General features: G+C 40.1%; 3 protein-coding genes, 1 long non-coding RNA gene and 1 pseudogene across 6 annotated transcripts in view; 2 read left to right on the plus strand and 3 right to left on the minus strand.

The window, feature by feature from the left end:
- Positions 1-4,891, minus strand: part of slc4a2a (solute carrier family 4 member 2a) — a 52,490-nt gene extending 47,599 nt beyond the window's left edge. For both annotated transcript variants that reach the window (XM_084057925.1, XM_084057926.1), the window contains exons 1-3: positions 4,811-4,891; positions 2,663-2,789; positions 688-862 (exon numbers count right to left, since the gene is read on the minus strand). In XM_084057925.1, coding sequence (XP_083914051.1) covers positions 688-862; positions 2,663-2,719 — 232 coding nt within the window. In that variant the 5' untranslated portion in view covers positions 2,720-2,789; positions 4,811-4,891. The remainder of the gene's footprint in view (positions 1-687; positions 863-2,662; positions 2,790-4,810) is intronic.
- Positions 4,892-14,940: 10,049 nt separating this feature from the next.
- On the plus strand, positions 14,941-21,257 carry LOC311045389. The gene is made up of 5 exons (XR_014600763.1): positions 14,941-15,085; positions 15,627-15,746; positions 16,683-16,817; positions 17,295-17,466; positions 20,713-21,257. It is a non-coding gene; the product is annotated as an uncharacterized lncRNA (long non-coding RNA).
- A 2,378-nt stretch (positions 21,258-23,635) lies between these two features.
- On the minus strand, positions 23,636-24,701 carry LOC311044877 (kelch domain-containing protein 3-like; annotated as a pseudogene). The gene has a single exon. The product of its transcript is annotated as a kelch domain-containing protein 3-like (transcript).
- Positions 24,702-32,522: 7,821 nt separating this feature from the next.
- LOC311045352 (uncharacterized protein) lies at positions 32,523-38,698 on the plus strand. The gene is made up of 10 exons (XM_084057198.1): positions 32,523-32,749; positions 33,481-33,588; positions 33,797-34,189; positions 34,395-34,496; positions 34,669-34,901; positions 35,022-35,116; positions 35,225-35,330; positions 35,538-35,807; positions 35,982-36,156; positions 36,957-38,698. The coding sequence occupies exons 1-7, from the start codon at positions 32,716-32,718 to the stop codon at positions 35,268-35,270; spliced, it is 1,011 nt and encodes a 336-aa protein (XP_083913324.1). The 5' UTR covers positions 32,523-32,715; the 3' UTR covers positions 35,271-35,330; positions 35,538-35,807; positions 35,982-36,156; positions 36,957-38,698.
- A 3,218-nt stretch (positions 38,699-41,916) lies between these two features.
- LOC311045799 (uncharacterized protein) lies at positions 41,917-49,890 on the minus strand. The gene is made up of 6 exons (XM_084057857.1): positions 49,884-49,890; positions 49,255-49,287; positions 48,016-48,216; positions 45,753-45,829; positions 44,723-44,766; positions 41,917-42,491 (listed from the first exon to the last, which is right to left on the minus strand). The coding sequence occupies exons 3-6, from the start codon at positions 48,206-48,208 to the stop codon at positions 42,425-42,427; spliced, it is 381 nt and encodes a 126-aa protein (XP_083913983.1). The 5' UTR covers positions 48,209-48,216; positions 49,255-49,287; positions 49,884-49,890; the 3' UTR covers positions 41,917-42,424.
- Positions 49,891-60,948: the final 11,058 nt, after the last annotated feature.

The raw sequence follows: 60,948 nt of genomic DNA on the forward strand, positions 1-60,948 counted from the left end.
ATAACAGTTGCCAATGGTGTAAAGAAACTAAGTACTCAAGTACTGTACTTAAGTAAAATGTTTTGATCTTTTTTACTTTCTTCAGTAATTTTCAATACTTTTATACTTCTACCCCACTACATCTCAGTAAAATATTGTATTTATACTCTACAATTATATGAAAACGTTACTAATAGACTAAATAGTATGTATTTAGTCTATTTGAAAATAACAGATCTACAAGCTCACAATGCGTCGTGACACATTGTGGGCTTAGATCGGCTATTTTGAAAAAATGTTTTATACATTTTGGACTCGTGAACTGGGACATTCTGCACAATGAGTACTTGTACTTTTGGTACTTAAAGTGTATTTTTTTATACTTTTGTACTTTTACTAAAGTACATTTTGAATACGGGACTTCTACTTGTAAGGGCGCGCTCCCACCGCACTTTTATTTTACCTCTGGGGCGGAATCTGCCAATGCTTTGTCAATGCAAATGCGTGGATTCATGGTCTTGGGATTTTTTCCAAGAATCCACGCATTTGCATTGACAAAGCATTGGCAGATTCCGCCCCAGAGGTAAAATAAAAGTGCGGTGGGAGCGCGCCCTAACAGAGTATTATCTACATTCCAGAATTGAAAGTTTTACTTAAGTAAAACACGAGTGAGTACCTATTCCATCACTGACAGTTGCTTTCATTCACCTGTAAAGTCTTGCTGGTCATAGGCTTTGTGTTTGTCAGAGGGACATTGGAGGATCTGCTGGAAAGTCTCCTCCCCCGTGGTCTTCCTCAGGTCGTCGTCATCTTCATCGTCGTCTTCATCGTCTTCGTCATCGTCGTCAGCATGGTGGTGGAGGGGAGGGGAAGTTGTGGCTGGCTGGAAGAGGCCAGACAGAACATTGTAACACATTAGCACAGTACACCTCAGATTGAATGTACATACAGTAACCCTGATGGTAGTGCTGGAAAATGAATCTATGAAGCCATTTTTTGATTGATTGATTGAATACTTTAAATACAATCTAGACTCTCCAGAAAAATGAGATTATGCGATCGCAGAATTTACCCCACAATCAGCAAAATGGCGCATAATTATGTGGGGGTAACGTTTTTTCAAAAAGGCCGCATCGCATAATATGCGCATCGCATAATATGCGCTTCGCATCGCATATTTCGCAACTTTTCACATATTTCGCAACTTTTCACATATTTTGCAACTTTTTGCATATCGCATATTCCGCATTATTGACGCATATTTCACAACTTTCCGCATATTTTGCAACTTCCCGCAATTTCACCGCAAAATCAAGGATTTTAGCCCGCTTAATCAAGAGTTTTAGCCCGCATAATCAAGGATTTTTGCCTGTGTTTTTCTGGAGGGTCTAACAATAAGACATAGAGGATAAAAGGATAACACAAAAATGTCCTGGGGACTTGTTTCCATTGTGGTCCTATGCGTTACTGGCAGAAAAAGACTTGCTCTCTGCATAAACTATTAAGGAAGACTCCTTAGACAGAGACTAAGAAAATAGTACTTATTTTATTTGAACATGCTCGTAAAATAGCCTGGCTCCAGCCCCTGAATCACTAGCCTCTCATTCAGGGTCTGGTGACGCTGTTCGACGGGGTTTTCTCGGTTGACAATCTAACCGGCGGCCCGGCTCAAAAGGCTCTATGCACTGCAGCCATATTTTCACCTCCTTTACAGGTGTTACCAATGATACTAATGAAGGCTCTGTTCCATTTAGTGCAGCACAGTGGTTCTCACATTTTTCAATTTCCACGACCCCCATAACTCTCAGAGTTACACACCCGTAAGGGGCCATTTGGAAACCCCTAAGGAACCATACAGTAGTCCCACTGGTGTAGCAGAGTGTTTCCAGTGAGCCAACATGCATAATATCAGCACCCTGACTCTGTTTGACCAGAATGGAACAGAGCCTTCATTAGTATCACCTGTGAATGTCTTCACAATATGGCTGCTGTGCATAGAGCCTATTGAGATCGAGATAATCCAGTACGAACCAATCTTCAAAGAGTCCCACTTTGGCCTCGCCCCCATCTCAGAAAACGGCTGCACTGAGAGGGCTTTCAGACTGAATAATGGAGTGAAACGAAATGAGAATTCAGGCTGAGTGTCAGGCTACTCATGAAGTGCTCTGTGCTCAAAGTGAGAAAATATGCATAATAGCACTGACGAAGGTCCCAGGGCCGAAACGTTTGCTACTTTTTTGCACCCCTCACGTTGAGCACAGTGCACTTCATGAGCATGTTAAAAATAAAATAAATACTATTTTCTTAATAGTTTAAGCAGCGAGCAACCCTGAACAAAGGACAAAGAAGGGCACAACAGTTTACCCGGTCCTATGCATTAAAAATGCAGCATCATTTGGAGAAAACCCATTAAAACCTGGGAATACTTTCAAGTTAGTCTCAGCAGGTGTAAATGTAATCTGGATTAGGCTAATAGAAGGTCTAAATATGCATACTTTATACAGTAGATATTTTTCTCTTTCTCAAATCTTTTTTTTTGCCTAACCTCGACATGTTTCTCAGTTTTTCTTTCTTTTCTCCCCCTCTTATTTTTCTTTTTTCTTCCTGAAATATAATGTGGATTACTAGCAGGTGTAGAAGTAATCCGTATTACTTGCAAGTGTAAATGTACATGTGGACTCACAGTAGACGTGGTGGGCGGGGCTCCATTGTGGTCAGGGGAGGTCTGGAGGTAGCTCATGGTTGAGTCAGGGGTCAGGGTTCAGGGTTCAAAGGTCGGCGTTATAGGGTCAGGGTGTAGACAGCATAACCTGGGACAGGACACAGTTCAATGTTAATCCTAGATCCGTGATGGAAGAAGTACTCAAATGTTATTACATATTAAAGGGCCACTTTACCAGTGGTGTAAAGTAACTAAGTACATTTACTCAAGTACTGTACTTAAGTACAATTTTGAGGTACTTTTACTTTACCGGAGTATTTCCAATTTCTATACTTTTACTTTTACTCCACTGCATCTCGGAGGCAAATATTGCACTTTTACTCCACCACAATTATTTGAAAACTTAGGTTACTAGTTACTTTGCATATATAAATACATTACATTATAAAACATACATTATCCACTTTAGCCCTATTTTATACCTAGGCTATTTGAAAATAGGCTTTTGCACTTTTTCTCAAAAAAAATCCGGACTTTTACTTTTAACAGAGTACAGGGGAAAAACTAAACAGTCCCATCAACACAAGCATTTGGCAGACCCTGTGTGGTAACTCTGAGGACACCCCTGTTGAAGACCTCTGAGAATCTATGTTGAGTTGTAAAGAGCAACCAAAGGTATGGCACCCCCATACCTTCAAAAAGCCTGATCCAACCCTACAACCCCTCCCACTCTCTCAGATCAGCTAACACAGAACCTTCTGTCAGAACCTTCGCTATAACATCCGGGACACAACGCTACACACGTCCCAGACTCTTCTCCCTCCTGGCTCCCAAACTATGGAACAAACTCCCCATTGCAGTTAGAACTGCAGACTCACTCCCAATCTTCTGCCGTAATCTGAAGACCCACCTCTTCAGACTCCATCTCAGCCCGTAGCACTTGCCCTAGCCTTGACGACCATGCAGGATTATGCAAAGGCAAAAATGTAACTTAGATAGCATGTTTATAGTTTATAGTTTCAATCTACAGATTATGGATTTTTTTTTAAATATTCTACGGTTAGACTGATGATAGGTTCTTGGTTTATTCATGTATTATTGTATTAGTCGATTACTGTTTCTATAAATTTGATGTATTACCTTGTGTTGTCCTTGCTTATACTGTAAATCGCTCTGGATTAAGAGCGTCTGCTAAATGCCTATATTGTAAATTGTAAGAGGAAGATGAGAGATACCAGCCCCTAGGCTTAACGATGGGACCATATACAAAAATAATGTCACAACTAGAGTGGCCAAAATGATTGTGATAATCCAAATATGCTTAAAACTCATAAAATGTCACTTGTCTTAACCACTTGCACCACAGCATCCATATTCTGAGGGAAAATATAATAATTATGTTGTTATTGCATATTAAGTATTTATTGTATTTACATTACAGAAAAAAACGACTGAAGACTTAAATTATTTTGACATGCCACCTGTATATAATAATACTAGTATAATATAGTATAGTATACCAGTAGTATTATCATATATAATAGTAGGCTACAGTGGTTCAGTTGAATTTATACTATTCTATCTATCTATTTGAAAGTAACAACAGGTCACATCTGCCATTAAAAAATATATAATAATCGTCTTGGAAAATTGTATGGATGTCCCTGGCACAAAATATTTTGAGAAGCGGATCTGCGGCCAAATACAACCTAATTTGGGTGTCCTTGACATGAAAAAGTTTGAGAACTACTGATATAGTATTGTATTGTCTATCTTGTGTAGTGTATAACATGAGTCTTCAACAGGGGGTCCAGATACCCTAGGGGGTCCTCAGAGTTACTACAGCGAATGACTGAAAATACACATTAACATGAATCCAACATATTAAATAGAAAAGATAAACAAACAAAAACATTTCATTTACACAACACTGATAATAGTGCTGTCAAGCAAGTCAAACGAAGCTATCTATGACATCTATGAAAAAGTTTAATCTGCACTGCAACACAATTTTATACAACATGTAGTGGGGGGTCCCTGCTTTGTCTTTGTCTCAGCCAAGGGGTCCTTGGCCTGAAAACTATTGAAGACCCTCTGGTGTACAATCTAGTATGGAAGTATTCATTCTATGGATGATTGACTATGATGACTATGGTAGTTGTATCTTACCTGGTGTGTCTGTGGAGATGTGATCTGTCCTCCGGAATGCTTCATCAAGAACTGAACTACACACATTCATTTATACCTGCCCTGCATAGGACCGTGTGTGTGTGTGTGTGTGTGTGTGTGTGTGTGTGTGTGTGTGTGTGTGTGTGTGTGTGTGTGTGTGTGTGTGTGTGTGTGTGTGTGTGTGTGTGTGTGTGTGTGTGTGTGTGTGTGTGTGTGTGTGTGTGTGTGTGTGTGTGTGTGTGTGAGTGAGTGAGTGAGTGAGTGAGTGAGTGAGTGAGTGAGTGAGTGAGTGTGTGAGTGTGTGTGTGAGAGAGAGAGAGAGAGAGAGAGAGAGAGAGAGAGAGAGAGAGAGAGAGAGAGAGAGAGAGAGAGAGAGAGAGAGAGAGAGAGAGAGAGAGAGAAAGAGAGAGTGTGAGTGACATACAGACACCATAACAACCATTATGAGTTATAATCTTAAACATATCCTTAAACATTTAGCAGCAAATGCACAAATGCTGTGTTTGTGTGTTTTATTCTAACCGCGGTGTGAACGGCTGTGAGTGTGTGTGTGTGTGTGTGTGTGTGTGTGTGTGTGTGTGTGTGTGTGTGTGTGTGTGTGTGTGTGTGTGTGTGTGTGTGTGTTCCCATAACATGAACAAACACTGTAAAATATCAGTGTGCAATTATCTATTGTACACCTCTACACACGCACGCACGCACGCACGCACGCACGCACGCAGAGAGAGAGAGAGAGAGAGGGGGGGAGGGGGGGAGATACACACACATATATTAGATAGTAAAACATGATGTTATGAGTTATGAACAAAGCCAGGAGTTTGTTTAGTTTGAAGTCACAACACTTTGCTAATGTCTGGGAACCTGTGTCTGTGGGAAACAAGATGGCCGCTCTCTCTCTCTCTGTGTGTGTGTGTGTGTGTGTGTGTGTGTGTGTGTGCGCGCGCGCGTGCGTGCGTGCGTGTGTTACTCTTGTATTAGTCTACTGTACTTGTAAGGGCCAAATCTCCCCACAATCATTGTAGAATTTGAAAAGTAGACACCGTGACGAGTGACGACCATTTAGGGGTAGGATTAGACGTTTCCAATCCAATCCAATCCACTATATTTATAAAGAACATTTAAAGCAACAGCATTGAACCAAAGTGCTGTACACTAGTAAAACAAATATAAAGTAGCCTACTAAGAGTAAAACAATAAACACTAAACAGGGGAAAAACACATAGAGGGCTCAACACAGACACATTGCTTAACGGAAACAGCAATTCTCAGTCTGAATCGTCGAAAAACCAAGGAAGTCAGTTTTCACACATGATTTAAACCAGTGGTGGAAAACGTACTCAAATGTTTCACTTAAGTAAAAGTAGCAATACTGCCATGTAGTACTTTGTTACAAGTAAAAGTACAGGATTCAAAACGTACTTGAATAAAAGTTAAAAAGCATTGGTGTCAAAATGTACTTAAAGTACCAAAAATAAAGTACTAATGTTAATGTTTGAAAATAGCCGATCTACAAGCTCACAACGCGTTGCGACGCGTTGTGAGCTTGTAGATCAGCTATTTTCAAATAGCCTAGGTATAAAATAGGGCTGAAATGTTAATGCATGTTTATAATGTAATAATTTATCTGCAAAGTAACCAGTAACTAAAGTTTTCAAATAAATTGTGGTGGAGTAAAAGTACAATATTTTGCCTCTGAGATGTAGTGGAGTAGAAGTAAAAATATAGATTGGAAATACTCCAGTAAAGTCAAAGTACCTCAAAATTGTACTTAAATACAGTACTCGAGTAAATGTACTTATAGTTACTTTACACCACTGATTTAAACACAGGCAAGGTTTGAGACGCTCTAACATGGGGTTTGTATAGGTGCAGGAGTCGAGGTTGGAGCTAGACCTGATGTAGTTGATCATGCGCTGAAAATAGCAGATCTACAAGCTCACATAGACCGGTGGGATTTCTGAAATATGTGATTATTAGAGGCATTTGGGGGTAAAAGTCGGGAACTAGGCCATATTACATAATTCAAGGGTGCTGAATCAGAAAAACACGGTTCCCAAGCAAAATTCTTAGTGCTTAACCTCCTAATTTGCATATCAAAATGGCTGCCGATTTTGAAGTATTTCTTAAACAACTCTATAACAAAGCAAGCAAATCTGACAAATAAAGTGTATATATTTATGTTCTGAGGGTCATACAATGTGTGGAAGATATTTGTAATGTAATAAATTGTAAATAAGTATGCAAATTAGAGGCCACCATTACATAAAATGATGTACCGTAGTACTCAAACGGTGCAAAAGGTGCATCCCCCTTATTTTGTTCCTAATTATCTGTATTTTTGCCATCCTTAGGACATCTAAAATACATACTTTTTCCCCATGCTAAATGTTTAGTTTTTGACCTTCTAATCTGCATATCTGAATGGCTGCCAAATTGGCAAATTCGCACCTTTATCTTCAATAACTCTGTGGCCAGGCAAGCAAAATTGACAAATGAAGTGTCTATATACATTTTCTACAATGTGAGTAAAGAATTTGTAAGTAATATAATATGATAATATAATATAATAATCAGCCTACTCCGAAATATGCAAAATAGCGGCCCCCATAACGGATAACGGTTTAGTACTCTAAAGATACTTTATTGGCCATTGTTGAACGAAAGTCTAGACACTAGACCACATTCATACAAGGAGGTTGATCATCACTCCGTTGCTGACATGCACACATGGCTGTGCATCGTAACCCAGATTTCCGGCATTTGCAACGACGTGTTGTGCATTGCTTATGGCATGCACATGAAATCATTTCTATAGGCTATACTAGCATGGAACAGGTTGGACTAGGCTAGAGTAGGTTGTACTAGGTTGTACTAGACTCTAATACTCTCTATTAGGCTTTACTAGTCCCTTGTCAGCCCTGTAGATACTCAGACCATAGGGACTAACCACTGTGTACACAGGCCATAGCTTGTGTGTGCACGAGCAATAGTTTTGCATGAACCTTTGTAGACCATAGTACAGATCTGCCTTGTACAGCCTAATATAGCCTAGTGCAGCCTAGCAAAGCCTACTAGAGATTAAAAAATCACACCCTGTGTGAAGGTAGCGGCGCCTTTGATACATTTTGTCATTGATATGTGTTTATAATGTGTTTATAGCCATGTGTCGCGTGAAGCTTGACCAATCACTTTGTTGACGCACCTGACCAATCAGAACGTTGACGCACACGGACAAAGTCAGGTATAGAGCGGCTAGAGCCGCTAAAAAGCGTATTAGAGACCAGTAGAGTCTAGTACTGTACAGCCTAGTACATCCAAGACTAGTCCAGCCTTTTGGGAGAACAGACTAGGGGAGGGTGGTATAGGCTATACTAGCATGGAACAGGCCGGACTAGGCTAGACTAGGTTGTAATAGGCTGTACTAGACTCTAATAGGCTCTATTAGGCTGTACTAGGCTCTTGTCCGCCCTGTAGATCCTCAACCCATAGGGACTAACCACTGTGTACACGGGCAATAGCTTGTGTGTGCACAAGAAATAGTTTTGCATGAACATTTGTAGGCCAAAGTAAAGTACTGCCTTCTATAGCCTAATAGAGCCCAGTAAAGCCTAGCAACGGGTGCTAGAGCTGAAAGCAGACCATTAGAGCCCAGCAGAGACTAGTACAGTAAAACCTAGTACACCCAGGTCTAGCCTAGTCCAGCCTGGTGGGAGAACATAATAGGGGAGGGGGTACCAGGCTATGCTAGGACTGATAAGGCTGGACTAGGATAGATGAGGCTGTACTAGGCTGTACTAGACTCTAATAGGCTATATTAGGCTGTACTATGCTCTTGTCAGCCCTGTAGATCCTCAGACCATTGGGACTAACCACTGTGAACACGGGCAATAGCTTGTGTGTGCACGATCAATAGTTTTGCATGAACCTTTGTAGACCATAGTACAGATCTGCCTTGTACAGCCTAATATAGCATTGTACAGACCAGCACAGCCTACTGGAATTTAAAACAGTCTATTAGAGACCAGTAGAGACTACAACATCAAAGCCTAGTACACCCAGGTCTAGCCTAGTCCAGCCTTTTGATGGAACAGACTAGGGGACGGCGATATAGGCTATACTAGCATGGAACAGACTGGACTAGTTAAGACTAGGTTGTACTAGGCTCTATTAGGTTGAACTAGGCTGTGCTAGTCCCTTGTCAGCCCTGTAGATACTCAGACCATTGGGATTAACCACTGTGTACACGGGCAATAGTTTGTGTGTGCACCACCAATAGTTTTGCATGAACATTTGTAGGCCAAAGTAAAGTACTGCCTTCTATAGCCTAATAAAGCCAAGTACAGCCTAGCAAAGCCTGCTAGAGCTGAAAACAGACTATTAGAGCCCAGCAGAGTCTAGTACAGTAAAGCCTAGTACACCCAGGTCTAGCCTAGTCCTAGGACTAGGCAGTAATAGGCTGGACTAGGCTGTACTAGGCAGGGCCCATCGGGGGTGGGGGGACGACACAAGCCTGTATGGCAATCAACTGAAAAGTTAGGCTACATAGCTTAAACAATTTCAGCCTTTCCCTGTTGGCCGTCTAAGCGCATCTAGGAATTTTCATAGGTTTTCGATGCTGGGAATTGGAGTTATGGCTGTTTAAAGCCCAGCCAATAGGAACACAGAGGGGCGGGGCTTAATACATTTCAGCTAGTCCCTGTTGGCCGTCTAAGTGTAACTATAGCCATCCCCATCCCACTCTATATAGTTGTGTTGAAAGTAGTTTGTGTTCAGTTATCAGCACCAGTTCTGTGGCTCTAACTCATTCTGGGGGTGAGTTATACATGGGGGCAATTTATTTTTTGGTCATCAGGGGCCAAATGTACCAGGATTTTTCCATGATCTAAATATGTATTTTAGATGTCTTAAGGATGGTAAAAATACAGATAAGTAGAAATAAAATAAAATAAGGGGGATGCGGATGAATCACTTTAAGTACGAAACCGTTTTCTGTAATAGTGGCATAAATATATATAGTAAATATATATATAAAAAATATAAATATAGTGGCATAAATATATACACTTTATTTGTCAGATTTGCTTGCTTTGTTATAGAGTTGTTTAAGAAATACTTCAAAATCGGCAGCCATTTTGATATGCAAATTAGGAGGTTAAGCACTAAGAATTTTGCTTGGGAACCGTGTTTTTCTGATTCAGCACCCTTGAATTATGTAAAATGGCCTGGTTCCCAACTTTTACCCCCAAATGCCTCTAACCTCCTTATAGAAGGCCTTTTTTCTGAAATCCCTCCTGTCTAACAACGGGTCGCAGCACGACCCGTTGTGAGCTTGTAGATCTGCTATTTTCAGCTTTCGGTTTACCGTTAGAAATACCAAAAAAGCGTTCAAATGGCATTCAGAAAACCATCATCATAAAATGTTGATTTCCTTACAAGTGTAGTAGTACGTGCGTGCGTGTTTGCATGTGTGTGTGTGTGTGTGTGTGTGTGTGTGTGTGTGTGTGTGTGTGTGTGTGTGTGTGTGTGTGTGTGTGTGTATGTTTGTGTGTGCGTGCGTGCATGCTTGTGTGTGTGTGTGTGTGTGTGTGTGTGTGTGTGTGTGTGTGTGTGTGTGTGTGTGCGTGTGCGCGTGCGCGTGCGCGTGCGCGTGTGTGTGTGTAGTGTTGTAGTGTGTAATAAATGGATCAGGATTATGTTATGAGCAAACACTGGGGAATACGTCATCTGCAGAGTACTGTGAGAATATCACAAGTACTTATCGTCTCTGTCGGGTGGAAACCTCCTAAGTCCAAAACTGTTGCTTTTCAGGATTCATATTCAAAAACAGCAAAAGTAGCAGATCTACAAAATCAGTCGCTTTGCGCCACGTTTCGAGCTTGTAGATCTGCTACTTTTGATGCTTTTGTGTGAAGCTGTAGTATGAAGTAGGGTGTTAATTTACAAAATAAAAAGAAGACTTAAGTAAAAGTAGCAATGCCACAATATAAAAATACTCTGTTAAAAAAGTAAAAGACCTGTGTTCAAAATGTTACTATATATATATATATATATATATATATATATATATATATATATATATATATATGCAAAGTAACTAGTAACTAAAGTTTTTGTAATTGTAGTGGAGTAAAAGTACAATATTTGCCTCTGAGGTGTAGTGGAGAAAGTACTGAAAATTGAAAATACTAAAGTAAAAAAACCTCAACATTGTACCTAAGTATAGTACTTAAGTAAATGTACTTAGTTACTTTACACCACTGCATGTGAATATAGTTTATTAGCAAAAGGTTAAAAACAGGTTGGTTGACGGTTTGTCAACGGCGGGCCAGTTTGTCAACGGGGGGCCAGTGGCCCACTAGCAAGCGGCCCAGAAGCTAGCGGCCCACCGGGCATATGCCCGGTATGCCAAATGGCCAGTCCGCCCCTGAACGTTGCACCATTAGGAGATTTAACCCAGTGGGCGGATGTTTTTTGTTGTTGTTGCCTTTAACCCCTCTTTCTGCCCAATTTAGTTATGCCAATTGATTTACATTGAGTTTCTCACTATTAATTCATTAATTTTAAACATCTTTTAGGATAAACATAATGTCGTTGTTTATTTTTATTTTTTTTATGATGCTTGCAGAAGAAGAAAAATGACAAAGTAATCTTGAATCTTGTAGGACAGTGAATCCAAGGCCTCATAGCTCAGGAGGACCACCTTAACCACTTAAACCGGAGTCCCTCAGGGCTCTATACTAGTGTCTATTCTGTTTTCTGGCAAAAAAGAAAAGAAGAAATAAATAAACTACTATTCTATAAACACTGAATTGACTCAGGTTCTCAGACTAGCCATTGTACCCGTTTGTCTGTCTGTCAGTGTTCTTTTATGCCCATATATGGAGTTCCGTGTCTAAGACGTCATATTGTTAACATCAGTGTACTCCATGTATGGGCGGGTTTATCAATATTTATTTCAGATCCGCTGATCTGTCGGGTCCACGCCGATACAGAGCCAAGTTTAGAGTCAGTCGATGCCATAGCATGCCCATAAATGAGTATAGGGATCGGATTGGTAGGTTGTGGACAACCAACCAAATCTCCAAATATGCCTATATATGGGCGTATCAGTCGGATCAGCGGTCGTGGACAACCACTTATCCGACCGAATCGACGCCAGGCACGGCACTCCATCGGGTCGTCTGCGACACTCACCTCGAGATACGTGAACTACAGTTATACACACAAGAAAAATATATATACTTGGGGTAAAATATGACGGTAAGATGATGGTCAGATTTTTTATTTTTTATATAACATGGAATTCTTACAAATATTTCAAACCTGTACAAATGGAAGCTGGTCCCTACTCCTCTATGTGCTGTTTGTTTGGTAGGCGAGGACACAGAACATAATACTGTTTCATGTGGAAGTTTGGGTAACTTTTGGGACCATGTTGCTGCTCTCATAGGCTGCCCTAGTGCGTCTGATATCACGTCTAGAGGGGCGGGTTCAAAATCTCCGGAGAAAATTTCCGGCGGATCCTATTGGTTCACCGATCTGTCCGTGGGCGGGCCCCCGGCCCGCCCCGCGCCCCTCCTCCTCCCCCAATATGCAGCAATGAGAGCCCTGACGTCACAACATTTGGAGTGATGCCTACTGCACTCTGGTTGGTTGGGGAAATTAAACACTTCCTATTCCAGGAACGTCAACAGGCTGGTCCAGGCTCTTATTTTTGAGCAAAACGCGAAGGAAAATAAAACCTTGGAGATCGAGGCTACTGCTCTCATGTCTCAGATCAATGTGGAATCTACAGTGACACTGTCATATCATTTGGGGTCTTAACACCCTACAGTAGGGGTCGGCAGCTAAGTTTGGCCTCGGGCCAATTTCTTTCCAAGCCATTACAAGGCGGGCCAGAACAAAGAAAAAAAGCTAATCTAATAAATTGTTATATATATATATAACTCTCTACATGTAAAGTGTCTTGAGACAACTTGTTGTGATTTGACACTTTAATAAAATGTCACTAAAGCTGAAAGACGACTGAAGGACAAGTTCGATGGACGGCCGACAAAACCACCTCCGTAAGGGCTCGCTCGCTCACTCACTCTTACACGCACGCCAATGTCACACTTTGAAAACAGCCTATCTATCTACAAACTCACGACGTATGAAGGACGTTCTCATAAGTATAGTCATTTTAAATGTGTGTGTATTATAGGAACGGTTACAGCCTGTACTGTGCAGAGCTGATGGTCAACATGAAAGACGTTCCGTCCACAGAGAGGATGGTTCTGTGCTCCAAACAGTGGAAGATGATGACCCAGAAAGAGAAAGACATGTTCCAGAAACGATGTGAACAGGTACCCGTCCGTCTGTCTGCCTGTCTGCCTGTCTGTCTGTCAGTCAGTCAAGTGCAATTGCAAGTAATGATGAAACAAAGAAATGAGCAGACACAATTGGAACTTCCCTGCTGAAAAAAACAGCACAAACCAGCTTATGATGGTTGCTGGTTTTAGCTGGTTTTAGCTGGTATTAGCTGGTCTTGGCTGGTCTTAAGCTGGTTTAGATGGCATACCAGGCTGGACAAGCTGGTCAGGCTGGTCAGGCTGGTTTGCCAGTGTAGTTGGTTAGCTGGTCACTAAGCTGGATTCTGCTGGTCTTTGCTGGTCAGCCAGCTGGCTGGCTGGACTGACCAGCAAAGCCAAGCTGGTAGCTGGTCTTTGCTGGTCAAATGGGTGGACTGACCAGCAAAGACCAGCTTACCAGCTAGACTTAGCTGGTCAGATGGCTGGAATCTGGACAGACCAGCAAAGACCAGCAAAGACCAGCTTAGCAGCTGGTCAAGTTTGGTTAGATCAGTGGTTCTCAACATGTGGATCGGGACTCCCAGGGGGGTCCCCACGTGATTTGGGGGTGGTCCCCAGATGACAGTGAAGTGACAATTTAAGGACCTTTAAGACCTTTTTAGTACCTAAAAAAACCCCACCATTACTGCATCAAAAGTAATCAACAAACTATACTATAATTTTTGTTTTTAAATATCAGATCTACAAGCTCACAACACCTTCCTTGCGAGGCGTTGTGAGCTTGAAGATCTGCTATTTTAACAATAGAGTCAAACTAAACGTAAATGCATCAACTCCTACATTCCAAGTGCTTATCAGGGTGGGGGGTCCCCAGCTCAAATATGATTATATAAAAATCTAAAATATATAATATAATATAATATAATATAATATAATATAATATTATATATAATATACAAAATATAAAAAATCCATCAATTAATAAAAAAATAGCAGATCTACAAGCGTTGTGAGCTTGCAGATCTGCTATTTTAACTAGTTTGGATCCCGGGGAGACATCATACCTGCCATTTTTCTTCTGTTACAATTGCCCCCCCCCCCCCCCCCCCCCCCCAGTATATATTATTGTATTGTATTGTATGGTATTGTAATGTATTGTATTTTATTGTATTGTATTTTTTTTTATTTCACTTTACATTTCTTGTGATGTGACATAAATAATAGATTTAATAATAATAATAATAATAATAATAATAATAATAATAATAATAATAATAATAATAATAATGGTAATAATAATAATGTATTATTATTATCATGACATTCATCCAAACTTATTTACTTAATTTCGCAATTGGCAAATAATATGCTAGTTTGATTCTGAATAACACTTTTTTTTGCTATGGTTACCAAAACAGATCTACAGATCTACATCTTGTCGCAATTCGACGCGTTGTGAGCTTTGTGATCTGTTTTTACAGAGAAGTGGGCCCTTTATGCAATGACGCTTCTCCCTTTATGGGGCCTGAGCAGTGTTGCCATATCTGCTTATTATAAGCGACTTTGGGCTTGTTTTTCTGTTGCTTGTAAATATTAGTGAAATATTTCACTTATTCTTTTTGAAAATAGCAGATCTACAAGCTCACAATGTGTTGCAAATGCGACGCACTGTGAGCTTGTAGATAAAGCTCTATAAACCTGTGTATAGGTTTAAAGTGCAAATGTCGCTTCTTTTGGGCTTAATTGTTTTCACAGACCTGGCTGCTTATTTTTCTCACAAAATCTGGCAACAATGCCTCAGCTGGCTCGCGACCCTTGAACTCTATGCTCGCGACCGCTCGCGACGCGCGGGGAGAATGAATGCTGTCTCGAGTCACTTCAATAGAAAGTTAGATAAATTACGTTGCTTTGGATTCATCAAAAATAATTATAAACCGGCTTCAGAGAAGATAAAAGAAAGAAGAAGAAGCGGCGGACATTTTAGGTGAGTGTTGACACACAGAAATACTATTTATGTAGGCTTTTTAGCCTACTATTACTGACTGTATTTATAAGTGCGTAGGCTGCTGTGTTCGAAGCCAATCACAAGTCATGACCCAACATTGTTTAGTTATTTAATGTGTCTTGATAAAGGGATTATGACAATAATTACAAGAAATGACAGTGGGAACATACAATATAATGTTTAATATAGGCCACTATCTGTACTGCTTGGCTGTGTGCTGCTCAAAACTAAATTCAGAATCTGACGTGTGTGTGTGTGTGTGTGTGTGTGTGTGTGTGTGTGTGCGCGGCTTTCAGTGATGAAGCTACAGAGTGTTTTAATATCCTGTGAACTCTGAACTGAACATTAATGATTCGCTTGTCTGTCTGTCTGTCTGTCTGTCTGTCTGTCTGTCTGTCTGTCTGTGTGTGTGTGTGTGTGTGTGTGTGTGTGTGTGTGTGTGTGTGTGTGTGTGTGTGTGTGTGTGTGTGTGTGTGTGTGTGTGTGTGTGTGTTATTATTACACATTTCTTTGGCTGCAGTGGCCAAGACGAATGGTTTGCAGGCAGCCCTACTAAAACAGAAAAAGGAACCCAAGAAGAGAGAACCATTATGTGTTATGCCCCCCCCCCCTCCCACAAAGAAAAGAAAACAATTTGAAGGTAAAGTGATATTGTTTTGTGTAATATTAAAGTAATCAGTAACAGGGGTCTCCCAGACCCAGACTCTCCACCTCTTTAGTAAGCCGAAAATGCATTTCCAGGAATACCAAATTTAACCAATCAGAACTCTGGATACAGGATAAATAAGTGCAATTGGAAGTGATGACACAAAGAAGTGGGCATATAACATTGGAACAGGAACACTAACATTGAAGCTAATGAATAGGTACTCTCTCCTGAAATTGGCAACCCATCTGAAACTGAATTGTCTACTTATTAAAGAGATCGAGAGACCCCTGCTTATTAAGACTGGGAACGCATCTGTGTCATTTTGTTTTATTTCTTTGGCCATTCAAAAACAGCAGATCCACAAGCTCATAGCGCGGCACTCGGTGGCACGCTATGAGCTTGTAGATTGCTATTTTTGAAAATCTTTGAATATATATTTTTTAAAGCGAACATTTGTACCTCAAATCTTTTTATTTTTATTAAAACTTTTAGGATTTAGAGAACATTTTTAGAATCGGCCTCAGGTCTTAATGGGTTAAAGCTGCACTATGTAACTTTCCTCTTCTCCCCCGGATTTGAACCCGGTTTCCTGAGCTTTTACCATTGAGCTAATAGAGCCTGCCTGCTTGCTCAGGTGATACATTGAATCTTGACCATCAGATCAAAATTCATGTCAGATCCTGTGTCTAGGTGAGACATGACCTTTGACACTAAATGTCTCAATAGAAGAGCAGGGAGACGAAATACAACCACCCCAATTGTATAAGTTATATAGTATTATTTGTATTAACATACTCTAACATACAGATTGTATAAGTTATTGTATTAATATACTATACGATACAGATTGCATAAAATTACATTTTATTCCACTTTAACTTTATAACAAAAAATATCTTGTTTTATCCAAAATATATCTTGCACTAGCTTTAGACTCTGACTCGTCTGAATATGGTGGAGATGCTGTTGTACCCCAAGCTATCCACGACGAAATGTCAAGTACAGTCGTACCCAGGCGAAGGCCAAAGAGTTGGAGCTGGACCTACAGCATCTTAAAACTAAGTAAGCAATGACTAATTTTAACGAAACAGTTGCATGAGTTTGCTCTTCTCTTTTTGTATATATCTATATGTTGGTTAATTGTTCTCATGTTCTTTTTTACTTAGATCTTGACCACAAATGTTAAAAAAAACATTATATAGAAAGCATGTTATATGGAGTGGACAGATGCTAGGTTCATTATTAAACTGTTATCCTACTAACGCATACATCAATTCAGTTTTTATTTTTTTATTTTTCCGTACCCTGTTCATGCTTTAAGATGCAACAAATTAGAGATTGCAAAACAGAAACTGGAGGAAGGGCCTCAATATAGCTCTGCAGCAAAGCCTGACATTCCTGCTGCAGATAAGCAAACCAGTGACAGCATAGGTGTGTTTAGACAGTCATACTGTTCTACGGAAAATGGTGACAATGTGTACAATATAAGTACTGTGATACTGCCAAAAGGAGCTTAAATGTGATTTTCTACATTTTCAGTTGCAACTTCCTCCATTTCCTCTTCCCCCGAGTCAGACGATTTGGCATTGACACCTGGGATGTTTGACACCAACGGTGACAAGGTGTTGAAGAAACATACTGTGTAGGACAGTGGTTCATAAAAGTGGGGTCCCCAGGGGGTTCCACAGTGTCCCCAGCTAAATAAGAAACAGTTAAGCACAAAAGCACTATTTAAAAAATAGGCAACGGGTCATGATGCATCGTGAGCTTGTAGATCAGCTATGTTTTGCTATTTCTGAACTATTTTTGAACAGTTTTGCCTATAGATACACACAGAGCTAGACGGGAATGCCCAGGAACGCCCATTCGATTTTGGCTCGGGGGAAAACACAACGATCTGCCTCATAGAGTTACATCATACACGATCGTTTGGATCACTTTCAGAGCTATTTTATGGACTATAGAAACATTGTCAGCCAAGAAAAAATCCATCAGAAGGACAGCTGGAACACAATCGTCCACTCGCCCTCGGCAAAGTTGACTTATTTTTAAGATATATGTGACTAAAAAGACCAAACATTGACAAACTATGAGCTCACAGCGTGTCGGAACGCGACGCGTTGTAACTGTGAGCTAGATTGGCAATGTTTGGTTTATGTTCCCCCCAGAATACATAAACTGGGGTTCATGTGGTTTATCACTGATCAGATTATCCTTATATGTTATTGCATTAGTCAAGTTTCAGCACAAGCACCACTGAGACCGGAGATGTTTCCCTCTTTACATCTCCGTCTGAATACTAAAACACTCGCCCCAAAACACAGTCGCCCCGGGGCAAACCCGCCGGTATTCACCTGGTATTCCTAAACGTAACCTCAGTAAATCTATGCCTAAACTGTTAAACATAACCTTATTCCTATACGGAACCTCAGTAAAACTATGTCTAACCCTGAACTTATTTCAAACCGTAATACAGATACAAGAATACAAGAACCGCTGGTCGGTGAAAATGGGGGCGAGCGTGTTTTGGGGCGAGTTTTCTGGTTACCACCCGTCTCCCTCCGTGTTGCCAAACATGTTTACATATGCACAGTGTTGAATCGCCTGGTAGAGACACTATTACAAGATATGATTAATTAAACTTACCATAATATCAAAACCCAACAACCATTAAGTCATCAATAATGTTTATAGTAAATTTGAAGTACAGTTTAGAGACTGTTTTGTGAACGGCACGTACCGACACCATTATCATTTGGTGACATGCGTCATTTAATATCATGCAGGATTTACACACTGCTTTAGCTCCGTGTTCATTGCCAGATTAACAATTGTGTTTTCTGTAGGTTTTTAAACGAGGATAGGTTAGGGTTTGGCTTGTTTTGTGTGTAAATCGCTGCATGTTGCGTTCCAAACTGTAATGGCGTCGATGTCTCCTGTACTAGGAATTCACTAAAACGTGTTCTATAAACTTCATTGATGAATGAATGGCTTTTGCTTTTAGATATTATGATAAGTTTAATTGATCATATCTATAGAAAATGTAATAGTGTCTCTTACCAGGCGATTAAATCAGATAACCTCGGGCCATTGTGTTGTGTTGGATCCTCTGTCCAGTCAGGACAACATTCCAATCGGACTCTTGTTTAATTTGCTAATGTAACGTTCCTTGTCGAGTGGCAACAAGGTTCTGTGCCTGTGATCTGGCAAGCCATGACGCCTGCTTTTTAAATTGGTATACTTTTACAGCATGTGAGTTTGAAAACCCCACATCCCTCTGTCTATACCAGCTGGGGGAAATTTGTGTTTTCCCCCGAGCGCGACTCTGCCTCCGTAGGTACGGCCCACTGATGACACTACGCCGTGTGGATGTATGGCATGCACAAAATAGGGATGCCAGGCGCAAAGGGTTATTTCACTACTGTTTTACCAGCTAGTATGTAATCCAATGACATTGTACTGTATAATAATTACTTTAACTCTCCCCACCTACAGTATAGACAGTTGTAGAATTCTGTACTAAATCTAATCCAACAATTAACATCTTCTCTATTGGAGGTCCATGGCACCAACTCTTTTCCAAATGGGGTCCACATTTGGGGGTCCTTGACATGAAAATGTAATTTCTTTACAGTAAACTGTTTGAAGTGTGCCTGCTTTTGTCCAAAATGAAAGTCTGCCACTCATTGGTGGAATGTGGACAGTTCAGAAACCTGCCTACCAGTGACATCACCAATGGAAATTCCAAGCTAATAGAAAGTAGAAGCCATTGTTCTTGCATTAATAATTAACCAGCTAGCAAGTGCGAGGCCAAACCCCCCTGACCCCAGGACTCAGAGGTATGTTTACTGAGCGGTGGGGGGGGGGGCTGTTTTGGCTCTGTGCATGACTGTAGTTCTCTTTAAGTTTTCCAGAAGGTGGAATTCCTGTTAGCGTTACTGTTCATACCTTCATTTGGTTGTCTCAGTGGCATCAATTTCAACCAGAAACCTGCCAAGCCAATCAACTGAAGCTATGAAAAACTGAACGGGAAATGGGAATGTCACCTTCGAGAAAAGAGAACTACAGTCATGCACAGAAGCCTATTATTAGTTTATTATGCAAGTGTTATTAGTTTACTATGCAAGCCTTATTAAGCTTATTAATCAATCATAAAGGAAAATACTCTATTGTAATAAAATAATCCATTTTAGGGCTGAAAGAATTGCAGATCTACAAGCTTGGAACTTGTTGGACGCGTTGTGAGCTTGTAGATCAAAAAAATAATCAATAGAATAATCGTGTAGAATAATTGGTAGTGGCAGCCCTACATGCATGTGTGGCAGGGGTAGCTTTTTTTCCCCAATTGTTGTTGTCCATTGTAGCCATCTGGCTTATTGCCTGCCCACTGCCCACCCACCTTTTCCATTCAAATGCATTTTTCCATAACTGAAAAAGGGGGTTAAAAAAACACTTCACCCCATTTTCAACTCATCTTCATATAATTGGTCCTCACTAATACACATTTTAAGATGGCACCATCTATGTCTACTCACTCTGTGTTTCATTGATGGGTCGTGGTCAGTTTAGAAACCTGCCTACCTTTGACATCATCGGTAGGCAGGTTTGGTCATTTTGATCAACATTTTTAACTTTTTTATTTGTTAATTATTAATGCAAGAACAATGGCTTCTACTTTCTATTAGCTTGGAATTTCCATTGGTGATGTCACTGGTAGGCAGGTTTCTGAACTGTCCACATTCCACCAATGAGTGGCAGAACGAGTAGACAGAAATGGTGCCATTGTATAATGAACATTAGCGAGGACCAGTTATATGAAGATAAGGTTGAAAATGGGTGAAGTTTAAGTTACTTTAAGTTATTCTCAAAACATCACAATTCATACAACTCACCCCATGCATGTCTAAGCTAATTATATTTGTTTTATTGGTGGGGGTTCTTGTTTGTTTTCTTTCAGACTGTTTCCATTGGTGGCTGGAGGGACAGAACATTAATGGGGAAGATCTCACAAAGAGGAAGAAGGCCATGGGGATATGATACATTTCAGAAAAAAATCCAGGACATCAATAGAAAGGACAAGAAATTGTGTGTCTGTGTATGGGGGGTGATATGGGGGTGTGCGTAATAGCGCCACCAGCAAGCCGATTTTTGCAAAAACATTTTTGACTACAACTTTTGCAGATGTTTTCCAAACATCACACAAATCGGTATACAGTATCTCCATAGTCATGTGATCAAGACAGATCTGTCCGATTTTTCATATTTTCTCACTATTTTCCAGTCATTTGAATTTGTGTGTGTGTGTGTGTGTGTGTGTGTGTGTGTGTGTGTGTGTGTGTGTGTGTGTGTGTGTGTGTGTGTGTGTGTGTGTGTGTGTGTGTGTGTGTGTTCCTCAGGTTGAAGTTTATGAATGTATTTGTTTATTTACATATTTGTTATTTGAATGTTGTTTTTTAGTTTTTTAATAAGTGTTTAATAAATTATTGTTATGTATGAAATTGATACATGATTATTTATTCCTTTGTGGCTTTTGCTCACTTTTATATAGGCTATTTTAGGCTACTGTTTTTTTAATATACCACGTGCTGTGGGAACCTGGCTGAAATTCACCGTGATCATGCATCCTCTCCAGCAAAGTTGTTCACTGCATACCAGAATACACCTGAATAAAATAAAAAACAGATAGCAGCTTAAACCAGCTTAAACCAGCTGCCTACCAGCTAAACCAGCTAAAACCATCATGAATACCAGCTCCCAGCTTAAACCAGCCTTGACCAGCAAAATCATCATAAATACCAGCTACCAGCTTAGACCAGCTACCAGCTTAAACCAGCTACCAGCTTAAACCAGCTACCAGCTTAAACCAGCAAAACCTACCATCTTAAGCTGGTCAACCACCAAGACCAGCTAAAAGGTGGCGAAAACACACCTGAAGCTGGTGAAAACACAGCTTAAACTGGCGAAAACACACCTTAGGCTGGTCAACCACCAAGACCAGCTAAAACCAGCTGGTCCAGCTTAGGCTGGTCTAGGCTGGTTTTTTCAGCAGGGTTGAACACTGGAAAATGAAGCTGATAAATGGGTACTCTCTCCTGATTAGCTGAAATGTTGTCACCTACCTGAAAATGTATGTTAATATTTCATGGATTAAACATATTAGTTGAACTGTTGCATCCGTACCTCTAAGTGTATGACTTTATCCAGTGAGTTAATTTACCATACACTACTATTACTATACCATAACTTACCATACACTCATTCAACCGACCTGACTGGCCAATACTTAGTCAACTTGACCTTTCACCAAACCTCTTTGCCGAAAATAGCAGATCTGCAAGCTCAGATCTGCTATATTTGGCTAATGTTCTCCTTAGCATAGGGATGCTAGATTTGGCTACTCCCCTGTAGAAACTCTGAGGACTCCCTGTTGAATGCATTCTGTCAGGGAGGTGGCTCTGTATTGTTTGTGGTATTTAGTTTTATCTGATACATTTGATGTCATTTCTAAGTCTTAGAAGTGTAGACAATTCTAGGTGGCCTTTTATTTTCTTTGGGTGAATGAGTTATTTTTTTCTAGGGTTATGTGTGTGTGTGTGTGTGTGTTAGAGTTGTGTTATTGGATGTGTGCATTCTCATCGTGTGTGTGTGTGTGTGTGTGTGTGTGTGTGTGTGTGTGTGTGTGTGTGTGTGTGTGTGTGTGTGTGTGTGTGTACACACACATACAAATTGATTTGTATTTGGCCGTGGACCCCCACCGGAAAATAGGTTGTGCAAAGGACCCCCAGAAGCAAAGATTTGAGTAAAAGATTTTCGCCTTCTTAAAGAAAAGATTTAAAGATTTGCACATATCTTAGAGATTTTTTGAAAAATAACAGATCTACAAGCTCATAGCGCGGCACAGAGTTTGTATATCTGCTATTTTTGAATAGCCAAGGTATAAAATACAGATAAAGTGGTTAAAATGATTGTGACACTTTATTAACTAATTTTGCTGGGCACCCCCTGGTACCCCCCCAAGGACCTGTAACTTCTTTTTTTTTTCAAATGACATATACCCTCTTTGTAACCTGACATTTAAACATAACGTTTGTACAACATTAATCAATGAGATAATAATAATAATAATAATAATAATAATAATAATAATAATAATAATAATAATAATAATAATAATAAGGGTAATAATAATAATAATAATAATAATAATAATAATAATAAGTGTGTGTGTGTGTGTGTGTGTGTGTGTGTGTGTGTGTGTGTGTGCGTGCGTGCGTGCGTGCGTGCGTGCGTGCGTGCGTGCGGGCGGGCGGGCGGGCGGGCGGGCGGGCGTGCGTGCGTGCGTGCGTGTGTGTGTGTTTAGGAGGGGTAGCAGAGATATATAGAAAAATTAAATCAAAAGTAAACCCTAACTTTTTAGCTTGAGACCGAAAAAAGAAATGTGATGTCTCCCCAGGACCCAAAGTAGTTCAAATAGCAGATCTAGCTATTTTCATTACTTCTTATGTTATATATATTTTTTATGGAATTTTTTTACTTTTTTTCATGTGAAGTTCTTTTGAAAAATATTATAATTTGTATTGTATTTCTGAAAATGTTTAATTTTCTATTTGTTTAATATTAACAAATTTAGATAACTGAAAAAAGGGATATTTACTTGCGACCCATAAAAAGGGGTCCGCGACCCAAAAATGGGTGCGATCCAGGGAAACACTGTACTAGACAACAAGTAAAATAGCAAAGAGTAAATGGAACCTGTTACAACTCATTTGATGGTTAGGTTTATAGGATCTGATCTGATCCTATAGTCTGGATGGACGAGGTAACATTCTGAGTTCATAATTCAGAATAGACAACATAGTTGTCATTGGTGGATTTATTATTTACTCTGTTGCTGTCATGGCTGCCAGTTCCCACCTGATGTCGTGTGGGAGTTCTGACTGATCCAGACCATACTGAATAACTGCTAGCTTACATAACATCTTCAAACCAGGATTCAAGTCCAGCATGTACAGGACACCGGGTATGTCTCTGTATCCTCTAAATAGGATGATACGATCTCCCACCATGCAACAGGACATACAACTCCTCTGAAATGGGCGTTTCCCCTTGGGCTCAACCTTCTTCCAGGAGAAGGTCTCTGGATTGAATTTCCACAGATCGTTTAATGTCTTAAAATGATAGTTGTATCCACCAAATATGTACAGCTCTCCATTGTAGGTAAAGGCTGAATGATTCCTGCGTCCTTCTGGAAGAAGCTGTGCAGAAGGCGTGTTCAGCCAGCAGTCGGTCTCTGTGTCAAACACTCTGATGTTGTTGTCGTGGTCCGGATAGCCCCCAAATACAAACATCTTTGTCCCAATGATGGTGGCAGAGTGACGTGATGAAACAGGTGGTGGAGTGCCTGTGCTGTTAATTAAAGACCAGACCATTGTGGTGGTGTCCAACTTGTAGATGTCATTAGTGAGTCCAGTCAGCTGGTTGTATCCTCCATAGATATACATGACCTTCCCCAAGACACAGGCTGAGTGGTCGCTCCTCCCCTTTGGAACTGTCCCAGAAACACTGGGCTTTAACCATCCGTGGGTGTCAACGTCAAATGCATAAAGTATGTTGGATTCGTGCCCCTGGACATGTATCAAGTCAGCACTCTCCTCCATCTGAAAGTTCACTACACCCCCCCCAGATGTAGACGATATTTTCTATAAGCACAGCTGTGTGATCCACACAGTTGGAGGGAACCTCACGTGGATGTTCTCCTCTTCCAGTTGTCACAGGAGGCAACTGAATCCATCTCAAAGATACTGTATTGAAGACGTGCACTGCAATCTGGTCCCTGTCATTCAAGTCACAGTACCCTCCAAAGGAGTACAGATTGTGTTCCACCGCTACAGCAGCATCGAAGGATCTCTTTGTTCCTCTGTTCAGATCCAAGCTCCAGTGCAACATTATGGACAACAACAACAAAGTGGATGAAAATGAAACCTTCAAGTGTCTGTAAAACAATGCAGTGATGTTCCACACAGTGACACTTATATTGGTACAGCCACACAAACACAATTCCATATGTGGGCAAAACTAACATCTATTGATGATATCAGTGTGGAACTACATATTTGGGCAAGACTGGGATAAGGCGTACTCTGATCCTATGTCATATACTGGATCATACTATTTTTGTTTAATGACTATAGAGATACTGTGTACCGATTTGTGTGATGTTTGGACAAAATCTGTAGGAGTACTGTCAAAACATGTGTTTTGGAAAACATGTGTTTAGCGAGTGAAATGTTATCGTTCCAGGATGTAGCCAGGGTCATCGCGCTACATGAATGGATGCTTTTTTTTTAACGTGGATTTGCTCGCCGTGGAGTCTAGAGCTTTAAACAGCAAAGCGCAGTCAATGGGGAGAATGCAATCCCTGAAATTCTGCACGCACATTCTCACTATGCCGAGGAAGAAATGCCACAAAAAAAATCAAATCAGCCTCATGGTGGCGCTATAACAGGCTGATTCGTGTTTTTACCTATAACCGCACCGATCTGTAAAAAACTTTGCATACCTACTCTCTAGAGGCCAAGGAAAAACCTTTGCCCTGCATTTTTCACATCTGCTTTTTATAGCGCCACCAAGAGGCCGACATATGTAAAACACACAACATAGTCATGTGATCTGTTTTGAACAAAATGCCGCAAATCATGAACGCAGCGTCTGATTGCGGTGAAACTTTCCACGTACTATGTTGAGGAACAAATGCCACCCTTTTAATATTGGCCTGTTATGGCGCCACCAGCAGGTCAAATTTAGCAAAACACATTTTTAGAACAAAATGCCTCAAATCATGAATGCAGTGTCCGATTGCCGTGCACGGCCTAGGAAGAAATGGCACCCCTTTCACATTGGCCTATTATAGTGCCACCAGGATGCCAAAATAACCTACCTGACCTGGTGGAGACCTGTGCTCTGAGGAGCACTTTTTCTAGTTTTCTATCAATTGCACACCCCATGAAGCCTTGAATTCATGGATTTATTCTTTCCTAAGCCAATAATTTGATGACCGGGAGTGTATCCGGTAGGAGACACAAATAATCTACTTTGTGTCTCCTACCGGATACATTAGCCGGTAAGAGACGGGAATCAAATTATTGGCCTAGGAATGCCACAAAAACTAAAATAAATCCATGGATTCAAGGCTATGGGGTGTGCAATTGATAGATTTTTGACTTTGTTTATCAACTTGAGATGAGATCATATTATTGCAACGCTGTGCTGCCCAGGTGCCTGGTACGGAAAGATAAGGTCAGAACACAGGGCTCTTTTCTCTATAATGATGTACCAAGCTCTCTCTCCCTCCCTTGAGGGGAGTGACTTACTGACTGTATGTAAACTGTTGCTTTTCTCTATATTCTTCAGAATTCTCTGAATAAACCAATGTATTGAACTCCGTATTCTCTTCTCATATTTGGTTCTGCGTCACGGTAACTTTAACTGAGTATTTGCAGTACCTGCAAGGAGAATTAAACTCATAAATATAGAAATGCCTGCACGCCGTGGACATTATGAGCTCCAAAAAATAGACGATGTAATGAATGAAGATGTTACGATAAAGAGTACAGCTCAGGAGAAAGATCTACAGATGATATCTGGTAAGAGATGTTACTAAATTAAGAATATAATACTTTCATGAAATCCTTTTTTTAATGAGAACCAAAGATCTTAACAGATCTCACTCAACCCTTTCTGTGTGTGTGTGTGTGTGTGTGTGTGTGTGTGTGTGTGTGTGTGTGTGTGTGTGTGTGTGTGTGTGTGTGTGTGTGTGTGTGTGTGTGTGTGTGTGTGTGTGTGTCTGTGTGTGTGTGTGTGTGTGTGTGTGCGCGCGCGCGTGAGTGTGCGTGTGCGTGTGCGTGTGGGAGAGAGAGGGAGTGAGGGAGAGAGAGAGAGAGGGGAGAGAAAGATTGCACTTTGAATTAAGTGTGTGTGTGTGTGTGTGTGTGTGTGTGTGTGCGTGCGTGCGTGCGTGCGTGCGTGCGTGCGTGCGTGCGTGCGTGCGTGCGTGCGTGCGTCCTCCAGGCATAAGACGGTACAGACGGGTTGCAATCAGTTTTGGATTGCTTTGTGCTGTTCTAGCTCTCCTCAGCATTGCAGTACCACTCTATCTCCGTAAGTCAAGTATAATAACTATGTATTCTATTACAATGTTTTATATCTGTGATGATCAAACATATGTCCATCATGGCAGTGGCAGAGATAATAAAGATGTACACTGTGTCTCTATACATCTCATCCTACATGTTATTACTTTTCAGTTTCATGTACAATACAGTTTTTTGTGTAGCCCTAATGTCAATGGAATTATAGAGCTTGTGTGTGGCAGGAAAAACCCTAAAACGTAAAATCTATAATTAACACAAGCGTTGATTACTTGGTGATCAAACATAATTCAATGATTCAATTATTTCACAATCCAATTTTTCAGATTACAGAGAATTGTAAATGACAGAAATAGGAGAGAAAGATGGAGAGAGGTAGACAATGGGCCCGATTCACTAAGCTCTGTACAGTACGCCCATATTTTGAACGTAAAGGAATTTATGCAACTTCCCACATTAGTCGTCTGATTCATTCATCTTTTTCTGTCTGTGAATTTTGCGGGAGGTCCTTTCTTTCTCAAGTCTGACTTATACATGGGAGCAAAGCCTGCGTATGTCTTTAGAATGCTTTATTCTTCATGCAACATCAATTGCAATGTGCCAAACCTCAAAAACAATATTTATGTGCCCAACATTATTTTGTCAACAAATGAAAAAGTATGTCAACAATCTATTGCTTCTATGCATATTATAGACATGACACGATGCAAATTCAACCGCTTTTTATTTATTTTCAGTTGACGCATTTAGAGCTGAAATATTAGTTCCCTCGGCGTGTTTGCCGTTTCTGCAACTGTGGCCACAGTTTCACTATTGGGCTTTAAGTTTCATGCCAACTCCATTGCGCTATTAATTTATAATATTGACCACATCAGTGATCACATGAACGCAGTCTTTCCTTGATTAGGATACAGTATGGGTTTCAATTATATTAATATCCACTTATTAATGTATGTAGGACACACAAATTATAACAACATTCGATTTAAGTTATACTTTATTTTACCCCTGAGTGAAAATGCATTGCATTTGATCCATTATAACTTTTAGCAGTGGTCAGCCACTGAGCAGAACCTAGGGATCAGCTCCAGCTTAAAGGTCACCCCAATATTTTTTTTTTGTATTTATTTGGGGCAATAGTAACAACAATCAATTATTACTTTTTTTAACAGACCCAACAGTTTTCCAAATATAGGCCTCTACCAAACGGTTGAGATGTCACTTTATGGTAATGGTAAAAGTTTCATGCATTTACATTGATTTATATGCATTCACTGAGAAATAGATATTTCTATTCATACATATCTCTGTCTATGAACATGACTATATATACAAGTTGACAATGTAAATAATCAACAAAAACAAAACACATTATGATAGCGAATGTACAGTATCAAAATACTGTACATTAAAAAGTGCAAGCCTATGTAGAAATAAACCAGTGTGGTGTGGGTGGTGGCTGATTTAGGCAATCACACCTGGCCTGAGTCCAAACTAATAAGCTCTATGCACAGCAGACATATTGGAAAGAAATTGGGCCTCTTCCTTACTTCCTTCATAGGCATTACCAATGATGCTAACGAAGGCTCTGGTCCATTTAGTGTAGCACAGTGATTCTAAAACTTTTACATTTCAAGGACCACCAAAACTTTGAGAGAGTACAAATCGAACCAAATGTACCCTTATGTGTACACTCTCAGTGTTACACACCTGTAACGGGCCATTTGGAACCCTCTCAATAAACGGGTCCCAGGACCACACTCTGAGACCCACTGGTGTAACAGAGTGTTTCCAGTGAGCCAACATGCACAATATCAGCACCCTGACTGTGTTTGATCAGAATGGAACAGAGCCTTCATTAGTACCTTTGGAAGGGGCCCAAAGTGTTTCCAATATGGCTGATGTGCTATGCATAGAGCGAATTGGGCACCTGCAGTCACACCCAGCTCAGAGCCCAATTAGTTTGTACTCAGGCCAGGTGTGCATTTCCATTTTGGATTCAAACACAGGACAGCCATGCATTTCTGGCACCTTCATCTGGACACACCCTTTGGACAGAGTATGCGTTGTCCCTGCTTGTCACAGCAAAGTGGTCAGTGTCCACAGTTGTCATAGTGCACATCTGGTTGTGGTTGTGATGGTCTTGTGTAGCGTTTCTTCTGAAAAGGCACCTGTGGTGGAGAGGAAGATGATGGCTAACCAACTATGAATGCAGGCTTGTTGACTTGCTTCAAACTGTGGACAATTGCCAGCCAGAACCTTTTGAGAGACATTGGTTTCCCGGTCAGTAGAACACAATTCCACTTGTAGACCAGCCAGGAATTTGAGATGCACAGGTCAAGGATGTATCCAAACAGGGGAAATTCGCCTCGACTTGGCTGGGACTGGGGTCTTGTACCAGAATGTCAGAAAGATCAATGTCTCCCATGATGTTCCCCAGTCTCTTCTGCTTGTGAGAGTTGATCAGCATCATCTGTTTGGTCATCTTCTTCATCACTCAGATCATCAAAATGGTCCATTTATTATTTCACCACTGCCTTTACCATTAAATGACAATTCAACCATTTGGTTGATTTGTTTTTTTTAGATAGGAATAGAATCATACTAATACAATTATTAAACATAAATATAATGAAATAACATTATATGTATTATATTAACAACACTGAATTAGCAGAAGCCCTATTTATCCAACACGGTCTCACTCCGAAAACGTAGCCGGTTGCCTTTTTGTCAGAACCCCGCGACGGAGCCGAATGCCGTCGCTGGACGCCAGCGACGTAATTATGTGCCTTCCACGGTCACTCATAGACATTCATTGAGGTCCAAAGACGACACATTGCGCCGTCACAGGCGGGCCATTGATAATGCATTGGCATTTCAAAACGTGCGTTAAGAAGCTTGTTTGAAATGCACCAGACCACACGCCACCACCCACAAAAACCTGTAAATATTCTGAGTATTTACATACTAGTTTGGTAATTTTTCGATGAGTATTTGTTGAGAACGACACTTTTATTTAACTTTTGTATACCCGTGACGTCACGTCACATTACTTCCGTATATGACTTGATTGACAGTAGTAAAGATCCGATCAAAACTATTTATTTTAATCTAATAGATCTATATAAATGATCTGTTTGTCCACTAATCAATTATTCTGGCACTTAAATGCCTAATGTATGAACAATTCTAGCAATAAATAATTATTTGTAATTTCTTGATTCCTAGCACTCATAAAATCCCGCCTACTGCATCCGGATGTTCACCACGTCCACATACATGAAAACAAACATAACGTTTCCGTATCCGTTCTGAACCGGAAATGTGGTTATAGGCACATTTCACGTTCTGTAAAGGTTCTGGCCTTCTTTTAAAGCTTTTTGAAACAAATAACATCAGTCTTTTGCAGTCGCTTAGGAACAAATAGCAGCATTTATTTTTTCTCAAAACGATTTCATGTTTTTTGTAACATTTAGGACGTAAACAATCATATTGAGGGGCAGTTGTGCAGCAAAAACGTCATTACCAGCGTTGCCAGATTCTGTGAGAGAAACAAGCAACCACTAGTCTAGGAAAACAAGCCCAAAAGAAGCAACTATGGGCCACATGACTCATGAGGACTTCAAACATATACGTCAGCTGCTTGAAAATAGCAGATCTACAAGCTCACAACGTGTCGTGATGCGACGCGTTGTGAGCTTGTAGATCTGCTATTTTCAAATTCATTTTTGGGGGAAATTATAATAAGCATACCTGGCAACACTGGTATGCATATGTGCGTCTATGCCTCCCATGATGCATTGCATTGTTTTTCAACTACATCGCGGTAAGTGAAGTCTTGTTACTTTTTCATTTATTTGATAGAAATACATGTTAAATCTGCACCCCCACCACCACTAAATCATAGAACCACAACACAGGGTTGTTGCTAACATGTTAGGGTGTGTACAGTAGCAAGTTGGTCGGTCTGTATAAGTTTAAAACTGTTTTACAGTGGACATATCCCTAAGCTAACAAGCCATAACAAACAAACACAACAACATGAGCTCGGCTATTTGTGTGTGTCCCTCTTCATTTGTGTGTAGTTATGTATTCTATATGCCATGTTTGTTTGCACAACACTAAAGGCAAAACGAAATGTAATCATTGTTTGTGTTTCCCATTCTGAGTGTACAAATGGATGTTTTATTATGAATAGAATACAAAAGGATCCTATTGAGCCATAGTGCTTTCTTGTGGTTTAAATCCTATAGAACTTTACTGTCCTGTACTGCTAATAAAGTATTAAATCAATTAATCAATCAGTACTAGTAGTACAGTCAAATGTTATGCTAAAATATGAACACAATAAGCCCCAGGGGCTTGTTTACATTTTGGTCCATTGTACTCAATTGAACAGTCATATTATATATACCATACAGAGGTGCAATGCAAAACATGTTGGGATAGGTCAGTTGAATAAGAGAAGATGGGTGGGGGCGGGGGGCAGAGGATTCAACTATAAAGCTGGTACCAGGAGTTAAATAAAGATTTTTTAAAACAGGAACTATTTAATCACTTAATTTAAATGTATTATGATGTTAATGTTGTTGTTGTTTGGATATTCGAAAGTAGCTGATCAAAAAGCTCACAAAGCATTGCGATGTGACGTGTTGTGAGCTTATGGATCTATTTCTTAAAACTGATATGTTACATATTAATTTGGGGCGCTTCACATGAAAAGCCAGAACCAGAACCACTGCCATAGTCCATATTCACACGGCGGCCATTTTGGAATTTAACATTGCGTTGCTGTGGCAACTGGGGTGGCATTTCATTGGCAATATGGCCGCTGTGTGGATATGGTCTATAAGGGTCTATTCCAGGGGTCTTCAACAGGGGGTCCTTAGAGCTACTATAGGGGGTCCGCCAAATCTTTGTGTGATAGGATTATTTTTTTTACATTAACCACTTGAACCCTATAATTCCTTTTCTGAGGGGAACATTAGCCGAAAATAGCAGATCTACAAGCTCTCAACGCCTCGCGCTTGAGAGCTTGTAGATCGGCTATTTTTTGGCAAAGAGGCTATATGTATAGAGGGGGAAAAAGCAGACAAAGTAAACCAAAAAAGTTATCTGAAACACAATTTTATACAATATAGAGGGGGTCCCTGCTTCATCTCTCTCTCAGCTAGGGGGTCCTTGGCCTGAAAACGTTGAAGACCCCTGTTCTATTCGGTTCTGTACACTCTCAGAGTTTATCTCAGGATTTCAGTGTATGCAGCTATTAAAGGTATCGTGATGTGTTTTTGGGCAAGTATAAGATTCTGTATATCTGGTTTAGGGCTGTTTCTCCTTTTGTTCATTGTAATTCTGAATATGTTGCTTTCTCTTACAGATCCTTCCAACCAAACTCTCCTAAACAAACAAACAAACAAACAAACAACCCAAAAGGCACTTTTAAGAGCCACTCTCTCTCTCTCTCTCTCTCGCACTCTCTCTCTCTCTCTCTCTCTCCCCCCCCCCCCCCCCCCCCCACACCTTTCTCTTAGTGTGTGTGTGTGTGTGTGTGTGTGTGTGTGTGTGTGTGTTTACCCTTGTTTGTCTTATCTTTGTCTGTTATTTGTTGTTACCCGTCACCATGAGTGATCCAAAAGCCATGGTTACGGAACTTGAAAGGAGTTTAAATGCCGCAAAAGCGGCAGCTGTGGCCAGAAGTCTAAATGCCTTGATTCCTCCAGAGTCACAATGGAGAGCACCACCAACTCCAGCGAAGAAGGCAAAGGCACCTGGACCAACCGTAAGGTGGAAAAAGAGAGACAGCAATAGAAATGTCATCCCTGCCAGGATCAACCAGAAATCAGGGTCAGTATTGTTATACCATTAACTCATTTAGACCTGAGGCCGATTATAAAATCCACTTTAAAATTTCAAAAGCTTTTGCGATCCACCCATCTGACCACTTAACCCGGCAGCCTATCTCAGCTGCCATGTTCAGTGGTCATATGTGTGGATCGCATACATTTTCAGACCATGTGAAGTGTCCACTTGACTTTGGGCAAGACACTGAACCCCTAACTGCTCCTGATGAGCAGATTGGAGCCTTGCTTTGCCGTCTGTGTTGATGTGTGTGAATCTAATAAACATTGAAAATCACTGTGGATATAACAACATTTACCTTGATAAGGCTTCCTTTAAAAAAGATGTCCTGAGAGCCTTGCCAATGGACAGCTAGACATTTTTTTAAAACAACCTACAGCAATCATTCCTATTTGATTGCATATTCATAGGCGACTGAACTGTCCACGTTATGGTTTGGGAAAAGTCTAATAGTCCTCATGATAATAACCAGGCTGACACTAGTGTTACAGCAAATAGGATAGTGTAGTTATATAGTTAGTTATAGTTTTTACAATTCATGCATTTAGCAGATGCTCTTAATCCAGAGCGACGTGCCATTTTTGGCTGGTTGAAGACCAATCATGCTGCGGCATTCTAGACAATTTGGAAAGGCTTAAGTGCACATGCCAGGCCAGTGAGTAAATGTTGAGGAGAGAGTAAATGTTGATGACAGTGTTTTTTTTTTCCTGTTGTAGCTGGTCCAAGTCGGAAGGCTCATCCAGGTGGTTGCAGTCAGAAACCTGTTCCTCCCAACGATTTTCCTGACACTAATGCTGAGGTCTCCTTTGCTCCAAATGCCGTTGGTGTGTATTTCATTAGTGCAAAGCAATATGTTCATGATATATTCTAATAATCTGTCAATGAGTTTGAATGTTAATTATATGTTTGTATTGCACATTTACCAGAATAAATGTGCAACTAACCTTTTCACAGCCATTATTATACTTTTTATATTGTAAATGTAAAACATAACCTAATGTTGTTTTTCAATATCCCATACTATCTTAACAGAGCGTTTCATACAAGAGCTCCAGCACTCCCTGAGCGTTGCATCGGCTGACATCGAGGAAGCACCAACCCCAGCTCCTCTCCAGGCTTCCTCCGACTGGAGTACGCGGAACCACTCTCTTTTAGAGAGATGGCGGGCAGAGAGACCCTGGCTGATTAACCGCGTTGCAGCGAGGGCACATGTAGGCACACACATGTGCCAACAGTGTGCCATCAGTCCAGCTACTGTCTGCTGTCATGGCTGTGAACCACGGCCATTCCTGTGTGCCGAATGTGACATCAAAACGCACACAGACACTAGAAACGTGATGCACAACAGGGATGCCATGAATGCAGGGTTCTTCCAGCCTTTGCCTCCAACCACCTGCATTGTAGATGAGGCTCATTGCCGTTGTGGTAAGTTCTTGTTTGTGAGTACACCATATCATATCCTCTCTGACTCATTAATCTCATTACTTTGACCACTAAACAATGCATTTTTTTGTCCTGTCTTACGGTCATGGAATCTTTTTAACCTTTCTCACTCTTCTTTCAGTCTCTTCAAGTGGTTCCAGCAATCGTAATGTTCTATTTCCTATTGGACACAAATGATCTTTTTCAGAGTGCTTTGTACCTGTGCGGATACCTGCAAATATCTGTGGTTGTGCATCGGAGGCATTGAGGGTCAACCCAGGAAAGGCTGTTGCTGTGATCACAATGGATGGTAAGGTTTTTTTTTTTTTTTTAAAGCATCTTAAAAATATATTTTTACTTGGTATTTTTACTTACCCACAAGGCTTGTCATAGGTGTATTTATGAAATCAAACGTATGCCTATTGACTAATTTATGCCATGCTAGGTTTTACATTACAGTGTGCGTGTCTTTGATTTTCTAGGGCGATATGATCTCAGCATGCCTGACCTGAGTTGCGAGTCATGCCAAGCCACTTGGACTGCTGGAGTGGACGATCTCATTTGCAGTAACTGCTGGCCTGCTACACTTAATTTCGCAACAGTTTATGCCACAGATATATTTTTCTCATTTGAGAAAATGAAGATGGCTGCACCAGGACTGTCCTGCCAGGCATTTTTAAGAATGCTTGATCAGCGAACTGTTCACTTTGGCCGTGTGAGTATTTAATTTAGTTAGCCAACAGTATATATTTTTTCTTTTTGTCATGTGCATTGAATTTGTTTCTTATTTATTGCCTGCCCATTATAAACTGTTGATATCCTTATTTTGAAATAGACAGGGAAGATCTCAACAGATGCCTTCCAGAAGAGCTACTTTCAGTGGGAAGTTGTACAGTTTGAGCCACATCGCTGTCTCGCCAATATCAGAAGGTAATGATATCAGTGATGTTCTTTAAGATTTTTAATATTCCATGTGGCAGTATTTTACGTGTATGAGACAACATTTGTTTTCTTGTCTTTGATTCTTTGTCATTGTAGGCCGTTAAAGGTCTTCAAAGCCAACAGCAGAACCTGGAATCCCTAAAGGTGGAATTAGCAGTGTCAGAGAGCCAGTTGGAGGATTGGGTGAAGGAGTGGGCAGAAGGTGAGGAATTGATTATTGTTAATGCACATATTATTTGCTCACAGCTTTAAAAGTTATAAGTCAAAACTTAAAATCGAACGGGTAACCAGTGAAGACAGCTAAGATGGGGTGATATGGTCACGTTACCTGGAGTTCACTGACATTGGGTTCCTAATCCTTGTGTCTTATACTGTGGTTTTGTACCCACCTATTTCCTCTCTTCTGCAGCACCAACAACTACTGCTGATGAGCCTGATGCCTTGGCCAATAGGATAGAGATGCTGGTGCTTGGGCTCAAAAGGAGGTCTCAGCGTATGCATAAAGACACTGACGGAACAAAAGCTCGTGCCAGGATCCTTCGACAGATGAGGAAGGAGAAGGAGATCCTAGCTTCTGTTGTAGAACAGTACAACAGGTTGGTTCCTAGCGCAGAACACCTGAGCATGGAAACCATCATATCTGTTGATACAGCATGGCCATGGCAGCTTCATCACAGTGGTATGTACACTAGTCTGTTGACTGCTTCCAACAAATCTGACCCATAATTCCACATAATATACACACTTGCTTGTTGAGTTTGGGAGAGGCAACTTTGAGTGGTGTGTTTACAAGTGTCTAAGTGGCTAACACTGCTCATTTTCCCTGTGAATCTTTGTCATGAATGCATTCCAGATTCTGTCGATCTCAGAACAAAGAGACGGGCGTTATGACGTCATCATGGCAGGAAGGCGACTCACAGAGGAGAAGAAAATCCTGGTGACTGAGATGGAACATCACTGGAAAAGTCTTTCAGCGTATGACCATGACCTGAAGGAGCTGTCGTGCAGTGTTTCTTCTGGGCCAATGAGTATGTATTTGCAATAAATTATTTTTGTAACAACTGCTATGCATTCCATGTCTATAATTCATTATAAACATACTTCTAATATATTCTAATCTGCGTATAACACTGTATAATTATAATAATAAACACCCACAAAATAATCTTAATGCATTTTAACAGTTATCATAACACAAATAGCATTTCATGATGACTTGGGGCTGATGCATATTCCACTTTTAGAGCCGAGTTTAAATCGGTTCGTTTCGGGTGTCACAACATCTCGGCAGCACCCTTCGAACCTCTGAATGACGTTGTTTGGACAGAGCCAAACCGATTTTAACTCTGCTCTAAAAGTGGAGTACGCATCGGCCCTTATAAGGTGACTTAAGGTCAAGTATTATAGGTCTCTATGATCTTGCATAGACAGTTATGACAGTATAATGGATTTTAACAAATATTATAATGCATTATAAGCGTGATTATAAAGCATTACTACTATGAGAATTAAGATGGGATTCTTAGGAAGTGTCATCATACAATGGTTTATGATTGCAGTTATGATTGCTTATAACTGTAACTATAGTTTTATAAGCTTACTCCAATTAATTTTACATGGCCTTATACGTCATTATACAAATCTCTAATGTGTTATTGTTATTGTTATAAGGCATTATTCATGAGTGCTATACTTACAACTGTATAAGTATGTTTATAACACATTATAGGCATGGGATGCATAGCAAGTGTTACAATATTTCATGAATATAATACATACCACTGATGACTGTTACTAACACAGGTTTTGTCTTGTGTTCTACCCCAAGGCTCACCGTGGAAACTAAGTTTCGAGGGTCTGAAAGGACTGCAGTGCATAATCCTCCGTAAGCAGTGGGAAAACCGAAAAGGGATGATGCTGGCATGGGAACATTACATGCAAGTTGATGAACTGATGCAGAGAACGTCACCTTTTTGGACAACACAGATGATGCTGATGATGATGACAGTGACTCAGACATGTCTGAGGACGAATTGGAATAGGCAACCATTGCAGACCATTTCATTTGGCTCTCCTCTGGTCATGTCTATCTCGCTCTCTCTCAACCACTCCTACCTACAGGCCTTTTTTTACAGCCACACTGGACCACTTTGATGGACTACTTTCCCAATGTTGGATTACCACGATTTGTGTGGATTGTTCCCCTTTGCGGACTACTAAACTGCCCCTGGCAGGTAAATAAAACTTTCTGTCAGGTGGAGTTTGCTTTCAGGTTGCCCGACTGGGGACAGCAGGGCTGTGTTGTGTCAGATGGAGCATGGGGTAGGAGAAGGAGAGAGGAGGCCATTGACTCTGGCCCTCAGCAAGGAACACAATCCAACCATTTATGAAGAACGTATGAGGATGCAGAGAGCACGTCCCCTCTCCGCTGTTTGAGAGCGGACGCCAACGGAATCATCACAATATCTGCCTAAACACCTGAACGTGGCCAGAGCACTCTTTCTTCTGGTCTGTGGAATGTAAAATAAGAGCACTGTTTGCCTATAATGTGCTGTTCTCACTGTTGCTACACTTAAAAATATAAAATGGCAAGTGTGAACCCATAGTCATATTCATAGCTATGTATGTATTTTGCTTAAAGATTGAGGTATGACATTTGTTATCGCACAGCCCCAGAAAGTAAAAAATTAACGGTAATCAAAATGTTACGTATCATTCCATAATGACCTTTGGGAAAGTAGAACATGACCTGTCCTTGCCCGACAGGCAAATGCCTCTGACACCTTAGTGTCAACCCCTGAAATAAGATATATATTTCAAGAGCATGATATCATAGTAAACATCCATCTAAACCAGTGATATTGAACTGGAGTCCTGTGGGCCAAATGTGTAGTTTTCTTGTGGCCCTGGAACACATTCCATATACCCAAAATATATTTTGGATGGTTGGTTGTACAGGATGACAACGTTTTTTTGCTTTCCGTAACCGTTAACCAAAACTTGTTACATCAGCTTGTTGCATGCTGACCACTGACCAGTGTTTTGTGCTATAGTACAAACGTATGTCGATTGCACAGTGTGTGCTGCAGGTAGGCCACTATATGACCATAATGGACATGGTTACTTCCTGACTGCTTCATACATGTACGCATTTGATGTTTGAGAGGATAATGTCTGTGCCAGACCTTTTTAGTGCACAGGCTTAGAATTTGAGAAAATGGGAAGTATGCATTTGAATGTGTTCTGTGTGCGGGTCCCTTTGTGTCTTTGTGAGAACAGTAGCGGGGGCAGGTGAAATGCTTCTGAAGTGTTTGTATGTTTGTATGAATGGGTGAAGTGGTCCCTTTTCCTGTTAATACTTTTAACAGTACAGGCAGTACAGTACGTTTATGCTAATGTAATGACAAAAAAATTAAATAAAAAGGCCCAGGGGCTTCTTTTCCATTGTGCGAATGTGATCTGTGTTTTGCAGGGTACATGTTTGTATATATTGTATACTGTTTATTATTGATGGTACTTCTGGACCATATGAAGGTGTGATTCACACGGAAATGCTGTCTGATTTATAGTTCTCTGCACCTCAATAAAAGGCAGTTAAACCTTCCTTGTTATTCCATTGCCTCCTCCTTATATTGGTCCTTCTGGAATGTATTCATCTCTATTGCTGTATCTGACAGTCCTTGTTGTGTATCTGTCATCTTGTAACTGCTGGCTGACTGTGCTGCCTCTGGGCAACTGACGTAATGATGTAACTGATGTAATGTGCCAATAACACTGATTCTGATTAAAAGATAGTTAAAGCTACTTATAGAACACCAGGAAATGCCTTCGTGTATTGTTTGTATTCTATGCAAGTAATACATTTTTCAGTAAATGTCCGTTGAATGTTCTTATGAAGCATTTTGTTCATACAAAACCGCAAGTCATGCTTTCATTCCCACTAGCTGAAGGACAAAATGTGTGGACATTCAAGGTGGAGAGTTGGGACATTTCTGGAGCACAATAAACATATTTTATGTGAATCATTGTAGACCAGCCTATTACCACATGATGCCAAAATATTACATTTAAAGGTGATTACTGGCTTTAGCTGGCAGTGGGAATATACTACAACAATACATTCCAGGAATCTGTAATAGTACAGTGTAATAGTATAGTAGCACTCATAAGCAGATTATAATGCATTATAACTATGCTTATAAGACAGGGGTCTTATAAAGGGGCCCGGGACCCCTAGTGTGTCCTCAGAGTTACTCCAGGGGGTCCGGCAAATCTTTGTGATAGGATCTTTTTTTTTTACATTAATAACCTGAACCCTAGCATCTCAATTCTTATGAACATTAGCTGAAAATAGCAGATCTACATGCTCACAACGCCTCACGCTGCAAGGCGTTGTGAGCTTGTAGATCGGCTATTTTCGGCAAAGTGGTTTGGTGTCGAGGGCAAAAGAAGCAAATCAAGTACCAAGTATTGAATGTTTAAGTGGTTAAATGTATGAAATGAACCAAAAATATTAATTTACACAGCACTGATGATAGTCAATGAAGCTATCTATGAAATCTATGAAAACGTTTAATCTGCAACACAATTGTATGCAATGTATGGAGGTCCCTGCTTCATCTCTCTCTCAGCTAGGGGGTCCTTGGGATGAAAACGTTGAAGACCCCTGTTATAAGACATTATGCATAGCAAGTGTTACCAAGGTGGGTGTATATGAAAGTAATGAGTATCAGAAAGCTGGCCACATGGGGCCTGGGAATGTCAAAATACAGCTCTGTGTCAAACATGACACCAAGGTTAGTGTAATAGTGTAATAGTGTAATAGTGTAGTAGTGTAATAGTGTAATAGACTAATAAAGTAATAGAGGGTATGGGGTGCGTGCTGGCTTAGCGGTCCAGGTGCATACCACATAGGCTCTGATGCCTGGCAGCGTGTCGCGGGTTCGAGTCCCGATCCTGGCGGCCTTTGCTGTGTGTCGCCCCCCATCTCTCTCCCCATTTCCTGTCAGCCTATACTGTCCTATCAATAAAGGCATAAAAGCCCAAAAACAAATAATTTTTAAAAAAGTAATAAAGGGTAGGCATCATATGCCACTCATCTACACTGAGTGCCAAAACATAAAGCATCATGAAGCATTGGAGTTTGGAAGAGCTCATTGGGAAACTCCTACTGACGCTGTATTTTGCCACTCAATAGACGTTCATGCATAACTTCCAGGTACAATGATGTCACAAGCATACCCTTGACCTGCACCTTAACCCTTAACCTCAGTAAGACTATGCCTAAACCTTACCATAACCCTAACCTCAGTACAACTAGGCCTGCCAAGGAGCCAATCAAGACACAGGTGAGGCGGGTCTATCCTATAACGTTGATGGGATCCATAATAACACATAGGACTGTGCCTGAAATAACCGATTCACACAAGCTCAAATGAGTAGCATCGGCAACCCGTTGTGATCTTGTAGATCGTCTATTTTATTGCCCTTTGAACAATGTTCAAAGGGCACCTGTGATGAGCAGGAACAACCCATAATATTTACAATGAAATATGTTTCTATGTAGGGCAAGGCCTTTCAAATTATGGCTTTGCTGTTGACCTATGACAAAGTTTAATGTCCATCTCCTTCCAAGCTATGAGTCTAACAGTCATACATTCTCAGACCATTTCAGAGCCATCCTAGATAAAATCAGTCAAACAGATGTTTCAGGAATTATTTAGTAACCAAATGTGTTTGAGATATTGATGTGTGCCTTACTTACATAGTCATCCATTACAATTAGGAAAACTACATGTTGGAGCTGATACGTAGTTTAGGGTTAGGTTAGGGTTACCTAAGCCTAAGCCTCATTCCCCTGGCTAGCATGATGCAACTCCTTGCAACCAAACGGTTTCATGCAACTACTTGCAACTGCTCGCAACCATTATCCCCAATGGCAGTTCCAAGGAGTTGCATTGGTGTGACATGTCCATAAAACTGTTTAGTTGCAAGGAGTTGCATCGCAAATCATTGGTGTGGTTTGGGCTTTAAAATGAAAATCATTTTACCTTTTATCAAAAAGGTCCGAACACCTCTCAGTCTGTTCCTTGTTTGTTTGTGGGCTATGATGCAAAACAAATCTGTCAAACAGGTCATTCTCTGTAACACTTGTTGAGGCATCTTCCTCTTCTCCAGGCTTCAAATCCTGGATCCCATTCAGTTTATTGTCTACACGTTAACCCCTCAGGAATATAGAAATAACATTGATTTTCATGCATGGCTAGCAGTCTACACACAAAAGAGGGTATGGGGAGTCAGTAGGAGTGAGGAGTTAGGAGGATTTTCCAAACAAGCGCTTCCAAACTCCAGCTTCATGATGCTTTGTTTTGCCACAGTCTAGATGAGTGACATAGGATGCATACCCTCTTATAGATAACTATCATCATTGTCTGAATCATTAAGTTATTGGGTGTATGGCTTTAAATTCTCATTGTTTCCATGGTTGGCAAATGATGTATTATCAAAAGTGTGTATCTCCTTGCATCACCTTCATTTCATTTTGTAAAACATATGTTTTCTTGGATAATGAGTCTGAATAAACAACTGTCCATACAGTTGTATAGTCTATCTGCAGCTGACACTGTATTGCCTACATACAGTATCTGGCTCATATCCAGTATATCTAGGATACATTCATTCATTGACAAAAGACAGTTAATATCACTGTTGATTGGTATAGATTGACATCTTGGAAGAAACAACATTCAAAGTGCAAAAGGCTTTTAATGACACCAAAGAAAGAAACAAAGAAAACATATTGCACAGAACAAAATAGGCAGTGGAAGAACTCACATGTTTCACTTAAGTAAAAGAATCAATACAGCAATGTAGAAATATACTCTGTTAAATGTGACTTGAGTAATAGTGCAAAAGCATTGGCATGTATTCCAAAGTATTCCAAAACTAAAAGTGCTCATCTTGCAGAATGTCCCATTTCAAGTTTCCAAATGTAATATGAAAATAGCAGATCTACAAGACACAACCCATTGTGAGCTTGTAGATCGACTATTTTCAAATGGCCGAAATAAGGCTGAAGTGGTTAATGTATGTTTTCTAATAATAAAAAAAATCTCCAAAATAAATATTAACACAAAGTAAAAGTACAATATTGTCCTCTGAGATGTAGTGGTTTCAAAGTATGGCGTAGATGCTGGTTTTCCACCTCTGTCCAATCGGGTGAGACGAAGGCGGATACGGGGAGGGTTATCAGCTGGCAGCCATACTTTCATCGGACCGTACCCTTTAGGCGTGAGGTTACTGGTTGGCCCTGTCCTCTGGAAACTTCTTGGCTGGTTCCCATGTGTCTTCCCAGATTTTGTCACTGTAAAGTATAAATACATTATTTAGAGAAATTCATTTATCCCATGGGTCTTCAAAAGGGGCACTGGGACACCTTTTATTTTTATATTAACCACCTGAAACATTCTAAGAGAAGATCTACAACCTCACAATGCCTCGCACTGAGACGTGACGTGAGTTTGTAGATTATCAATTTTTGGTGACGAGATTTGGTGTCGAGGGGAAAAAGTGTTTGCATCAGTATCATGCAGCCCTAATGCACATGTATGTCTATTGCCTAATGCCTACATGTAAAAAAGATAAGACAAGAAGCATAGCAGCCAACATTCCACTTCTGGTAATTTCATTATTTTGATTTATGTGAATTTAGATTAGTTCCTCATAAAACAATTTACTCTAGTACTGGTGACAGACAGTCCATCACAGTTCTATCTGAAGTCTGAAAGATAAGTCATTAATAACATTAGTCGACTAACAGTCATTAACTACTAGAATCCAACAATGTGAATTTTGTAACCTTCCTGTACATTCAAGCTGTACAAGCAAATTACACAGAAGCTTCCAATTCAACTGCTGAGGCCGGTGGACTGCAGCTGCCAATCAAGCCCATACGCTGAGCTAGAGCTTTAATCGGGCCTAAATATGTGAGCCCAGCCCAACCCAGCCCGACAGAAACGATACATAATTGACAATTGGAGCCCAACACAGCCCGAAGCCTGACATTCTAAAGAAGTATAATTGTTGCATGCAGCCTTATATTTTTGTCATTACATATTGGTGATTCGAAGAACAGAGTCATTCTACCCTTTTCCAACTGTCTTTATATATAAACAAAAACCCAGCTTGTAGCAAGCACCGTCCTAATTAAGGAACAATAAACATCGGAGCCTCGCTGGAGAACACGGCTGACGGCCGCCGCTAAATCAGGCAACAGGTGTACAGGCTATTATAGCTACAAAGTTCACACGTCTATAATATTATTAGGATATACAAAAGTGACCGTGGATGGTTTCAACAATGTCCTCCGCTCCACTTGGGCACTGCATGCATGCAGACGCCACAGCGGCCACCGCCACATACACACACACTCAACTGTTGCGCCACAGCGCACACAGTCACACATGCTGAACTGTATCAAGTAGCTCATAACTCACAGCCACAGTTATGAGCGCAGCTTACATAGTCACAGAGACATCATGATACCGCGCTGCGCTTGCCTGCCTGATAAAAACAAGACCAGGAGACCTGGTTCTGCCAGACCTAAGCCGGACTTCACATAAGGTGCTTTTCGTTAGTGAGGGAGACGAAAGTCTCCCTCAAGACGAAAGTGAAGTCTCCCTCACTTTCGTCTTTCGCCTTTCATCTCAGAGAAATCAAGGTGCTTTTCCTTGACGTTAGGGAGGTAGACCAAATCAACATCAACATCAGTCAAGGAGGTACCCTGTTCTATCTCTCTTTTCCTCTTCCTCTTAATGGACTCCATCGGCAAGGTTTGCTAAATGAATCGAACTTTGTTCGATATGCTGATAGGGGGAACCCTAATTTATGGATAATAAAATGTAATTGATCGATATTTCAGGATATTTGACATTGAAGGTCTAATTGAAATATTTGTCTTACGTTTTATATATACCATCTGTATTTATACTTGTAACATAATAGTGATGTCATGAGTAGTCTGTGCCTATTTATTCATGCAGATGAAACCTAACCACAACCCGACAAAGAAACCTAACCACAACCAGACATACCATGTAGTCTGTGCCTATTTATTCATGCAGAAGAAACCTAACCACAACCAGACATACCATGTATGGACAAAATGGTGACAAAGGCTCGTGTAGGCCATACCTTTCAGATCTGGCAAAAAGTGACCCAACCCAATGCCCGACAAATACGTGACCAATTGGGCCCGGCCCAGCCCTCGCCGCGCAGACCCGTCGGCCTCGGGCTGAGATCTTAAGCTCTACGCTGAACAGCACACAGCAGAGAGTGAGGGAGAGAGATAAAAGCACCTGGAAGTTAGGTCGTCAGCTTTTCATTTTGCCTACTTTAACTGGACACGTTGTACCAGCGTACTTTGATGTGAAAATGTGGGCCATCGGCAGGTCTGCAACACCACACAGATGAGGTGTAACCTTCCTAAATAGTAAGGCAAATTTGAGAGGGAAGAAAGAATTGTGGGATCAACCAGAAACAACTGCCTCTGGTAGGGCAAATAGTGTCAATTGAATAATATCAAAAATGTCTTACCATGCAGGACAAGGCGCCCAATGCACCAACACTTCTTTGTTGCCCTAAAAAACAAACACACACACACACACACACACACACACACACACACACACACACACACACACACACACACACACACACACACACACACACACACAGTATAAGAAATCACTGGGTAAGGTATGCCATTATTTTTAGTACCTTTGCTTGTCTCAGTCATGATCAGCCTTAAGACAAATATACAAATTAACATGGTTCTGTGGGGCCGACAGCCAAGTGGTTATGGGAAATACTACCGCCTGACACTGAGTCCCCAGGTTGATTCCTGGGCAGGTCAGACCTTTGCTCCAATACTCTCCCTGCTTCCTTTATCTATACACTGTGAGACTATTAGCCTTGGACGATGTCTATTAAATCGCCATCTGCACATCAAACCATTGTGATGTGCGATAGCATCAGGACTTTTTGGAGTCTAGAGCGGGTACAGAAACGGCCTCTCTTTGTGTAGAACTGGTTTGTGCAAATTACTGGTGAAAGTAGTCTGAACAGGATCTGAGCACTGAGCAGTAAAATGACCTCACAGTTCCTCACACTATTGAAAAGCAGAAAGCCTGGTGACGTGAAGTTAACTTACTGGAACAGTGGGTTGTTTTAATAAACCCTTGTAGGAACCCTGACCCCCTGACTGATTTGTCACATTTTTAGTGGCCACAACCCATAAATGCTCATCCCATAATTGCATCTTCACTACAAATGGGGAACCATTTAAATAGTAAATAAACATGCGTCCCAACGGTATAACAGTTATTGCCAAGAACCTTTGTTACAATAGAGCAATAATCGACCAAACAGAAATGTCCCCTATGTGTGTGTATGTAGCCTGTGTGTGTGTGTGTGTGTGTGTGTGTGTGTGTGTGTGTGTGTGTGTGTGTGTGTGTGTGTGTGTGTGTGTGTGTGTGTGTGTGTGTGTGTGTGTGTGTGTGTGTGTGTGTGCAGAGAGAGAGAGAGAGACACACACACAGACAGATAGGGTTCTATATTTTTTTACCTCATTTGTCCTTCTCCCTGTTATCTCCTTATATGGGTAGACCTGGGACCTTTTCATCTGGGAACATTTCTTGTAAACTTGAAGGATGAAAAGACAAGTTCATTAAGCCATGATGCTTTGTAAATGTCAGCAGTATTTTACATCTATCTATACATTTTCTGAATCTCTATGCATCTGTGTTTATGCCCATAGCCAATCAGAGAGGGGCTGTTTATGCCCATAGCCCATCAGAGGGGAAAGGGTGGTGTCTCCTAGCCTGGTATCCAGCCTGCTTCGCTACGTTCGGCGGACTTTTTTTTCTCTCTTCGCTTCTCAGTCTGGAACGCACCCCATTGACTCGTTTTGCAGAACTACACTGGAACTACATATGTTACGTTAGGCAACGTCGTTGCTGATTGGATGTTGTTCAAACGAATGACGAATCACAACGATCCCACTGTTTTTTTTGTCCCGCCCCGCACCACAGACCAATCAGAAGCCACGGCACGACTCGAAACGTTTGTCATGTCCCGCCTCCCTTGGAGATAGGAGGCATTCCAGACTGATAAGCGGAGAGAGAGAAAAAAGTCCGCCGAACGTAGCGAATCAGGCTGGATCCCAGGCTAGGTGTCTCCATGATTGGTCAAGCCTTCACGTGACATCATAATGTCTTACTATAAAACAATGACAATGTGGGGTAATGCTGTTAAGTTGTAGAACTATGCCAGAGTCACAACAAGCAGCACAAGATAAACGCCTAGCTGTGGACAAAAATTGGGCAAATTAGCCAAATCTATGTGTCTTTAGTGATGCTGTAGTGATTGGGTGTAAAGGGAACAAGTACAAATCCATGGGGGACTCCAGTCAACAAAGTATATAGGGTTTAAGTGCCTAACCACTTAAAACCTATACTTAGTTGATTCCAAAGTGCTCTATACTAGGCCCCCTCCTGTTGCCACTCTACACTACAAATCTTCGCTGACAATAATTATAGTTTGGCTAATTTCAATGAATGTACACAACCCATTCAGACCGGGATAACCTATATGTTCTCTGGGAACACGTCTAAGTCATTCATTTCTGAAACTCTTAAAAGCCTCATTTATACTACAACATATGACATACTTGGATGCAGAAAATACCAGATCTGCAAGCTCACAAAAACAAATAAAATAAAAACATTTAAAAGCCAATGTGGATGACACTAACACATTCATTTATATTCACATAAAAACAAACATTTAACACAGAATAGCAATATACAGGACAGCCAAGTATATAAGTCCAGCAACTTGTCCTTTGCAGAAATATGCAGAATATGATTCAGCTATTGTGGCATGTGTCAGTAGAGGTTAAGAGATGGAGTACAGAGGACTGGTGAACAGCTTTGTCAGGTGGTGCAAACAGAACCACCTGCTCCTTTGGTGTGTAGGACTCTGCTGAACATGTTCTATCAATCAGTAGTGGCCAGCGCAGTACTGTATGCGGCGGTATGTTGGAGGGGTAGTATCAAGGAAGGCGACAGCAGGAGGCTGAATCAAGCTGGTTCTGTCCTCGGTACCACTTTGGATACTGTGGCCATCATGGACAATCCCTCTCCTTCCCTACTACTGTGGCAGGGCAGAAAAGCTCCTTCAGCAACAGACTGTTACATGTAACAGTCAGTCCCAAGTTGCAAGAAGGAGCGCTATAGGAGATATTTTCTGCCTGCAGCAATAAGACTGTACAAGTCCTCATCTGGTTGGCTTGATCAGGCTGATTAGGATGGGGGATGTGGGATGCAAGCCATCGGACTCTTGAGTAGTGTTTGGTCTGTCTTCTTAATATTGTAGGTTGACGATGCTTAGATGCATATTTATTTATTATTCATTTTTTTTGTTTCATCTAATGTGTTTTTATTGATGTCTCTATGAGAGCTGCCTTTCCCCTCGGGGAAGAATAAAGTACCTACCTACCTAGCTAAGACCATGTAATAAGCTGACAGCTGGGGGGGGGGGACACTATAAAGGCCACTGCACACAGGATGCGATTATTCACATGGAAAAAAGGCACCCTGTCTGAGCCAACCTAAAAATACTGTATTGAGTCCATAAATTAACATACCTTGAAGATGGTTGATATTTCTATATTATAAATTGTTTATATGATTGGTCTTATGTAATATTCTAATATTTTGAGATTTATTCATGAGCTGTATTGATATAATAATCATCAAGGTAAAAATATATATTTTCTTACAACTTTTACATGATTTTTAGAAGGATCTACGTATAGTTTTACTTACTGCACATATTGTCCACTTGGCGAGACACATTCTTGTCTTTAACAATTCTTTTGGCCCACTCTGGGCCATACTTGAGTACTTTGGCAGCCACTGCTGGTTTTGATTGGAGAGAATAACATGTCCCACAGGACATCCTCCTGGCCTCCATATTGGCTTGGCATTTGGGACATGTCTTTTTCTTCGGTCGTGTCATTTTTGGAACTGTTGAGACAAAGAAAATAACCAGAATTTTACACAATGTATTTATTCATAATAATTGTAAGAATGTACAGAAGGAACCAAATACACTCTTCTGGCTGTGGCACTGTAAATGTTTAATGTCAAGGACCCCAAATTATATTAATTTGCTATTCAGAAATAGCAGATCGTCAAGCTCACAACATGTTGCATAGCAATGTGTTGTGAGCTTTTAGATCAGCTATTTAAGATAAAACCCTACAATAAAATTGGGTAAAGTGTTAATTCTCATTAAACTTTTAATCCCTATCTAGATTGGATTTTGGGTAGTTCAAAACCAAAAAACAGGATTGGGAGCACTCTGATATCTGATGAGATCAGGAAAACCTACTCAAATCTGGATCAAAACAAAAAACAGGATTGGGATCAGTTTGATTAGAAAATAATAATAAATAAAATGAAAATAAATGCTGTTATTTGATTTGCTCATATAGCGTGCAACACCTACAGTACCATCAGCTCCCAGTACTTAACAGGTTGCAGAACAATGGCTGCACAAAACAAAACACTTTGTATGACAATGGGACTAAACTTGAAAGCAGGGTGTGTAGAACCAGTGGTGGATAAAGTACTCAAATGTTTTAATTAAAAACATATGTAAGTGAGAGTCTGGCATTCAAAACCTTTACAACTATTTTCAGAATGATGTAGCTTTCAAGTTTCTATCTATTTTCTTCACCAGGTTGACAAAAGCTACATCAATACATATTCAACAGCACACCAAATGAGTTGAGTACAGTTGGTATTCATAGAGAATTATCCACGTGCATCCATTTGTAGCATTTACAGTTCTGTGTTTCATTCAATCACTCAGAGTCAAATAGAAGTGTAGCTACTTATTTTGTAAGAGAGCTTTAATAAAGAATAACTTAGTAGAATAGAGTGCTACATTTGTTTAGTTTGTCCAACACTGAACACACATTATTCCAATTTCTGTCATGTATTTGCTGTGAGTTAAAGATGTGTGGTTGTGTTATTGTGTTTTAAGTTGTTGGTACTCACTGGAACAAGGTGATGAATGACAAAGAAAGAAACCTGTAAAGGGGGGAGGGAAATGAAGATATAAATGCATAATACTTAAGATCAAATATTCCAGTGGCCACCAAATGGACCCTTACAGTTCTGTAACTAAACAATTTAAGCACTGATATTCAGGATCTCTTGGTCTTTATAAACAAACTTAGCACAGGGTATATGAAAAATGGCCAAACCCTTAAACCACAAGAAAGCACTATGGCTCAATAGGATCCTTTTGTATTCTATTCATAATAAAACATCCATTTGTACACTCAGAATGGGAAACACAAACAATGATTACATTTAGTTTTGCCTTTAGTGTTGTGCAAACAAACATGGCATATAGAATACATAACTACACACAAATGAAGAGGGACACACACAAATAGCCGAGCTCATGTTGTTGTGTTTGTTTGTTATGGCTTGTTAGCTTAGGGATATGTCCACTGTAAAACAGTTTTAAACTTATACAGACCGACCAACTTGCTACTGTACACACCCTAACATGTTAGCAACAACCCTGTGTTGTGGTTCTATGATTTAGTGGTGGTGGGGGTGCAGATTTAACATGTATTTCTATTAAATAAATGAAAAAGTAACAAGACTTCACTTACCGCGATGTAGTTGAAAAACAATGCAATGCATCATGGGAGGCATAGACGCACATATGCATACCAGTGTTGCCAGGTATGCTTATTATAATTTCCCCCAAAAATGAATTTGAAAATAGCAGATCTACAAGCTCACAACGCGTCGCATCACGACACGTTGTGAGCTTGTAGATCTGCTATTTTCAAGCAGCTGACGTATATGTCTGAAGTGCTCATGAGTCATGTGGCCCATAGTTGCTTCTTTTGGGCTTGTTTTCCTAGACCAGTGGTTGCTTGTTTCTCTCACAGAATCTGGCAACGCTGGTAATGACGTTTTTGCTGCACAACTGCCCCTCAATATGATTGTTTACGTCCTAAATGTTACAAAAAACATGAAATCGTTTTGAGAAAAAATAAATGCTGCTATTTGTTCCTAAGCGACTGCAAAAGACTGATGTTATTTGTTTCAAAAAGCTTTAAAAGAAGGCCAGAACCTTTACAGAACGTGAAATGTGCCTATAACCACATTTCCGGTTCAGAACGGATACGGAAACGTTATGTTTGTTTTCATGTATGTGGACGTGGTGAACATCCGGATGCAGTAGGCGGGATTTTATGAGTGCTAGGAATCAAGAAATTACAAATAATTATTTATTGCTAGAATTGTTCATACATTAGGCATTTAAGTGCCAGAATAATTGATTAGTGGACAAGCAGATCATTTATATAGATCTATTAGATTAAAATAAATAGTTTTGATCGGATCTTTACTACTGTCAATCAAGTCATATACGGAAGTAATGTGACGTGACGTCACGGGTATACAAAAGTTAAATAAAAGTGTCGTTCTCAACAAATACTCATCGAAAAATTACCAAACTAGTATGTAAATACTCAGAATATTTACAGGTTTTTGTGGGTGGTGGCGTGTGGTCTGGTGCATTTCAAACAAGCTTCTTAACGCACGTTTTGAAATGCCAATGCATTATCAATGGCCCGCCTGTGACGGCGCAATGTGTCGTCTTTGGACCTCAATGAATGTCTATGAGTGACCGTGGAAGGCACATAATTACGTCGCTGGCGTCCAGCGACGGCATTCGGCTCCGTCGCGGGGTTCTGACAAAAAGGCAACCGGCTACGTTTTCGGAGTGAGACCGTGTTGATTTATCCATAGCAAGTAGTACATTTTAATTACTTTAGTTTAGCTTCACTACTTTTACCATAAAGTGACAAACAACCCGTTTGGTAGAGCATGTTTTCAGAAAATGATTAGACCATTATTAGATTTTTTTTATTGTATCAAGTTACATAATCAGGTTCAGTAACACCTCTGAGATGATAATATGACCAAAAAAAAGAACCTCTGAACTTTCAACCAAAAAAAGCCCACCTTTCAGGAGTGCCTTAATTGATTTTCACTTCCTAAAAGGTGGCTACCTGAGAATCCATGTGACTGGGAAACAGTGACATCTAGTGGACCTTTTTTTTGCCATAACATGCCTCAACCAAATGGTAGAAAGGGCTCAATCAGGTTCAGCAATGTTTTCAATGAGAAATAGTGACTTCAAATGTGCTCTACCAATTGGTTGAGCAGACTGTTAAAGGGCTAATGCCAGTGCCTTGCTCAAGTGCATTTGTTTTGGTGTGGGAGGAAACCCAAGTGAACACTGGGAGCTCTCCCAGTGTTCACTTGGGTTTCCTCCCACACCAAAACATACAATCTCTAAAACAAATAAAAAATCACACCCAGTGTGAAGTGGGCGGTGTGTGGTCATCACAGTGGTCATCACAGTGATGGAAGTTCACTTAAAGAAAAGTTTGGCTAAAGAGCCACTTTGGCCAAAGAGCCACTTCTAGGAAGACTCTTGCTTTTCTCAAACGTCTTCCATTTACGGATTATGTTGGCCACTGTGTTCTTAGAAATCTTAAGTTCAGCTGAAATTATTTTGTAACCTTGGCCAGATCTGTGCTTTGTCACACTTCTGTCTTTAAGCTTTTCTGACATATCCTTTGATCTCAAAGGGCCAGTTCTAGGAAGCCTTTCTATTTTCTTCTCAATATCGTTTTTTCCTTTTCTCATTTCAGCCATAGTGATCTTTGGGTTCTTTTTTACCGCTCTCACAAAATGGACAGCATCTAAGTTAAATATACTAGTGTCATATCAAAGTGGTTTTAGATTCATTTCATCATGTGTCTCACTAGCCAATCACAGCATGTGGAATTGTTATTTAACAGTGGTCATCACGGTGATGGAAGCTCACTTAAAAAAATAATGTGTTTTTTTTTAATACCCCTTCCACCCACAATGGGGGACTCACTTAAAAATAAAAAAAATCACACACAGTGTGAAGCGGGCGGTGTGTGGTCATCACATGACTCACTTAAAAAAAAACATAAATGTGTTTTTTTTTAAGTGCCATAGTCCTATTCATAGGGCTGCAACATGTGTCATTTGTTTCACTAGCCAATCACAGTCCTGAATAGAGTCAACCAATAAAGTCAGCCAATCACATTACAGCTAGTGGTCATCACACTGATGGAAGCTCACTTAAAGAAAAGTATAGATTTGCATTGAATGTGTAGGGGTTAGGGGTGTAGACTGGGGTGTAGACTGGTGGCCAATCACGGTGCAGGATTAGTCAATGTCCAAACCTCACATATAGGGGGCGGTTACACTGCCCCAAAAAACATAAATGTGTTTTTTAAGTCCATAGTCCTATGTATAGGGCTATGCACATGTGTCATGTGTTTCGCTAGCCAATCACAGTCCTGAATAGAGTCAGCCAATCACATTGCAGCTAGTGGTCATCACAGTGATGGAAGCTCACTTAAAGAAAAGTATAGATTTGCATTGAATGTGTAGGGGTTAGGGGTGTACAATGGTGGCCAATCACGGTGCAGATATATATTATTTACCTTTTATGACTGATAAGCTATCATAAAATATATACTTTAATGATAGCAATTGACTTAAGTTGTTTACATGGTGGATCTCACAGTTTGTAAATATTGTTTCCATACAGATCAGTCTAATTTGGTGGAGAGAGACCAACTAGTGACCGGGAACAATAACCTGACTGCAGAGAGAGCCCAATTACAGACCAGTTTTGACCAGTTACAGACCAGTTTTGGCCAGTTACAGACCAGTTTTGACCAGTTACAGACCAGTTTTGACCAGTTACAGACCAGACATGATAGCCGAAATAAACAGAAAGATCAGTTACAGACTAGTTTTGACCAGCTACAGACCAGCCATAGTAACCTGACTAAACAGAATGAGCAGCTACAGTCTAGTTTTGACCTGCTACAGACCAGCCATAGTAACCTGACTAAACAGAATGAGCAGCTACAGTCTAGTTTTGACCAGCTACAGACCAGACATAGTAACCTGACTAAACAGAGAGATGAGATGAAGATGAGGCTCTGTGGTGAGTGAGACATCACTATTTCTTCATTGTTATATAATGTTGCTCATAATATATCATTCATTTGAGAGAGAGAAAAAAAGTGTCTGACTTTATCTGTTGTTGTTAGAATCACCTGGATGGCAGAAGTTTGACAGAGGTTGTTATTACATCTCTACTGAGAAGACAAACTGGGAGCTGAGCAGACAGTGGTGTAGAGACAGACAATCTGATCTGATTGTCATAAACAGCAAAGAAGAACAGGTGTGTGTGCGTGCATGCGTGCGTGCGTGCATGCGTGCATGCGTGCATGCGTGCGTGCGTGTGTGCGTGCGTGCTTGGTCAGGTTTAGGCACAAGGTCAGGTTTAGGGATTAGTGTTGGAGTTATGACTGATTTATATATGGGTGTCACACACTGAAAATAGCCGATCTCCGCTATGTTTTGCTTCAGGGTTAGGGTTAGGGATAATAATGGCAAAAAGGTGTGTGTGTGTGTGTGTGTGTGTGTGTGTGTGTGTGTGTGTGTGTGTGTGTGTGTGTGTGCGTGCGTGCGTGCGTGCGTGCGTGCGTGCGTGCGTGCGTGTGTGTGTGGGGGGGGGGGGGGTACAGTGTGTACATCAGTAACCAGCAGCTTTTCTGTCCAGGACTTTGTTGAAAGTGTCAACAAGACAGTGTGGCTGGGTCTGACCGACAGAGACAGAGAAGGGACATTTCAGTGGGTAGATGGCACTCCACTGACCACACCAACGTAGGACTTATCTTCATTTTACCTTCATTCTTCTCTTGTTCATTTTAACAAACATTTTAAGTACATATCACATATTCAATTATATATTGTAAAATGTAATCTATTACACTGCTACTAATAAAGGATGTCTGTTGTCTACTCTAATTATGTAGAATATCACTTGAGATCATGATTGAAAATGATTTAGAGTGAAAAACCATCCTTGTAAATGTATTGCAATGAATTAGATGTCCTATACTTCTCCAGGTACTGGCAGCCTGATCAGCCTAATAACTACGATGAAGATCAACACTGTGTTGAGTATTATGATGGGTCTCTTAGTTATCCGAATAGAGGATGGGACGACAGTCTGTGTTCCTTTAATATTACCTGGATCTGTGAAAAAGTTATGTGCTGAAATCATCATTTTCACAATGTTAGCTGGTGACAGCTATGATGGCTGTGTTTACATGTCGTCACCTTATTAAACTAATGGCCTAAGTCATTTTTTCAAGGTTTTCAGGAAAAATAAAAAACTGATCCAGAACAAAACTATATGATATTTCTTAATCATTTCACCCAAAATGTTTATAACAAATTATGACTATTTAAATAGAAATAACACTGTCTGTCAAGAGCGTGAACAGCATGATCCTTTTCAATTAGGAGTTGGGCGATTTTACCAGAGGTGGCCAGTGTCATGAGGACCTGATTTAGGCAAAAATATCATTTCCTCAAAAAATGACTTAGGCCATTAGTTTAATAAGGTGACGATGTGGTAGTTTGAGTGTTTGCTTTGGTTTGTCTTGCCTTGCGGTTCTATCCGATAAAAACGGTAGACATTATATTACAATTTATTATCATATATTCATTACTTAGTTAAAGGGACTACACCATGAATTTTAACTTGTTCTTCTTTTTTGTGTGCTTTTGGTCTCCCCTACCTCTCTTCTATCCCCAAAAATACCCCAGTTTGAACACTCAGGCTTTCACAGCAAATCTGGGGTTTTCTTTAAATTGGTCTCAAAACAGGCCAAACTGATTTTCACCCTGACGTGACGTCACGTCAGGGTACAATCCCTTCCGTTTTTCAGTTCCAAAAGTTAAAAAAAAAAAAATATATATATATATATATATATATATATATATATATATATATATTCTTAAATGTATTTTTTTTTTTTTTTTTTTACTTTTTCCTTACAGAACCAGGAGATAACAGGCATACAAACTGGCTCAATAGCGCCATGTGCCAAACAGGACAATGTGGTATTGCAGGTGAAAGTGCTTTATAAGCCAGAGTGAAGTTAGTTGGAATGAGTATATCTGATGCTTGATTTAGGCTCAAACCTTTTGAAAAACGTTTGAGGGACATAGACAATATGATATTATATATATATATATATATACTATCCGCTGCGCGGTGCTTTGTGTTTGTTGGTCTCTATCCTATAATACATTTCTAAACCCAAAACCCCCCAAAAAAAACTGCCACTGTGTGGGACTAAACACAAAAACAACATATCAATGTCACTAACAAGACACGCCACAACGTGCAGAATTACTATATATATATATATATATATATATATATATATATATATATATATATATATATATATATATATATATATATATATATATATATAGAGATTTTTTTTTTTTATTCATGGTGTATTTTTTTTATTCATGGTGTAGATGGACACAAGAACAATTGGCTTCCATTAGCATGCCAACTTTCCAGGAATAGAAAGCTTGCAGTTTCTATTAGCTTGGATTCCCCATCAATGATGTCACTGGTAGGCGGGTATTTGTATTTAATTGAAACATTGATTGAATTCAGGAGTATATTATTTGAGTTGTCTGTTTTCTTTAGGAAACTACTACTTGAATATCTTTATTTACCTACCAAAATAAAAGGCTGTATAAGATGCTAAATCATTAAAAGCAATACTGAACTGTAGTGGATCTGCAGCTCATAAACCTGATATATAAAACGTCACCAAGGCTAAATATGTAGAACTGCTACCAGAAGGCATTTCTAGGTTACTCCTGATCCCTCTTGTCCCAATGGTCTATTACAGTGATTCTCAAACTTTAAAATCTCAAAGACCACCAGTTTGGTGCATATTAGTCTAACCCCTACAACTGAGTTAAATACCAGTAAGGGTCAATTTGGTGCCTAATTATCATCATTTAGTTGGGGGACCCCCCGGAACCCCTTCAAGGACCCCACTTTGAGAACTACTTGTCTATCATTTAACACAGAGGTTCTCAAAGTATGGGTCGGGACCCCAAGTGGGCTCACAGGAAGGTGAAGGTGGGGTAAAAAATTGACAACTGAAAGAAATAAAGAAACATGTATCCTTCTCATTATGTCTGTTTTTTGGTTGTGTTTTAACATTTATAGGCTATATGCTTACATTTGCCAATGTGTACAGAACCATTATTCCGTAGCTTTAAACTATGTTTATGAGACACAATATCAGCAGGAATCACAGCATTGCAGATGCATTTTCTAAAATATATTTCTATCCAAGGCTACAGGATATTCTATATTTTTTCAACTTTATTTCAACTTTAAAATTGCATAATAAAGTGTGGGGCCATGAAAAGATGTTTGGTGTTTATTTTGTTTTTTTTTGCATTGCTTAAGGGGACACCAGATTCATTGAGATATAAAAGGAAGGAAGAATACTATTGAGGATAAGTGATTAAATGTGTCAAGAAAGAGAGATAATCTCAAAAGGCAATTAAAGGATGGGATTGAAGGTAATATTTTACAACGTGAAATGTATCAAATTAAGAGAAAAAACAACATTACACCAATCAAAAAATGTATAATGTGATATAGAGATACACCATCCTCAAACTCATATTTTCATCACATGTTTCAGGTAGGAGTTACTGTTATGATAGTCTCGCGTGGCCAGACTGTTGCCTCCCACAATTTTCAAATGTTTCTGGTCATACAGTCTGGGACTCGGAAGCTCTGATCATGATTAAAATATAAACCGGATGTGAAGCCTCCTCCCCACTTCCGTTTCGTCTTTACAGTGAACGGAAGTGCCAGATTCCTCTCTCGGATTTTGGGAGGTGTAGTTCCAGACTCTATATAGCATTCGGAGATTGTGGAATAGTTGTCTGGCTACGTGACACTACTGTTATGATGAAAATATCCAATCCTTTTACTCTGTATGATGAGGTACAAGTATAGGGAGGGGAGATGTGTATTACTAAATTAAGAATCAAGAAGAGTCAAAACATACATGTGTATACATGAATGAAGACAGCTCTGAGTTTATGAAAAATATCTTTAATTTCTGACGTGTATGGAATATTACTGATGGTTGGTGACTTCAGCAGCACATTATCAGTGAAAGACGACCCCCTTCCTCAAAAACATCAATATTCTAGACTGAGCCACACATTGAAAAAGATTATTATAAAACTCAGATGTGCACTATAAAGACATTTAAACCATGGCAAAGATTATACTTTTACTCCCACCCGCATGAATGCTAATATCACATTTATTATACTATTATAAACAAAAAAAAGTCAACAGAATATGTTGAGCATTACTCTCTGAATCATGTACCCTTGTTAGCAATATGGAAATTGTAGCTGTGATCTACCCCCACCTTGTGGCGGTTAAATCCTTCACTACTGGATGAAACAGAGTTTAGAACACCCATGGGTAACATGCGGTCCGGGGGCCAGACCCGGCCCCTGGACCATCTCAATCCGGCCCACACCTTCCTCAAAGGAACACAAAATGACTCCACAAAAATCTAAATGATAAAAGAAAGCAGATTTTTAGCTAAATGATTTTTACTCAATTCCAAAATTGGCAATTCATATTTACAATTTTAATCCATACCAGCATTCCACTGATGCAGGCAACTGCATGTACTCAAATGTTAAGTATAAAATGTTTATAATCGTGAAACAGAATGCCTTGAGTCTATATTTGACATAATGCTGTTTCAGTTTAAGTGGTGAATATAAGACAACTGCAAAGATGAATTATTGATTCTGCATTGAGGTGGATTGTTTTATGTAACTAATCTTTTTATTGTGACCTCAGAGTACACCAGAGTGACACATACAGCTGCAAAAGGTGTTAAGATAATATTGCATTTGTTTCATGTTTCGGCCCTTTGCTCATGGGTAAATGTACCCCTTGACTAGGATCAACGCCTTACCTGGGACAAGTTGAACCACGTGACCATTATTTTTTACAGACCTTTTTCATAGATGCACACTCATTATTTCAATTGATAGAAGACATCTTAAAGTTTTAGTAGATGTTTAGATTGAACATTCATCTAATTTTTCCTTGCCTAGAGGTCAACATAAGTAAAAAGGTGGTTCATCTTAGCCCGTTCTTCCCTATAGGACTTACTTATGAGCATTATTTGTTGGCTGTATGTGTAAGATATAATAAAGGAAAGTCTTACCATATACCATCAAGCCTACTATTTAAACATGATTGTTTTAAAGGGCAAGACCACTTTGGTAGAGGTTTGGGTTGTGTAGTTACCTTGCCATGATGTAACTCCAAAGGTGGACAAGAAATAAAAAATAATTGCTCCATTGATTAGAAATTGATAATTCAAAATATGCTCCTCATTGACTTACATTGTACGGTAAAACAGCTCTCAAAGTCACTCTTTTAGCACAAAAACGAACGCAAATAAAGTTGATTCAGACAATATAGAACATCACCAAACCCAGTACTGTTTTTTTTTTTTTATAAAAATGTCAACTTCCTGTTGATTTTGCCATTTTTAAGAAGTAGAAAACCCGGACTGGATCGGCGGATCCGGATTCAGATCTTCAAATAGTAATCTTCAAATCAATTTCTAATCAATGGAGCAATTTTTTTTAATTTCTTGCCCACCTTTGGAGTTACATCATGGCAAGGTAACTACACAACCCAAACCTCTACCAAAGTGGTCTTACCCTTTAAGAACATGGTAGGATTATGGTCACTCTTTTCTTCAGTTAGGTTATGCAATACATTTTAATCTCTTTATTCATGTGTTAAAGGACAACTTTGTTTTTTTTACAACAAGGGTTATTTCATAGTTTGTAATGATAATAATAAAAAGACGAGTGTTAAAAAAACAATCATGTATTGCCTTCTATTGTAGTGATTTTAGTGATTTTTAACTGGGGGGGCCAGGCATTCTGTCCATTGGTAAATACTCATGAACGCAGCCTTCGATTTCCGTGAAACTTTGTACGCACATCCCCACTAGCCCAAGGAGGAAATGCCACCCTACATTTTTTCAAATCAGCCTCATGGTGGCGCTGTAACAGGCAGATTCACGTTTTGGCCTGTAGCTCTTGAACTGTATAGGCCAAAACGTGAAAAAACCTATCCTTCTCATTAAAGCTGCACTATGTAACTTTCCTCTTCCAGCCCGGATTTTAACCTGGTTTCCTGCGCAAGTTCTGAAATAGGCTCTATTCACAGCAGCCATATTCTCACTTCCTTCACAGGTGTTACCAATGATACTAATGAAAGCTCTGTTCCATTTAGTCTAGCACAGTGGTTTCCACGACCCCCATAACTCTGAGAGTGTACAAATGGAACCAAATGGACCCTTACGGGTCCATTTGGTTCCATTTGTACACTCTCAGAGTTACACACCCATAAGGGGCCATTTGGAAGCCCATGAGGGTCCCTGGACCCCAACTTTAGACCCACTGGTGTAACAGAGTGTTTCCAATGAGCCAACATGCACAATATCGGCACACTGACTCTGTTTGACCAGAATGGAACAGAACCTTCATTAGTATCATTGGTAACACCTGTGAATGTCTTCATAATATGGCTGCTGTGAATAGACCCTATTGTATTAATCAAAACAAAGTTATATAGTGCCACTTTAATTACAATATTACACCACACAAAAAATCTATAAGATGATTATGCGATGTGAATGTGACACACACCATCCTCAAACTCATATTTTTGGGGCGGCTACACCGCCCCAAAAATATGAGTTCAGGACTGTGATTGGCTAGCGAAACACATGACACATGTGCAGCCCTATGAATAGCCTTTTTTTAAAGTGAGTCATGTTGTGATGACCACACACCGCCCACTTCACACTCGGTGTGATTTTTATCAAATGTTTCAGGTAGGAGCTTCTGTTAAATTAACATATCTAACGTTTTACTTTGCATGGATTGACAATTTACAATTTATAATTTAGGCATTTAGCAGATGCTCTTAATTCAGAGTAATTTACAACAGTAAGCAAGGTCAATACAAGGTAATACATCAAATGCATAGAAATAGTAATCTGGGATCATAAGGTAAACCAAGAACCTATCATCAGTATAATATAAAAAAAAAGCTATAATCTGTACAGTGATTATCCTTAATACAATTTATGGCAGAAAATGTGCATTTAGTCAAATATCTCACAGACCACGTTCTCTCCACTTCCTCCAGTGAGCACATACTGTATGGGGCACAGTGGCACACACACATTCAAACAAATTCAGCAAATATGTGAATATTTAAAGTAGACATATTATGCACATAATATGCGCACGCGCACACACACACTCGAAAATGGCTCGTTTTCACCACGGTAAAAAGATATGGAGATATGGAGCTTTTTCTCAAGATCCTATAATGGGAGTGGACGGGAGGTAGGTTTTTTGGAGAGGATTCACATCCGTCCATTCCATTTTACAGGGTCCGCGGATCATTCCTAGGTTGGGGCGTTAGAATGCCCCATGTGGAAAAACATAAATCATTTGAACACAAGTAGATCTACGGTTTGGCACTCAATGTGTTAACACATTGGGTGCCAGAGGTTTTTTAAAACAGGGTACAGCCAGTGCAAGCATTTTTAAGCGTTCTGACTAATCTTTGAAGGATGTGTGTGTGTGTGTGTGTGTGTGTGTGTGTGTGTGTGTGTGTGTGTGTGT

The sequence above is a fragment of the Gymnoscopelus microlampas genome, assembly GCF_963454915.1.
Source record: "Gymnoscopelus microlampas genome assembly, chromosome: 5".
Lineage (NCBI taxonomy): Eukaryota > Metazoa > Chordata > Actinopteri > Myctophiformes > Myctophidae > Gymnoscopelus > Gymnoscopelus microlampas.

Bases quoted from the DNA above. Each gene is read 5' to 3' on its own strand.
- LOC311045352 (XM_084057198.1), top strand. From the start codon at position 32,716: ATGTCATCCCTGCCAGGATCAACCAGAAATCAGG. The intron at 34,902-35,021 runs GTGAGTATTTAA...ATTTTGAAATAG, and splicing joins GAACTGTTCACTTTGGCCGT to ACAGGGAAGATCTCAACAGA. The intron at 35,117-35,224 runs GTAATGATATCA...TTGTCATTGTAG, and splicing joins TGTCTCGCCAATATCAGAAG to GCCGTTAAAGGTCTTCAAAG.
- LOC311045799 (XM_084057857.1), bottom strand. From the start codon at position 48,208: ATGACACGACCGAAGAAAAAGACATGTCCCAAATGCCAAGCCAATATG. The intron at 44,767-45,752 runs GTAAAAAAATAT...TTTGTTTTTTAG, and splicing joins CAGGGAGAAGGACAAATGAG to GGCAACAAAGAAGTGTTGGT. The intron at 42,492-44,722 runs GTAAGACATTTT...TATACTTTACAG, and splicing joins TGGGCGCCTTGTCCTGCATG to TGACAAAATCTGGGAAGACA.